Source organism: Ascaphus truei, unplaced genomic scaffold, assembly GCF_040206685.1.
Source record: "Ascaphus truei isolate aAscTru1 unplaced genomic scaffold, aAscTru1.hap1 HAP1_SCAFFOLD_764, whole genome shotgun sequence".
NCBI classification, from domain to species: Eukaryota; Metazoa; Chordata; class Amphibia; order Anura; family Ascaphidae; genus Ascaphus; species Ascaphus truei.
The window spans coordinates 110,078-181,305 of NW_027457099.1; the positions used below are offsets into that span (position 1 = coordinate 110,078).

The window sequence follows — 71,228 nt, forward strand, 5'->3', positions numbered from 1 at the left end:
CGTTAAAATTAAATGACCAATAAACGTAGCACAAAACAACACACCCTCTATAATTACTAATCATCTCCTGGTGTGTGAGAGATCAATCTAAGTATGCAGGCCTAGCAACTGATAGTCCCGCCCATGGCAACCAATCCGGAGTTCCAACAGGTCTGACAATAACTCAGGCTAAGCGCTTGTGCAATGCCTGACTGTGGGCAGATCCGTTGGGGCAATGGAGGCTACTCACGAGGCGGGAGACCAGCGGCATCAGCGCGCATTATGTTGCACAACAATAGCAACATGCGCATGCGCACGTCCACCCTGAAGGTCCGCAAACCGCATAGCACCCGGTGGCTCCACAGGATCTCCGCCGCGAGCGGGCCTCTCCTTCCCCTTCCCTGGCACCCGCGGATGCCACTGGAAGCGCGCATGCGCGCGCACGTTTGGTCTCCCTTCTTATATATACCCTGCTCAGCCATTTCTTCGTTGGCTGAGTATAGTTCTGTATGACCAGTGTTAACCACGGTCGTGTCTGCCTTAGCTCTTGTCCCTTTGTCTTTTCTAGTGATCTTTTGTGTACCGAACCGGCTTGGCTGTGGATCCGCTCTGGACGTCGACTTTTGGCTAGTATCCTGACCTCCTGAACTTTCCGACCTCTTTCCTCTGCTTACGGATTCCGACCTACCTCCCGGCTCTGGACCCCAGGCTCTCGGTACCAACTATCTTCTGGAACCTCCCTTCTCGTCCGGCGAGTATCTTACTTTATCTCATACTCCCGTACGGTTCCAGACGCCTATTTTCAACTTTCCAGGCGTGTCCTCGTAGCTGTGGGTGCAGTTTGTTATCCATCTCACCTCAGTTTCGGGGTCCCTCCTTGTCCGTGGTGAGCACAGCGTTACACACCCAGACCTGAATACCCAGGATTGGGTGGCATCAGACTTTGACACACACTCGCACAGCGTTTATGGGGATTGTTATATTTATGTGTTATGATATGAATGTAGTGATCCCTTGTTAAGTGTCACAAGATAACTGAAGCATAGCCATACTTGCTCATATATATGTAGCACTGGTTCCCCCCTCCCCTCTACTCCCCCCGAGTGGGAGATACACAGCTTCTGCTACCTAAAGTGTGAGGGGGGTCCCAACGAACATCGTGGCAGTGTTCCGGGCACTGGTGCACTCCCGTATTCGGGCAGAGTTCACGTACGCCGAGTCCGCTGGGACGGTTTCGGAGTTTGCCTCCCAGTGGGCGTTAGGCGGGGTGCTCTGCTCGGTATCCCCCATCATGGGTTCTTCTGAGTTAACCCTTTTTTAAGTGCATTTTTTACAGTGCACTTGTTGATTCCCTTATATATTTGTTTGACTGGTTTTTCTTTGTTCTACTTGGCAACAAGTAGAATTGCTGTTTAACTGAATTGGCCGGCTTCGCCGGCCAATCAGTATTGAACCAGATCAAAATAGGCTACCTAAAGTGTGGTGCGAGTACCTGTTAGGGTCAGGAGAGCTGAGCTGATCTGCGGTGGTATGAAGATCAGGACAGGCTTTTGGTATCATCTGGGTTCTTCATCACTGGAGCGCCTCCAGCTTTAGTGGGTTCCATATAGAATGGAGGCAGTCCCCCCCCTGAAGCACATCTCTCTCACACTCTACTTCTAACACAGATCCAGGCAGGTGTAAAACTAGAACAGGCTTTATTAGGACATTCACTGCATAGATGGCATTACAGCGGTGCAGGTTTTAGATGACTCCAGACATCTAGATGGTGCTTGACCCCAGCTGGTACAGGGTCTTCTCTCTCTGATCAGATGTTCCACCAGCCCCAGGGACTGGGGGTGGGCATGCTCATCCTGCGATGGGAGAGACTCATAGCCCTACTGCTCTCTTCCTCATCTAGAGCAGGAATGACTAAATTGGGCACTCCTCATGAGGAACCATAAGGGGTGGGCTCATGGTCTGTACCTATACCAGATAGGCTGCACACAGGCCATGAGTCACCACCACACTTCTGTCACTCATAAGAGGAGCATAAGAGGGGGGTCAAAAATCCACAGATTAACCTGTCACTGCTTAGCACGGATGTGACAGGTAGGAGAGACAGGTAGAAGGGGCTTACCATGTTACACTGAATTTCACTCAGGGGAGAGTGTGACATAGTAAGCCCCTTCTACCTGGGCTTTCCTGTTATTTAGGAGTTACCACCTCAGTTGTTAGTCTCAGCGGCAGTGTCCGAAGGGAAAGAGAGAATTTAATGCCTGCTCAGCTGCATAGTGCAAAGTAGTTAGTAAGAGTAGATAAGGTGCTCGATTGAGAATTGTAATAATATATATACTAAAGAAAAAGAACTCAGTTATGGTAGCACCATTGATTTCGAAAATCCCTGCCATTGGCAGGCGGGGTATGACATCATCGTGTTCGCCGACGTCCTCGCGTCACGCCGCACGGTCCGCCGTGCGTGTCACTGACGTGCATGCCCATAAGAAACTTTAACAATGTTATATTACGGGCTAGGCATACGGGAAAGGTAATATTATAAATTATTCCTGAACATGAATAAACATATGTGGAGGTATAAAAACAGTCCCTTAATAGGGACAAGACAACTAAAGATGCCAACAATTGATCGAAAAAAATAGAAATTCTGAGTGAGAACACATATTTTGTGGAACCTTTCTTACTGCACTGTATTACTAAGACTCATTGGGGGCTTCTCATCTTTGATGTGCAAAAAGATTATAAATATGCAACATAAATATAAATAAGATTGAAAGTAAAAACGAACCCTGCCATTATGCAGCAGACTATTTGGGATATAAGTGTCCATAGAAAAATAAACAGGGGAGTGCGTTTCCCATGAAAGAAATAATTATTTAATGGTCATGAGGACAAGAAAAGGGCGAAAAAGCCTCACCAACGTTTCACGCGTCTCAGAGCGCTTTGTCAAGGTATACACAACAAACTTTATTGACATATATGGAGACACATTAAAATGAAATGACCAATAAACGTAGCACAAAAACAACACACCCTCTATAATTACTAATCATCTCCTGGTGTGTGAGAGATCAATCTAAGTATGCAGGCCTAGCAACTGATAGTCCCGCCCATGGCAACCAATCCGGAGTTCCAACAGGTCTGACAATAACTCAGGCTAAGCGCTTGTGCAATGCCTGACTGTGGGCAGATCCGTTGGGGCAATGGAGGCTACTCACGAGGCGGGAGACCAGCGGCATCAGCGCGCATTATGTTGCACAACAATAGCAACATGCGCATGCGCACGTCCACCCTGAAGGTCCGCAAACCGCATAGCACCCGGTGGCGAGAGGGGACCGGCGCAGTGAGCCAGCAACCGATGGTCCCGCCCCTGGCAACCAATCCGGAGCCCTGACAACCATAACAACCACTGTGGCTATGCGCTTGCGCAATACCTAATAGTGGGTAGATACGTCACAACATTTGAGGCAACTCAAGGGGCGGGAAAAACACCGGCGTCAGCGCATGGTGCGTAAATGAGAAATGACCCTATGGGTTTAAATATTGAATGGCAATTAGCCCATTTCTTGTAGGTTTAGATCATTGTTGAACCAAGGAATTCTTATTCATAAAATATGTTTCTGGAATTTCAATATATATATTTTTAAATTTTTATATATTTTCCTGTTTTCTTCTAACTTTTTATCTGTGTTTCTTTTATATATTATGTTCTAAGTCCATATTACTATCTGACATCTTAATTGGTTATATTTTTGATGATTTAATATTATTATATATTGTGTCATATTGATCATCTCCATTTACTAGTTATCAATGTTTTCTTATTTTTAAATTTAAACTACTTTTAATAACTCTTTGGATTCTTATATGCCTTATAGTGTTTTCTTTTTCTTTGTCCTTTATTTTTCCTTATGGTGTGTAGAGGATTATTAGTTATCGTTTTTACTTGAGCTGGTCGGATCCCTTTTTGTCCTATTGAGGCTACTGTATTCATCTTGCCCTCACTTGTTTTAGCCTCTCTTCTTATCCTGCATAGACACTTCCGCCCTTTGACCACGCGGTGGTGTTCTGCGCATGCGCAAGTCTTTGCGCATTGCGTCATCACGTTGCCGTTTTGGCGCGAATTGGCTGCAGGTAAGAGGGTATTTATTAGGTGGTATCACATTGTATTTTATCCTTGATAAAGAACGCGGTGACGTTCGAAACGCGTTGGATGGGTCTCATGACACAATAAAGTACCTTTTTTACATATTTTGATTCTGGGTCCTTTCCAGCTCCATTCGGTTCGTGCGCTCCTCGCAATTTTTTACTCATTAATGATTTAATAAGGATACATTTATCTTAAGAGTTTTTTAATTGGAGTTATGAAAAATATTTTTTTCAAAATGTTTCAAAACCCAAGTTAAGATGGTATTATTAAACCTGTAAAACAAATCATCTTTATAGAATTTTAAGAACATGAAAACTTCTATATAACATATTGTGACAGAGTCACTAACTCAGTAGGCTGGAATAGTGAATGGAGAGACGCTGCAGCCAGTTCACAGAGTGTTAATCTCCTCAGACAGAAGGAAGCACACCTGCAGCCTAATTAAGCAGGAGGCCTGAGAGACTGCAGGTTTAAAAGCAGGAAGTGACACACACACAGGGAGCTTGTTTTTCCACAGGAAGGTGGAGAGAACTCTACCGGCTTGGAAGCCATAGCAGCTGCTGCTGCTCTGGTCCCCAGTCCTGCGAGGAGCTTTGCTGCTGGGACCAGCTGGGACCCCAACCCAGGATAAAGATAAACATTGCTGCGAGGCTGGACACAGCCTGCTCCCCGGAACCGTGTTCCTGTTTGCTGTTTGGAGCTGAAACAGATAAGACTTTATTCTTATTATGCTTATTGGTTATCGTTTGTGTAGCATGTTTTGGGCATGACCAGATTAGCTGGCTGTCCTGTTAGTAAGGGCTCAAGAAGTGAGTTAGTGTCCCTAACGGGACTAGGCTTTAATTTGCAAGAAAGTAGTTTCTTAAAGGGACAGTGCACCCGTACTTATTTTGGTTGTGGCTAATAAACCACTAGTGTTTAAAGTTTCCCATCGTGTCAAGCGTCTTACTGACCCCGCCGCGAGGCCGCCCTGCCACAGATGGTGTCAGAAGTGGGATGTTACGCCTCTGGGGGTCAGTAGATGAAGATGTGTTGAGACACTGAACTCAAGCAGAAAAAAAAATAAAAATGATTTTTTGCTGAAGCATGGAAGTTACAGCTAGCAAGCGCTGAGTGTAAATTTTGCCCCGTCGGGTATGAAAGGATTGCTGTGCAAAGCTAATGCCTTTTGCTGAAGTGAGTGAATTTGCAGCTAGCAAGTGCTGTGAGCAAAGTTTGCCCTGTCTGGTAAAAAGAAAGTGAAAATGGATTTTGGCATAGATGTTGCCCTAAGAAGAGCCCAGAAGGTTCAAAGATTGTAAAGCCCATACAAGTTACGTGTGTTGTGCAAAGTCTGCCTCGTCGGGTGTGAAAAAAAAAAATCGGGGTTTTAAAATGGCCGCCGTCATTTGTCAGTTTTGCAATGTACATAACCATACAAAACAGTGTCCCTTCAGGCCATATGATGATTATGATGACGACGCATATGTGGCCCCGAGAAGAGAGACGAACCCGCAGATGGAAGCTGCAAAAGTGTCCAGTGTGTGTGTGCCCAGTACCACTGATGTCTCTGGAACTAATAAAACAAAGAGAAAGAAGAAAAAGAAAAATATTTCTCAAGTCACAGAGGAAGTGACCGAACCACTTGAGCCTGCGATATCAGGACAACAGGCGTCAGCAAGGCACCGAGATGTGCTGCAGACCGGAGTGATGGGCAGAATTGTCACAGGAACGGTGGCAAAGGAAAAGGAGGAGCAAAGGGAAGCTGAATCCTTGATCCAGGGAAAAGAGGCCTTAATTTCTGCGCTCCAAACTGCCCAGCGTGATTATGATGTCTTGCAGAAACAATTGAATAAGGAGCGAGAAGCGAACGCCGAGGTACAGAGGTGTATACTCCCAGCTATACAAGAGTATGCGGCTTTAAAGAAAACAGAGCGTCTCTTATGGAGTGAGTTGGAGGAGATGAAGACAAGTTTGAATAAGGCCAAACCCGCAATTGCTAACATGGAATCAGAGAGAACAAGTCCTGACTGGAGACTATGCTATCAGATGTCCCAGAGAGATGTGCAAAACTTCATCAAAGACTTAGAAGTTTCTCACCAAGAAGCTAGCGCGCTCAAAACAGAGCTGGAGCTCTCACGCCAGGAGGGCCACAGTCTAAACACAGAGCTGGGTATGTTGAAGGAAACCAATGAGAATGCCCTGAGGGATTTAGAGACTGTAAAGAAGGAGAATGTAAGTCTGACACAGAAAAATTCAGACTTGACTGATCAAATCAGTGAAGGTGATAAGAAGCTCCACCAAGCAGGAAAAATGGAGAAGCAATTGATCCAGGAAAAGCTAGAGGTGCAGGAAGCACTGCAGAATGCAGAGAGGATGCAACGTGTCTCCCTGCAGCAGCACACACAGGCAACGCACTTATGGCAGAGCCAGCTGCAAGAGCTACATGCAAGTCTGCAAGCAGCCAAGGAGAAGCAGCGAGTGCTACAGGAACGGCTGAGTACCCAGTATGTCCCCACAGAACAGCATGAGGAACTGAGGGCCACGCTGTACGCCACAAGAGCATCGCTAGGGGCAGAGCTGGGTACTTTGAAGAAAGCCAATGAGACGGTCCTAAGGGATATAGAGACTGGGAAAATGGAGAATATAAACCTGAAAGAAGAGGGTTTAAACCTGACCGGTCAGGTCAGTGATGGGACTGAGAAGCTTCACCAAGCACTTTTTCCTTGAAAAAGAACGCTGCGACGTTCGAAATGCATTGGATGGGTCTTTTGCCACATTAAAGTGCCCTTTTAATCATTTTTTTGTTCTGGTTTCTTCCTGCTCCGTTTGTGCTGGTGCGCTTTTTGGTCTCCCTTTTCCCTGTATTGCATTGAGTAGCTGCACAGCCTGCCTGCCTGCCCTACCAGGATGTGAGTATTTGCATATTTTTCAGGGGAACCTGCCAATGAGACATATGGTGAGTGGGTTGCACCACACACCACCTGTCTTCAGGAGGATAGTACCCATTATATGACACAATAGGTACTATATCAATTGTTAGTACCCTGGTACAGTGGTCTGGCTTATTATCATTTTGAGATATACCTGCATTTGAGCGCTTCAGCTATTTTCCATATACCAAGGAGAAAGAAGCCTGGAAAACAGAAGCAGCGGCGATACTGGCGACAAAAACTACAGAGCTCCAAAAGATGAAGGCGGCGCTGACGCAAGCCCAGAGCAAGCACCGGGAAGAGGTGAAGGCCCTGAGAGAGGATTTGCAGGATCAAATTGAAGAGCTGCAGACGCAGATTGCTGAGCGCAAAATACAACTCGCCGAGAGGGAGGAGGTGACCGTCCGTCAGGTGGCTTGCCTGACATTGCGCTATGAAATCGAGATGGCTGATAGCCACAGGCTGCTGGACCACATGGCCAATGAGAGGGACCGACTGCAGCTGGAGCTGGACAAGGTCTGGGAGGAGCACAGGCAATTGCAGGTCAGAAATAGAGGAAAAGAAACAGATTTAAGCCTTGCTCTGAACCTGCTAAGAGATGTGGAGTTGCGACTCAACGCCAAAGAGGATGAACTGGCAGCAGCACTGAGTGAAAAAAGATATGCAGAAGGACAGCTTCATGACCTGAGGAAGGACCTGGAGTCTGAGCGTGCTGGCCGCAAGTTGGCGGAGAAACAAAAGCGTGACCTGGACGAGATACTCGAGGCCCTAAAGACTGAGCATGTGGCTATGTTGGACACAGCTCAGTTGGAAAATAAGATGAGAAAGACATCACAGGTTATCCAGCAACACTCCCAACGGAGTAAATTAAAGGGACAAGAAAGAAAGGCCCAAGCCTACGAGTCTGACGACGGTAATAGAGCGGCATCATGGGGTGCACTTAGGGTTGATAAGACCCCCACCCAAATTGAAGTTATAAAGATAAATGAGGTGAAAACCAACACTAAAAATACGCTGATGGAGAAAGGTCCAGAAGCCATCACCACTGAAGCGGAGTTACTGTCTTCACAAGAGAAGACTAAGCTTCAAGGTAGCCCTCTAAGGAAGCTTTTCACTGGATCTGGTTTAAAGAAGCTTTCAGGCAAGAAGCATAAAGGAAAGAAGGAAGAAGAGACAAAGGCAGAGTATGTGACAGAACAAGTACCTGTCTCATTGGAGTCTCGTGATCCTGCAGAGGTAGATGGAGGAGACAGTTCGCCCTCCTCTCCTGATGAGTCTATAGAGACCTCTCCTACAGAAAATGTAATGGGAGACACAGCACAGACTGTTGAAACAGAAGGTGAAGGGGCCACTTCTGATGGAGAAAGAAAGAAGGAAGGCATTACACCATGGGCCTCTTTTAAAAAAATGGTCACCCCTAAAAAGCGTGCAAAGCTGCCTTCTGAAAGTGACAAAGAAGATGAGGTTGAAAAAGCAAAGAGTGCTACCATGTCCTCTACTGGTAGTGCTGGTTCTGTTGAAAATCAAGAGGAAGCTAAAGAAAATGGTGAGGAACAAAAGCTGGAAAAGAGCCCGGAAGATAAGAGAAAGGTTGACAGCTCTGTATCATGGGAAGCTTTAATCTGTGTGGGTTCTTCTAAGAAAAGGGCCAGGAAGACTTCTGATTCAGATGAAGAAGTACAAAAACCCTTTGAGGAAGGTCAAAAAACAGAGGGAGAAGCAGGACAAGCACTGGTGAGTGAATACTATGAGCTAACTGAGGTCTTGGCTCTTCTACAGGGTAAGGGAGACTCTGAGCCCAAGAGGAAGAAGGCAGAGATAGCTGATAGACAGCAGGAGGCTTGGGGACATTTGCAAAAGGGGACACAACAAAGGCGGAGCTTCAACCCTAGACTCAGGACGGCACAAGAGAAAGAGGTAGAGAAGGATGAGTGTTCAGGCCCAGATGGCCTGGTAATTACCCAAAAAAGAAAATGCCTAAATTGGAAGGCAAGAAAAAAAAAGGGGGGAGGGAAGGGCCGACGTCAGACATTTTCGCCAAAAATGCTGGTGCACGGGAATGGTGCACGGGCCGCTCCACAGGACAATGTTTCGCTGGGGAGAGGGATATGTTACAGAGTCACTGACTCAGTAGGCTGGAATAGTGAATGGAGAGACGATGCAGCCAGTTCACAGAGTGTTAATCTCCTCAGACAGAAGGAAGCACACCTGCAGCCTAATTAAGCAGGAGGCCTGAGAGACTGCAGGTTTAAAAGCAGGAAGTGACACACACACAGGGAGCTTGTTTTTCCACAGGAAGGTGGAGAGAACTCTCCCGGCTTGGAAGCCGTAGCAGCTGCTGCTGCTCTGGTCCCCAGTCCTGCGAGGAGCTTTGCTGCTGGGACCAGCTGGGACCCCAACCCAGGATAAAGATAAACATTGCTGCGAGGCTGGACACAGCCTGCTCCCCGGAACCGTGTTCCTGTTTGCTGTTTGGAGCTGAAAAAGATAAGACTTTATTCTTATTATGCTTATTGGTTATCGTTTGTGTAGCATGTTTTGGGCATGACCAGATTAGCTGGCTGTCCTGTTAGTAAGGGCTCAAGAAGTGAGATAGTGTCCCTAACGGGACTAGGCTTTAATTTGCAAGAAAGTAGTTTCTTAAAGGGACAGTGCACCCGTACTTATTTTGGTTGTGGCTAATAAACCACTAGTGTTTAAAGTTTCCCATCGTGTCAAGCGTCTTACTGACCCCGCCGCGAGGCCGTCCTGCCACAATATATAAACAATTATTATAATTAATATTAATTTGAATAAAATAGGCAAAGGTGCAAACACTAAAAATATAATGTCAGACTAAAAATGCATTAATATCGAAATTGATATTAAGACCCCTAGTGTGCAATGTGTTTGAACGGTGGATCCAGAAGGATTCTCTTTGGGATAATTGTAGGGTTCTATCTCCCCCTCTCCAGTGACATTGAACTTGTTCTAAGCCTAAATATTTCAGGCCTTTAGGATCCGAGCTGTGTCTCTTTTTAAAATGTAAGGGAACGCTGAGATTTTCCAAGCCCAAGGTAATGTTCCTCAAATGTTCAAGAATTCTCACCCGCATGAGGCGAGTAGTTCTCCCAACGTATGGTAACCCACATGGACATGTTAGGACATACACTACGTGTCTGCTTTTGCAATTAATAAAGCTTGTAATTTTTGAGGTTTTCCTGGTTGCATTTGAGCTGAATGTATCAGTTTTGTCATAACCAATTTGCAGGCTTTACATTTGTTACATTTTTTAAAAAAAAACCTTTCGGTCTCTCTTGTATCCACATTTCCTTAATTCCTGTTTTGCTTTTTCTTAAGGCATTCGGAGCTAGGCTACCTTTCAGCCTTCGTAAATATCACCTGTGGTGCAACCGGAAGGGATTCCCCCAAGATTGGATCTCGTTTTAGCACATGCCAATGTTTTCAGATAATCTGATGTATATTGTCTGCTTCCCTATTAGAATTAGTGATAAAGGGAATACAATTTGGCTCCATTTCTTTTTTTTCTTTGGAGTGGAACAATTAATATGGGGAGTCCCCAAGGAAGACGTGATGACGCTAAACCTTTGGCTCCAAGAATTGAAAGACAACCCCTATATTCCTAGATCTCCTAAGGGAGATAAGGGATGAGGAACAGATGGTTGTGCGACAGCCCATATTGACGTCAAATAAGAGTGTCGCGGCTAGCAGCCAGTGCGGATCTGGCGATAGTGCTTCCGACGAACGTCTGGGGGAAAAAAGACCCAATCCGAAGCCAAGACACCCGGACGGAGAATTGCAGATCAGCATGGTCCTGACAAAGCAGGTGATCTCCTGATGAAGTGCCGGAGCTCCTGGCCTCATTACGGATAAGAAAGGTGTCGAGAGAGGATACTCGGCCTGATCGTGGGGAAAAGCCCAGCAGAGAAACAGCCTCCAGAAGGGGGAGGAATACACAAGGACCCCCCACGCTGATGGACACTAGCCTTGACTTCTGTTATAGGTGTGGTGAAGAGGGACAAAATGCCAAACACTGTAGAAAATGAGAAAATCTGCAATGTGATGGAGATTCATCTGGTCCGAGTCTAACAAGGGAAATGAAAACAGGGACCACGTGGAGCAATTATAGAGAACAGCCCCAAAACCACCAAGAAAGGGTGGGTTGGGAAAGTAGCCCCCTAATAACATGCACTCAAACTGCAGCTAAGTAGAGTTATAGGCAGCATGTAGTATAACGGTGAATTACCCAAGGCAAAGAGCCTAGTGGTGGTAACAAGATGTCCAAGACAATGAGTGGTAAATCCTATAGAGTAATTAAAACTAATTTATTAAGTCTGTAGACTGTTCTAAAAATGGAGGGACACAGGAACAAAGCACAAAAAATATATACAACAAATATGGATGGCAGTGAAATAGTAGAACCAACTATTGTGGGAATTCCCTGTTAGGTGAATAGCTGATTGCAGCTATAATAGTGAACTTGCCCATTGGTAAATCACTGTACTTCAGGAAAAGTCAGCCTGTCAGCTGCTGAATGAGTAAAAGGAGCTGTTTTGCTTCCACGTCTCAGGAAATATCTCAACTGTGTATAAATGGCTAACCCGTCATAAAATAGAAAACGGGACTGGCGTGTGGATGCTGTAAACACATATAAACACCCTCTATAAGGCTATAACAGATAGTGTCCTTAAATATGAACAGTTGAGCAACCACCTGCATACACCCTAGATCTAAGGCTGTACTGTGATAGGACAGGCAGGTGGGTGGGGATTCCTATAGAGTCCCTAAAGCTGAATTGTGGTTGCTCTGATAGAGCGCTGTTACATCCGGTCGCCTTAATCACCCTGGTCATAGGGATAATCAGTGTAAGGACAGATAGGTGGCTGGGTATCCCTTTAATATCCCTACCGCTAATGGAGATCCGCGCTGTGTAAGTACAACTGAACACAGTTTAAAAAAGAATGGTGGGACTACCTATGGTAAGGTACCCCAATGCAACAAGTTTAAGCGCTAGTAAAAAAACAAAAAAAGGGCCAGCATAGGAGAGCATGTTTACTTGGCTTCCTGGTCTGTGGTGTGCCGGTATGGACCTGGCACAGACGCGAGTGACGTCACTGGTTTCAGGTAAGTAAAGAGGTCTGGTTTTCAGACTTCTGGTGGTGTATTATATCGATTTAGTGATTTTACTATAGGTCGCCAACCTATAGAAACCTTGTGTGTATAGTTACTATGTTAAAACACACTTATACCAGGTTATTCAAAATGATTCTCATTGGGAACATGACCAGAGTACAGAGTGGTTAATAGCATGTCGGAATCTTGCTATAGTAACTGATCCTAAAGTGCTATAAGACCATAGAGACCCAAATCAAATCTTTTAAAGAGAAGAGATCAGTGTGGTGTATGAGAATCATTTTGAATAACCTGATATGTGTGTTTTAAACTAGTAACTATACACCACCGGATGCCTAAAAACCAGACCTGTTTACTTACCTGAAACCAGACCCGCCTGCATCAACCAGGCTATATGGTGAATTACTCCGAATGCATTACACCCGCGCTCCTAGCCCCACTCCACCTTTTATACTGTAGCAAGTGCTTCCACTCCCCCCCCGCCCCCCGCTCTCCCCCCCCCGCTCTCCCCCCCGCTCTCCCTCCCCCCCCCGCTTTCCCCCCCACTCCGCTCTCCCCCCCCCCCCCTAGTTATCATTTGCAGAAATAAGTACACAGTGAGCGCTGTCCCTCTTCTCTCCCTTGGATTTCTTTAAAACTTTGTTCTTCCCTGCTGCTCCCAATCTCCCGTGATCAGCGGGGCATAACCAGTCACAAAAAAACACATACAAATAGGGGCGCATGGAAAGAAAACAAAATCCCAGGTTAATACACAATAATATTAATATTAAAAATGGGCAACAAATAACACTAAGTGAGAATGGGTCTAATTGATCCTAATGACCAAAACCCGCTCTGAGGTTTAAGTTCCGTTTCCGGAAGCTAAATGGCAGGAGAGTTCCCTGTTGTAGTGAGAGAGGGGTCCAGAGTTGGTAAAGCTGAAACTCACACTCTCTCCCGTCAGTGGCCTCGTGGTGTGTTTGGGCTGCAGCTACCGGATGTCCGTCGCCACGGACGTCGCGTCGCTGTGGGCAGTAGTTAATGAATTACATGACTACCTATACAGGGCAACATTTGTGGTGCACACAGACAATATCCCGCTTACATACATCCTTTCCACCGCTAAATTGGATGCCACTGGTCATAGGTGGCTAGCTGCATTGGCCACGTACAATTTCAGCCTGAAATATAGACCAGGGAGGCAGAAAATTGACACAGATGCGCTGTCTCGGATTCACAGAGATACTCGGGAGCAGATAGTCAGAGGGAGAAAATTACCGGCACTGGGGTACAAACTTTGTGCAAAAACCCCTCGAGGTACCACGACAGTGAACCTGAACAGGGTTGCTGATAGTATGGGGATATCCACCACCACTATACCCCTTGCCTACACTCATCCTTGCAGAGTTAGCCGTGGAAGGGCTGCCCCGATTAAGCAGGCAGGATCTGCAGGCAGCACAACAGACAGATTCAGGCTTAAAGGAAGTATGGTTAGCTGTGAGCAATCAGAAGTCGGCACCGGCCGTCACAGCGATGCACCCCAATAGCCAGTTGTTAGTAAGACAATGGCCTAATCTAGTAATGAAGAGTGGAGTGCTGTTTAGTCGCCAAGAAATCGCAGCACATGGTAACTAAACAGTTGTTACTCCCTTACAAATAGGGGCAGGTGGTACTTGGCTCCCTCCATGACAACCATGGTCAGATAGGTACCGACAAGACGTTGGGATTAATAAAAAGACTGGTTCTACCGGCCCGAATAGCCAGAGACATTGAAGAATACATCAAGAATTACGGTTGATGTGTACCAAGGAAGACCCTGGCCCGCCCCATTAGTAAATATAACCAGCAATAGGATTTGGTTTGCATGGACTTTCTGTTATTGAAATCTGATAGAAACACCACCCAGGGAATAGAACAGTGGAGTCAGCATGTTCTGTACATCACCTCGTCCATGCATATAATTGTCCCCGTAATGACACTACAGGGCACTCACCATATTATCTGACGTCTGGGCGGGAAGCCCGTTTGCCAATCGATTTGTGCTTCGGAGTGGCAGCAGATGGCACGTCCCCTACACTGTACATGTAATATGTGAAAAAGCTCAAAGAACAGTATGGAGGCGTATAAAGTGGCTACTAGTGCGGCTGACACCCCTATCCAGGGAGATAAAGGCCAGTATGACAAAAGGGTACATGGCAAAGAATTGCAAATGCATCACAGAGTTCTTATCAGAAGTCAGAACCCGGTGTCGTAGAAGAGAAATTAAGGGGCTACCTGTACACCGACTGAAACCTGAAAAGGGAAGTGGGTCAGAAAAGAATCTGCATAGCAACCACCTAGGTCATCTGGTGCCCTGTGGAAGAAGAGACCCCGGGGGTAGATACCTGGCCTAGAAGGAGTGACCAATTAAACAGAGGACAACGCATCCAGCAAGATCATGAGACAGAGAGGGACATAGAGAGACATCCCCGAGTTGAACCCAGAAGCAGAGGAATTCACCCCAGTGAATCCCATAGAGCAGAATAATGAAGCTGAAGAGTAGCTAGGTGTAGAGACTTGTGAGCACCCCCTAGTGTAGGGCTAGCAGAACACAATAGGGAGTGGGTGGCCGCAGACTCAGACTCTGATATACACTCGCGCAGCGTTTATGGGGATTGTTATATTTATGTATTATGATATGAATGTAGTCATCCCTTGTTATGGGTTATAAAGGACCGGAAGTTTATCCATACTTGTGTAACACCTCTTCCACACCCCCCCCTCCCCCGAGGGAGATCTGGCTGTTACGGGTGTACTCGGTGCTGTATGGGCTCACCTGTTGTCTGTCAGGAAGCCTGAGTTTCCGCGTTGGTATGGGGAAAGGCAAGGGAGCGTCATCTGGAGCAGCGCCTCCATCCTGTAGGGATCTTCCCAGGGCAGGCAGAGAGTGACTCCACAGGAACCCCTTTCCAGTAAATTAGACAGAGACAGGGAACGTTGTACAATTTATTGCCAGGTCAGCAGATTCCATCTCCCATGCAAGAGAGGTACTTCGTCACACCCTACAGATGAACACCTTCCCTCGCATATTTGCGGTCGCTTTGTCCCTGACTAGGTCCCCCAAAGGCTTGAGGCCCTTGGGGCTAGTCGTCACCCACTCACCCCCTGATGGGGTGAGGTAGAACCACCTTGCTCACTATGGAGCAGGCTACACCCTGGAATCTCTTTAGAATTTGGGAAGGAAACATCTTATATACCTGGGGGGAGGGGTGAGTGACTGCCCCAAAACTGGGTATGTCGGAGGGCGGAACAGGCATCACCCTACGGTGCTGACACTTATAACCACGCCCCCAGGCATGATGCTTTCAATGGCCAGTAGCCTGCACCTGGCTATGGCTTCCTTTCAGATACAATTAGTAGTGTGCTGCGGGACTCACGAGGAAGGATTTAACCCTAACATTGCCTGCACTTACCAGGAGTTATTTGTCAGGGCAGGGAAACCCATTGCCAGGGGCACTAGGCTATAGGTTCCCCTGGTGAAATCCCTCACGTCCCCACATGAGGCACACTATCACATACTACCAATAAATGCATGATAACTGGCATACATAACATTGTACACATATGAACTGTAACTTGGGCACTTCTATCCAGAAGAGCCCCTACATTTGCAGCACATTTCATGCTCTAATAATAATGTTTAGGGTTAGGCTTCCGGACTAATCTTCCATTCCTATCCGGCACAGTGACCAAATAGCATCTCCTCTGACCCTTCTCAGAAATGTACTCCACTCGATCTATATACACACACTCCGGCCTACCTTCCATACTTTTACAAAGTAGGAGACCCTATCCTCATTATAATGAGCCCGGCTTCTACAGTGAGCAGACAAGTAATCCAGGACCACATCCCTGACCCATTCCTCCCTATGCTCCTGGACCTCCCTCATGATAGGTTCCGGTACAAAGTGGAAATCGTACCCATGGGATCGTCTATATCACTGGACCACTAAATGGTCGGCTATACTATTTTTATTGAGATTTTTATTGAGGTTTTGCCTGCAGGCTTGCCATGGCAATACCCAGAACAAAGGTTCCTCCGGTGAAGCATTATACGAGAGCATCCCCGGGCCAGATGGTGAGATTAATCCCATTGCTATATCTTTCCGGTGATTCCAGATAATTTCGACCGTCTGCTCTGGGGTAAATTCTCCTTCCTCCCACCACTGGTCTACCACGTCCTCTATTACTAGCAGGAATGTAGCCCTATACATATGTGGAACATACCCCTGGAACCTAGCGTCAGTTCAGGCTCTGAGGTAATTAAAGTGTCCTGAGCAAGGCCCACTTTAGGGGTACATTGATATAAATGTCCCGGTGTCCGATTTACCTTGCGCTGACTTCTCCCCATCCCCGCCATCATATAAGCTCTCTCATAATCGGGAACGCCATGGAGCTCACGGACTATAGCCTCAGTTATTGCACCAGCCCACCTTAATTTCCGGGCTCTGTCCTGCTTCCAAGACCGCAGGATAAACGGGTCGACAGGGGCAGTGGCACTAACCGGAGCAGATGTAGCAATCATCAGAATAGTGAATCTTTAGTAGCTCACGCCAGCAGCGCCGGAGAAGCGAGGGTAGCGACAATGGCCGAATTACCGGCTCGTACTTTGGAAGTGGTTGCACCCGCATCGACCTGCTGGGCTGCGCCACCCTCGTCAACTGGCTAGGCTGTTGCATTCTTGTAGAACTGCTGGGCTGTGGCACCTGCATAGAACTGCTGGGCTGTAGCACCCACGTGGACCTCCCTACTGGGAGAAGGCAGCACCGTCTCCCGGTGAATCTCCTCCACAGCCGCTGATTTCCTCCGCCCAGGTGGAGTCGTTGTCGTCGCTGGAACCTCCGGAGGCTCTTTCCTGTTCCAACGGGTTGCTTGGGCGTGGTCCGCACTGATGGAGCCACACTCCGGCAGCGGCTCGGGGAGTGAACCAGAGACCTGGCTCCATGCTTTTAACACAAGTAAATTTAGCTCTGCAGACCCTTTTGTACCCAGGGGGAGAGTCCTAGGTCTGAGCCCCTGATAGGGCAGTACACAGGCCTTAGGCCCACCCACCCTCTCACTCACTCAAGGGAGTTGTTTACTCCAGTGGGACTCAAATTAACCCTAATACTGCCTGCACTTGTACCAGGGTTTATGTGTTAGGCAGGGCAGATTAGTAGCCAAGGGCATACATGGCTACACTTACACATATACATACACATATACATACACATATGCACAGTTGTGTGAAAAAGAAAGTACACCCTCTTTGAATTCCATGGTTTTACATATCAGGACATAATAACAACCATCTGTTCCTTAGCAGGTCTTAAAATTAGGTAAATACAACCTCAGATGAACAACAACACATGCCATATTACACCGTCTCAAGATTTATTTATATAACGCTCTGCCTGCCCACAAGCCAGACGAAACCCCGGGATTGAGGTGGAAAGGGATAATACCACACACCTAACAGTAAACGGGGGCACGGCCGGAGTGTGGAAGTAGCGTAGATGGTCCGGGTAACAAAAATAGAATGAGTACCGTACTTGCCAACTCCAGCGGTGGAAGGTAAAGTCTGTAAGCCAATGGTCGTGGAATGGAGAGAGCAGCGTAGTAGAATGTCCGTAAGCCTGGGTCGTGGAGTGGAGAGAGCAGCATAGTAGAGTGTCCGTAAGCCGTGTCCAGGGGATATAGAAGTCTGCAAGGTAGAAAGTCCAACGCCAAATCCTAGGGTTCCAGAGAGCAGCGTAGTAGAAGTCCAAAGCCAAAGGTCAAAATCCAGGGAGGTCAGCAGAATATCCAGGGACAGGAACGGGAACTGAAAGACAAAAGGGGCCAGGCAACAGCAGACAGCACCAAGGTACAGAAGCTATGCAGAGCAAAGAGGAAATGGTGAGGGGAGACTAAATAGGGGGCTGGGACCTATCAGAGGAAGGGGAGGAACGGAGGAGTGGCCCGAGGGAGGACCTGATAGGGGAGAAGTGTCTGGGAGGCTGGGGCCTATCTGAGCAAGGGGAGGAGCGGCTCGAGGGAGAACCTGATAGGGAAGAGGTGCTTGGGCAGCTGGGGCCTGTCAGAGCAAGGGGAGGAGCGTCCCGGGAAAGGGCCTGATAGTAGAGAAGGGCCTGAGGGGCGGGACTGACAGAGCCGGGACAGAGAAGCGCGTGATACGCGCGCCGCGTCAGCAGAGGCAGAGTCAGGCACCCGGCGCCAGCAAATAGCAGCCTGGGTCCTGAAGTGTGGGAGCAGCCGTCGAGGGGTCCGCAAGGAGTGAGGCACACCGCCGGGGAGCCTGGGCGGCACGGAGCAAAGGTAAGGAGGCGCTGGAAGCGGGTGTACCCGCAGCGCAGATCCTTACAATTTAACACAAATAAAGCCAAAATGGAGAAGCTATGTGTGAAAAACTAAGTACACCCTTACTGCTTCCATAGGAATTAAGATGCTAAGTAGCAGACAGGTCCTACTAATCAAATGCCCTTGATTAATTGATCATCAGCTAGTGTGACCACCTCTATAAAAGCCGAAGTTTTAGCAGTTTGCTCGTCTGGAGCATTCAGGTGTGTGTTAACACAATGCCAAGGAGGAAAGACATCAGCAATGATCTTAGAGAAGCAATTGTTGCTGCCCATCAATCTAGGAAGGGTTATAAGGCCATTTCCAAACAATTTAAAGTCCATCATTCTACAGTGAGAAAGATTATTCAAAAGTGGAAAACATTCAAGACAGTTGCCAATCTTCCCAGGAGTGGACGTCCCAGCAAATTCACCCCAAGGTCAGACCGTGCAATGCTCAGAGAAATTGCAAAATACCCAAGAGTTACATCTCAGACTCTACAGGCCTCAGTTAACCTGTTAAAGTTCATGACAATACAATTAGAAAAAGACTGAACAAGTATGGTTTGTTTGGAAGGGTTGCCAGGAGAAAGCCTCTTCTCTCTAAAAAGAACATGGCAGCACGGCTTAGGTTTGCAAAGTTGCATCTGAACAAACCACAAGACTTCTGGAACAATGTCCTTTGGACAGACGAGACCAAAGTGGAGATGTTTGGCCATAATGCACAGCGCCACGTTTGGCGAAAACCAAACACAGCATATCAGCACAAATACCTCATACCAACTGTCAAGCACGGTGGTGGTGATGATTTGGTCTTGTTTTGCAGCCACAGGACCTGGGAACATTCCAGTCATTGAGTCGACCATGAACTCCTCTGTATACCAAAGTATTCTAGAGTCAAATGTGAGTCCATCTGTCCGACAGCTAAAGCTTGGCCGAAATTGGGTCATTCAACAGGACAATGATCCCAAGCACACCAGCAAATCTACAACAGAATGGCTGAAAAAGAAAAGAATCAAGGTGTTGCAATGGCCCAGTCAAAGTCCAGACCTCAACCCGATTGAAATTCGGTGGCTGGACCTTAAGAGAGCTGTGCATAAACAAATACCCACAAACCTCAATGAACTGAAGCAACGTTGTAAAGAAGAGTGGGCCAAAATTCCTCCACAACGATGTGAGAGACTGATAAAGTCGTACAGAAAACGATTACTTCAAGTTATTGCTGCTAAAGGTGGTTCTACAAGTTATTGAATCATAAGGTGTACTTAGTTTTTCACACATGGCTTTTCCATTGTGGCTTTATTTTTGTTAAATAAATCATGACACGGTGTAATATGTCATGTGTTTTTGTTCATCTGAGGTTGTATTTACCTAATTTTTAGACCTGCTAAGGAACAGATGATTGTTATTATGTCCTGATATGTAAAACCATATAATTCAAAGAGGGTGCACTTTCTTTTTCACACAACTGTATAATATAAAACGAATAGACGATACCGTTCTGTGGCTAACGAAATGCTTTTATTTGTGCGAGCTTTCGAGATACACTGATCTCTTCTACTGGCGCCGGAAGAGACATCAGTGTATCTCGAAAGCTCGCACAAATAAAAGCATTTCGTTAGCCACAGAACGGTATCGTCTATTCATTTTTTATTATTAAGCTCGGCTAACACGGTACAGATACATATATACATACATATACACACACACAAATCACAGATGCAAATAATATATTTCGGTACACACCCACAATCATACATCCATGAAATGATTTGTCTCCATGGATTTTCCTGACTGCTCCCTCTGTCTCCCGCCCCCAGATCCGGATACACCGCCGTCATTTGTCTGATCATCTGCTCTTCTAAGACATGTCCCATAATGACAGGAACTTGAAATCGCTCTGGTGTCATTCGAATGCCTCGTGTTTTTATTAAAGACACATAGTGAGGGTATATATATATATATATAAAAGGGTTTACACACACACCAAGAATGAAATTAGCATGTCTGGCAAGAGGGAGAAGCAATATGATAAATAATTGGAAAGGATCAGTCCAATTTAGGACCAATTGACCCAATAACACCGACATGTTTCATGGGTTCAAGGCTTCGTTCCACGTAGGACCACAGTGACCGAATGACAGTGATAGAGATTTTAATATCCAGTCATTTTGACCCAAATCTTAGGATTTTACATTAAAACTGACACCGCCCTGCTACCCCCTGCACATTTACCAGCCCGAATAGACACCGTTATTCTGTTTCACACGGTGTATTGCAAAGCGAGTTAGCAGCAGAGAGGTTAAACCCTGCACTGCTGAATAAAATATCCTCAGATTGCAGATTTCTGGCACCCAGTGGTAAAAAAAAAGGGGGTTTTAATGAAAACTTCACATTAAATATTCATTGCTATTTTCTCCCCATCCTCTTCTCAGCACTGACACTTGTTAAAATTCAGTGTTCGGCAGCAGTGTGAGCTGCTCTTAACGAGCTGAGGAAGTATCGCAGGGAGCAGATGGGGCAGGCGGGACGGTTACGGCATTGGGTTAACCGTCTCACTGCCCGCGACGCATTGCCCCACATAGCAAGAACACCCAGAGAATGTGGTTAATATGGAGACATTAAAAATGCAAAATAATAATTTAAATATTCAGATGTATGTTTTTTACCTACTGATAATAACTTTTGTGTTATTATAATTATATTAATGCAGAATATTATATATATATATATATATATATATATATATATATATATATATATATATATATATATATATGTGGCACTGTGTGCTCATTTGCATGTCATTTCCCAGAATCCCTTGCTGCAGTGAAAGTGCTGTGTGCTGGGTGATAATGGTGAAAGGCGGGGTTGCAGACATGCAAATGAGCATACAGTAATATTTCCATTTGCTATATGCTTTGCAGTGGAGGGTTTTTGTCACTTTTTTTACCCATCATAACTTAACTAAGAGAGCCGTGTTAGTCCAGTTGCAGAATAAATGAATACTTCAGAGTCAGGTGATACCTTTTATGTTGCCGACCTGAGGAAGAGAGGAGAATTCTCGAAAGCTTGTCCTAGGACATAAATTGTTAGTCCACCCTGCCCTTCGCCCTCCCTGCCCTTCGCCCTCCGAAATCCCCCGCCCTTTGCCCGCCCTTCCCCACCCGCCCTTCCACGCCCCTTGCCCCCCTGCCCTCATCCGCACTCTCCCCCCCCCCCCCCCCCCGCCCTTCCACGCCCCCCGCCCCTGCAATCCCGGGCAACGCTGGGTATATCAGCTAGTATATATATATATATATACACAGAATATCACAGTGTTTTCATGGCTTTCAGTGGAATACCCCACATTAATGCACCAGCAGGAGAAATATCCTTTGCTACAATCTGTACTGTCTTGTGTTATATAAATATGGAGCCAGACAAATATATTTACCCTACTCAACATGTCACTGCCTCTAATTCACTTTGGTACAAAGAGGGTTTGGCCCATTGATGTTAAAGACATTCCTGCACTGACACCCAGAGATTAATGGGACCCCCCTATACAAGAGTGATTTGTCCCCCTAGACTTTGCTGGGGTCCCCCTCTACACTAAATCATTTGTTCCCATTAAGAATGGGTACTTTCACGGGTTCAAAATCTGAATTTGCAGGTTCAACGTTTTATTCGGACTCCGATTCGAACTGCAAAAAACATTTTGAAATCCCAAAATTGGTCCCTCTCAGATTTGCACGCTTTTTGTTTTAGGGATTTTTTTTTGTGGGGTTTAAAATTTTTTTTTTTATATATATATATATATATATATATATATATATATATATATATATATATATATATATATATATATATATATATATATATATATATATATATATATATATATATATATAGTGGTTGAACTTTGAAAAAAAACAAAAAAAAAACCTGCAAATTGTTTACCAAAAATGGAAAGTTCTATCAAAATGTGACCAACATTTGCATGTTATTACCCAGAATCCCTTGCTGCAGTGGAAGCGCTGCATGCTAAGAGATAATGGGGAAAGGCAGGGTTGCAGACCTGTCTCAGACGTGAATGTGCTCACAAGGGGTATTTTTAATTTGATGTACAAAAATTATTTGATTTTTTTTTGGCAAAAATTTTACACGAAAAAATGTTAGAACCAAAACCCAAAGTGCCTTAGTCCCCATGGACTTTTACGGGACTCCCCCTAGTGGGCAACTCCAGTCCAGATTTGATATCACTGATTCAGCATAGGTGGCTCAATCAGTGGCTCAGTCCTTGATTGTGCCACCTGTGCTGAAGCAGGGATATCTTTAAAACCTGACCTGTTGGTAGCCCTTGAGGCCTGGAGTTGGCCACCCCTGACCTATCTAATAAACCCTTTGTTGCCACAGATTTTTATAGGAGCCCCTCTTAGCGTCTTAGTTTCGCCTCAGTCTCCAGTGCCAGAGGGAAACGTGTATGAGAAGTGACTGTAAAACGGGGTGTTATGTGACAGATTAATATGGGCGAGGTGTCAGACTGTAAACTGTAATTGACATATGGACACATGCATAACGAAGCAATCATTTATACATCGTTGTTAATTAGGTATGTATTAACCTTCCTCAGAACCTGATCCTTCCAGCCTCTACTCACTGCCTAATTGCTACCGACAATGGCCTTATACCCAAGACAGGATTAACCCCATCAGTCCAGAGCAGCCTGCGTGCGGCATTTGTGTGTAGCTATGCCACGGTGGCATCTATAGGGTTAAACCTTTCAAGGGGAAACCCGCCTAAATCTTAAACCAAATCCTAAAAAGTCAGTTGGCTACCCAAGGGGCCATTAAAACATGGGCTCAACAACACATGGACAGTTAAAATGTGGGATTCATTACCCGTGGAGACTGTGATGGCAGATACAGTAGATATCTTCCAAAAAAAGGTTGGACATCTTTTTAGAAAGGAAAGGTATACAGGGATATACCAAATAAGTATACATGGGAAGGATGTTGATCCAGGGAGTAATCTGATGCCAATTCTTGGAGTCAGGAAGGAATTTATTTTTCCCCTTATGAGATATCATTAGATGATATAACACTGGGGTTTTCTGTTTGCCTTCCTCTGAATCAATATACTGCAAGTACGGATATTAATAAAGCATCTGTCGTCTAAATTTAGCATAGGTTGATGGACGTATGTCTTTTTGCAACCTCATTTACCCTGTAAGTGTAGTCAGGACTGGTTCTTGGCTATGAGTCTGTCCTCACTGGCAGTAAGCCCTGGTAAGAGCCAGTACTTATCATGGTTTTTCCCCACTCCCAGCAGTGCCCTTGAGTGACAGGGGAGGAGGTGTAACCAGGACTGGGTTCATCCAATCCTGGGTCAGAGAGAAAAAATTTCTCCTCTACAATCCTGGGTCAGACCTGGTGTCCTCCTCCTGGCTGTACTTAAGGGGAGTGCCGTCCAAATTTAGTCAAAGCCTCTCCCCACTTGAGAGAGGCAGGTCACACACAGGTTGCCTGAAGACTGGCCTTCCCTGTTCCTCTTCCCTCGGGGGAGAGTAAGTGTGCACCTTTCCCCTGATCCTGATAGAGGATCAGGGAAGAGCAAGAACTGGTGCGGGGTCCCTTGACCCGTAGTTCAGGTCCAGGGACCATCCTACAGCTGGAGATATCACCAGAGACTGCATAGGGCAGAGGCTTGCTGTGACTGCATTGTACTGAACAGAATAAACCGTTCCGGTTTCATATACCTCCTGCCTGGTGTGTGATCTTACTGTGAAAGGACTGGGAGTACTTCTATCGTAGGAGAGCGCCTCCATACATCTGGAGCCTGTGGCAGATGGAGGCGCAGCACTGCTAGAGATCTATGCTGGATATGTACCCCAGAAACCTGTCCTGTGTCCCCACAAACATCGGCGGACGAACCAGCCCTCCTGCTTACAAACAGGGAGCATGCACCACACACGCTGTAATGGCAGAATCTCCCATCGGGTGGGGGAAACACCGTTACATAATATGTAACACGCATAATTTAAGGTGTCTACGTGGTCACAAGAGATATTGCCATCTCCAGTGGTAAAGATCAGCAAGAGTGAAAGGTTCTAGGGGAAGAAAGGGATTCTTTAGCAGATACTGTAGGCTGTATCAAAGTCTGTGCAAAACAATCAGTGAGACTGACTCCGCAGCAATGATTGTATTGTACTGTATTGTATGTCTTTATATAGCGCCATTAATATACATAGCGCTTCACATTAGTAATACGCGTGACAATCGTATAAATAACAAATAGTACAAATAACACATCATGGGAATAAGCGCTTCAGACATAAACGTAACATTTAGGAAGAGGAGTCCCTGCCCCGAGGAGCTTACAATCTAATTGGTATGTAGGAGGATGTACAGAGACAATAGGAGGGCGTGATTGCATGTCTACTCCATCATCATGACAACTCAGCGATGATGCAGTCATTGGTCAATGACCAAAGTGATCTAATGACAGTGACATGTTTCATGTGTTAAAGGGTCAGTCCCAACATAGGACCAAAGTGATCTAATAACTGTGACTTGTTTCATGGGTTAAATCAAGGGTGCTCAACACCAGCCCTCAAGCACCCCCCCCCCCCCCCAAACAGGTCAGGTTTTCAGTATATCCCAGCTTCAGCACAGGTGGCTCAATCAGAGGCTCAGTCAAATAAAAGGAATATGAAAATATTAAGGATTAAAGTCATTATAATGCCATTGTTCGTCACAGAGATAAAAATATGCAGCCGACCCAACGGAAAGAAAAATGGGGGATGTGTTAAAGAGGGAGAGGGGTCGAGGACCGCGAGAGAGAAGGGAGGAGAGAGGTCAAGGTGCCCCAGAAAGAAGGGGATGGGAGGCACTCTAAAAAGAGATGGGGGTGGGGGAGAGCAGTGGGTGTTGCGCCAGAGAGGAGGGGTGGAGATGAAGGGGGATAAGAAGGAGGCAGCAATAGAAGGGGGGGGGGAGGTGAGGGAAGCAAAAAGCGCGAGAGAAGGAAGTGAGAACGGAAGAAGGAACGCGACAAAGGGTGGGAGGTGTGAGAAAGTTCGTGGAACAGCCTACCCGCAGCAGCAGGGGGGCAGGGGGGGGGTCCTAAAAGCCAAAGATCTAATGGGGTCTGAGGCTGCACAGCCGGCAGGAAAATGGGCACAGTTGGCTACTGATAACGTCTGAATTTGTGCTGTACCTGGATACATTGCTATTGTGTTGTACTGCACTGCAGACTATGTTTGCGCCATATTAATAATTCATAACAAGTTTGCAGGCTGGGAAGTACTGAGAGCTACAAGTTGTTGTATATTGTGCTTCTTTAATAATACTGCTGAGCAATAGGATGCTGTTCCCCATAGGATGTGAATGAATTACAAGGAGTCATTTAAGGTGAGGTCTCCTATTGCTACTTAATGCAGACAGTGCCACCATGTGGCTGAATACAGCAAGTGCATTTATGATGGCAATCACGGAGTGGTAAAGGGAAAGTGCTCTAGTCTCACTGGTTTGGAGTCAGTCTCGATATTTCTAAGGCCGCGGGCATGGTCAGCGCCCGCGCTCACGCTCGGCAGTGAGCCCCTGCAGCCGCAATGAGAGCGGCTTTAGCAGGGGCTCGCGCACGCTTCCGCAGGCGTGCGGAAGCGTAGCCGACATGTCAGTTTTAGTTTCGGTGCTCACGAGAGCCGGTCACGTGAGCAGTTCGCCCAATGAGGGCCAACCAGCTCTGTGACGTCACTGGCCCGCCCCCTCAGCTTTCCCTCAGCCTCGGCGCGTCTCCGCACGGCTAAAGTCACTATGGACTTAGCCTGAGGCTTTGTCCCCGCAGAGCGCGCTCATGCTTAGAGAGATCTCCAAGCATGAGCGCCGGGTGTCCTTAATATTTTCGCAAGCGCTCGCGGGGGTGGGGGGGGGGATGCTGCAGGGGAAGCGGAGCGCGCTAGAAAGTTTTAAAAATGTGTTTATCTAAGCGCCGAGAGCCAGTGAGCGGGGGTGCCCGCGCATACGCACGCATCGCGTGAGCGGGGACTTGTATGCATGTATATATATATATATATACACACATACATATATATATATATATATATATATATATATATATATATATATGTATATATATATATATATATACACACATACATATATATATATATATATATATATATATATATATATATATATACATACATACAAGTCATCTCGCCAAACGTCGCCCACTCAGCGCTAGCGGAAACGCAGCCTAAGTCGTCCTGATTAAAAAAAACAAAAAAACACAGCATTAAAATGCAATTTTTGATCCCTGACCCCTTATAACCCACTGATTTCTGTTCTTTGATGTTTACATTTGTGAGGTAAAATGCATTAAAACAATAAATAAAAAAGTGGTCCTGCGTATTAAGGAAATTCGAAACCTTTAAAAAGGCGTATACAACATTTCTGCCCCCCCAAAATAAAAGAAAGGGGGAGCGTTTATTTGATAAATTCCCTTTGTATTGGTTTATCCCCCTTTAATGCTGCAGAACAAGCAATATCCTACATGTGTATTTTTTTAAATAAATCAGTTCTGTATAATGAGAAAATACTTGTAGCATTGTTTAAAAACAACTCTGAATGACATTTTCAATGTATTATAATGTAATAAGCATTTTTTGTTTCTATAGCAACCATTTACAAACTCACATCCCCTTCCTCTTCTGAGACAGGCTCTGGCACACCCCTTTTTGAGCCCTTGCCTCTCTCTAGCAGTGCACCAATTGTATCTAGTGACTGCCTGGTCAAATGATCTTCCCCACAGAACTTTGCATCTTTGGTCCTTTTCTGCTGCACTGACGGCCATTTAGAGAACCCCCCGAGTCGAATCTTCGCCGATCGATCGGCAACTTAGCTAAATTACTTATTGTGTGGATTGTATTGATGCACAAATTAAATGGAGGAAGAAAAAAACCCCGGCAGCTTGGACTGCTGCTTTGAGTAACAGCACTCCTAGGTTTGTACATACAGCACCAAGTGGTACTTCTAATCGCTCAGCGCTGGGGAGCTGTGGGTGTCCCAAAAGGCTGCTTCTTGGTTTCCCCTGTAGTGGCTGAAGCTGCTGCTTTCGAAGAGCACCCAATAGCTTACCGCGTGACACCCGCGGGTGTCAAGGCCGCCGACAGGGGGGGGAGAGCCAGGACAATTGTCCCGGGCCCCGAGGCTGCGGTGGGGCCGCCAGCCCGATTTCTTCTCTCCCCCCCTCTCCCGCAGCAGGCGCCTCGCTCCGCTGTTGCTGCGGCCTCCCGTGTAGGTCCCGCCCCCGTGCCAGAGGTTCGTTAGCTTGTAGGCACTGCACAGAAGGCGAGCGCGATGTGCAGGGGGGAGGTGATGTGAGGTACAGGGGGGGGGGGGGAGGTGATGTGAGGTACAAGGGGGGGAAGTGATGTGAGGTACAAGGGGGTGGGGGAGGTGATGTGAGGTACAGGGAGGCGGGGGGTGGAGATGTGAGGTACAAAGTGGGGGGGGGGTGGTGATGTGAGGTACAAAGTGGGGTGGGGGTGGAGATGTGAGGTGCAAGGGGGGGAGGTGATGTGAGGTGCAAGGGGGGGAGGTGATGTGAGGTGCAAGGGGGGGAGGTGATGTGAGGTGCAAGGGGGGGAGGTGATGTGAGGTGCAAGGGGGGTGGAGATGTGAGGTACAGAGGGGGTGGAGATGAGGTACAAGGGGGGAGGTGAATTGCAAGGGGGAGGTGATGTGAGGTACAAAGGGGGGGAGGTGATGTGAGGTACAAGGGAGGGAGGTGGTGTGAGGTACACGGGGGGAGGTGAATTGCAAGGGGGAGCTGATGTGAGGTACAAGGGGGGGAGGTGATGTGAGGTGCAAGGGGGGAGGTGATGTGAGGTGCAAGGGGGGAGGTGATGTGAGGTGCAAGGGGGGAGGTGATGTGAGGTGCAGGGGGGAGGTGATGTGAGGTGCAAGGGGGGTGGAGATGTGAGGTACAAGGGGGGAGGTGAATTGCAAGGGGGAGGTGATGTGAGGTACAAAGGGGGGATGTGATGTGAGGTACAAAGGGGGGGAGGTGGTGTGATGTACAAGTGGGGGGGGGAGGTGATGTGAGGTACAAGGGGGGGAGGTGATGTGAGGTACAAGTGGGGGGGAGGTGGTGTGAGGTACACGGGGGGAGGTGAATTGCAAGGGGGAGCTGATGTGAGGTACAAGGGGGGGGAGGTGATGTGAGGTACAAGGGGGGGAGGTGGTGTGATGTACAAGTGGGGGGGGGGGAGGTGATGTGAGGTACAAGGGGGGGAGGTGATGTGAGGTACAAGTGGGGGGGAGGTGATGTGTGGTACAAGTGGGGGGGAGGTGGTGTGAGGTACAAGTGGGGAGGAGGTGGTGTGAGGTACAAGAGGGGGGAGGTGGTGTGAGGTACAAGTTGGGGGGGAGGTGGTGTGAGGTACAAGTGGGGGGGAGGTGGTGTGAGGTACAAGTGGGGGGGAGGTGGTGTGAGGTACAAGTGGGGGGGGAGGTGGTGTGAGGTACAAGAGGGGGAGGTGATGTGAGTGTCGGGTAAAGTTGGGTGATGTACCTGAAAGCGGGCCAGAAATCCATCCCCATGATAGGTGGTCCATGTGCTGGGCTTCAGAGGTGTAAGTACCGCTGGCGTGTGGGTCTAGGGGCGGAGGCCTTCCATGTGTTACAGAGCACCAGAAGTGAAATGGGCTGTTGGTGGGAATTGAGTTACAGGCGGACCATGTGTCGGGCCACTTATCCTGGGAGCCGGCAAGCTCCAATGTGGACACACACATCAGCCAGAGTAGGGCTGTTAATGGTCTTTATTTAATGTACTACACGTTTGAAACTCGTATTTAGACATTTGAACATCTTGGCTGATGATCTTACCTGCAGGGGAGTAGCAGGGTCGTCTGTATTAACCTAAAAATGCTTGTAGCCAACAACCTGGTACTAGCATTCAGGAAGGGGGAAGAGGGCAACAAAATGTACTGAATGTGGGGGAATGCAGTACACGGATATGACACTCAGTCATAATGTTCACAGCAGCCATCTTGAAATCTAAAAAGAGGCTTGTGCATCTTGTGAGCTAGTGGTAAAACAAGCATACCTTCCAACTAACGCCAGGCCAGCCGCATGATAATGATCCAGCCATAGTTTTGTATTCCCATTTGCTGGTCTGTTAACATTGCAACCTCAATAAAGACCGTACTGAATCGTTATCACCGACATGGAGTTGGTTCAGCAATATATAATACAGACGCGGTTTTGCTTCCGTCACTCTCCTGCTTTAATCAAGGTAAAATTGTTCATTTCTATGCACAGATTTTCCTTCTGCTTGTTAAAGACGCAATTTCAATAAAAAGCGTGGGCAAGACAAGCAAAGGATTCTGGGAAAGGACATTTTCCACAGCTCAAGTTATCAAGAACTCAAAACCAGGCAGAGGCAGGTAGCTTTATTGCCGAAAAGTCATTTGTACACAATTTCCCGCTTTTTTCTTGATGTGCATTGAGTTTCCTGGTTGCATACAGATGCAAAACAAACTCTTCGGGCAATTAACAAGTCAGGATACCACTTTAAACACCCTTCAGTGCCAGGGGTTTAAAGATAGAAATAGTGAATTTTATCATCCCTTTTTTTTTTTGTTCTTTTAAAAGGTTCTACAAAGCAGATCGTTATTTTGAATTACTTAATGTAATTGGATTCTTTAACACGACTCAATCCTCCCTAATCTAATGGTTGCCCTTGTTTGTAAAATAAATAATGTTCTTATTGTGTAATTTTAACTGGTACGTATGGTTCTTGCCATTTATCCGTTTGATTTAGGATGGTAGTATAATTTATTTTACACAAAACAGAAGAAAAAACAATCAATAGCTAGCATTTTACCTGTATAAACAGACGTTCTCTGAATGTTCATCATGAAAAAAAATTGATGTTCCAAGGATTACGGTGGCCTGACAGTGACATGTTTTATAGGTGAAAGGGTCAATCCAAGGAGGACCAAAGTGACCGGAAACAAATGTGTAATGGGTTAAAGTCCCATGGACTAAGAAAATGGAAACACTCTCTTTACTCTTTGCAATGCATCGTTGGCAACTCTGGCAGCAAAAGGGTTAACACTTTCACCCAGTGAGAAATCATCAATGCACTTGCAGGTACACCGGCACTGAAGGGGGTTATTAGCGTACAAATCCTCTGCAATTAGGCAAGTGAACTCCTACAACACATCTTAAATTTAACATAGATCAGCCCGACTTTCCCAGCCAGCAGCCTTCAAAAAAACCCTCAAAAATGTTGTACAATTTATACAATTATATTCTTTACTATTCAACTGGCGAGAGTCTGCTCAGTAGCTGTGCTCATTTCGGGAGCTTTGTAATTGGTGTCACGCAGAGCGTTCCTCTGCAGCGTGTCAGTACAGCAAGGTGACAGTCCTTGGGGTCACAGCGCCATAAGCGGGTAGAGAATGACATTTCACTATGAGGAGCCCCTCTACCTCGGCCCCTGTGGCTGCAAAGGAGTTAATTGCGCCTGTAGTTCACACTTAATACGGCTGCTAAACCTCTCTCTCTCACATGTGACATCTCTGGATTTCAGAGAAGCTCGGGTTAAGACTGCTGGTCCATAACGTTCCTGTGAAGGCTGCATGAAAAACAGCTCAGTGCCGCCTGCTGGGGTGAAGCAAGTGAAAATAAACAGGAGTTGCCATGTGGCCACTCTACTGCAGGCTTTGGGCCTATATGTAAAATGAACATAATCTTGATAATCTGCTTCAAAGGGTACCACACTAACATCATTTTCAAGATGCTGTACATTTATTTTTTTTGGGGGGGAGGGGAGAGGGAGGGGGCACTTCACCTTTATAGGGTCTTCGTTAAGGCAGCATTGTGTGCATTTTAATTCACACATTTTCTGAAAGGGAGAAATCTTTGAGTACATTCTCCCTGGTCCCACGCCTGGCTCATTTGCAACATGCCGATACCCGATAGCAAGAACATTGCTTGGGTGAGTGATCCCAATAAATGTACGATCCTGCTCTTCATGCTATGAGTTGTAGAGCAGCAAGGAGGTTATGCTGTGAAAGGCCATCTCCCCCCCTACCCCTTTCAAGAAAAGTATAAGACATACGGTCATCAGTGTACAAATATCAGAGCCCTTTTATCCAATGTGAGTATAAAAAGACTGCAGCCTAGACAGATGTTCATATAAAGCAATGCAGATTATGTCTGTATATCACGGGAGAGCGATTTCAGTTTTTTTTTTATATCCAATATATTAAACTGGGGCTTCAACAAGATTTTAAAGCATAGCACATCGCAGACATCTCTCGAAATGTGAGTTTTTTTTTTTTTAAATCACCAACAAAAATGCAGCTTTATTTATATATTATATAAACAAAATATACACTAGTTTTACTGCAGAAATCTTGCCTTTCCAGTGAAACTGTTGCGTTGTAATAAAATAATTTTGTATGAAATCTTTTTTTTTTTTCCCCCCTTAAACTAGCTACGATATCTTCCCGATATATCTTTTCCTATACAATTTAAATATATATACATATCATCTTTCTTTTTAGTTTTCCGGCAACGTTACATTGGTCTTTTGCTGTCCAGCTAAAGTGTTCTGGGTGCCTTTTTCCTGCAACTTCTTACAAATTTGCATCATTCCAGGGGAAACACAACAGAAAATGCCAATGAAAATGCAATTATTAGTCATCTTTTTTTTTTGTTGCTTTTAACGTTTATACAAAATCTACAAATAAAATCAGAAAAATTTGCTTCTGTACATCGGGGACATTTCTTTTTGCGAAAGTCTTGTGGCGTGATAAATAAAAACGCTCATTTTCTTCAAACTTCCCACGTGGATCGGGGAGAAGGGCGTCAGGTTCACGTTGCTGGTGCCAGTCTAGGGCATCTGAGATGCAATGAGGTACCATACAGTGCTTCTGTGTGCCCGTAAAAAGGGCACTGACTTTATCGCAGGATACAAGTCAGGAGGAAGGTGGTACCCCTCCCTTTTTTAAACTCCCCTCTGATTTGCGGCTGCCAGTTAATGTCATTGCGCTGCCTTCTTAGGGAGAAGGATGCAGCGTGCACTAGCGAAACCACTTTCCTCTTCCAAACCCTTCGCTGATCGTCCAGGCACCCACCTCACCTTCGCCAAGAGGGGTGAAAAAATTGGAGCGATTCTTGCAAAGCACTTGGGGGTGAGGGGGGGAGAGGTGGGAGAAAGGTGGGGGCTTCAGTGGTCCTTTTTCTCCACGGTGGTGGAGATTATCTCGGCGAACTTGCGCAGCTGCTCACTGGCCGTGTGGGACTCCACCTGCAGGCGCTGGTTGTTCTGTCGCAGATTGGCCACCTCCGCCTGCAGAACCTCCTTATCCAGCTTTTCCTGCGGGGAACAATGTCATACATATAAAGCCTGGGCTGTGTGTGACACAGGCAGCAGAGATTCATAAAGACTCTAAAGCACAAGCTGTGAATTCTCAGGGTGGCACGAACAGGGAAAGTTACCATTTTCATATTTTTATTCTTATTATATATTTTGCACAGAGCACTATTTAGGCAATTTCACAGCCTTTTTATTCCTTCACTGATGAAACGTTTTTTTATTATTATTTGTGCTTCATCACCAGTGCGTCCGCGTGTATGTATGCGCGTGCGCACGTACGTACATATATATATATATATATATATATAGCAACTGTAAATATTCCTGTATATTCATTTGCATGTCTTAGACAGGTCTGCAACCGTCTTTCACCATTATCACCCAGCAAACAGCATGTCTAAGACATGCAAATGAATATACAGGAATATTTAGTTGCTTTATGCTTTACTGTGGAGGGTTTTAGTCACTTTTTTTACCCACCATAACCATAATAGTCATATATATATAATATATATATATATATATATATTATATATATGTGTGTGTGTGTGTATATATGTGTGTGTGTGTATGTATAGGTGTGTGTGTATGTATAGGTGTGTGTGTATGTATAGGTGTGTGTGTATGTATTGGTGTGTGTGTGTGTATAGGTGTGTGTGTATGTATAGGTGTGTGTATGTGTGTACCTTTCAGTAACTTTTTGTATACCACATCTAATCCTCTGGCAGCTGGATTTTACCGATCAAATACTAATTTTTCATGCTGTTGAAGCGGAGTACTCCTTCCCACATATGCACACGCTCACACACAGGAAGAGAAAGCACACCATATACACACAAAAATTAGCTCACAATTGGTAAGTGCATGAGTCATAAATAGTATATAAAAAATGTACTTCACCAAAATCAAGAGACCATGGAAGGAGATTTTTTTTTGTTGCAAAATCTCTAATTTTTGTCCTTTTGGAGATAAAACTCAACACAGTCCTCTTGATGAGGTCTTACCAATGATCCCTAAAGTGGCATTACCCACCACTATACTAATAAACAACTGGAATTGTAAAGAAAAAGTGAGTGAGTTAAAGCAGCTGTTCAAGCAATATCCTACTGTACATGTGTTTTGTAAAAATAAATCAGTTCTGTACTATGAGAAAATACATGTAGTATTTAAAAAAAAAATGTTTCAAAGACATTTTTAATGTTTGTAATGTAGAAGCATTTCCAAAGTGACAGCCCCCTCCCCCTCTGATAGGCTCTGGCTCTTAAGACCCGCCCGCTCTCTAGCAGTGACCCAATTGTATCTAGTACCAGCTCAGTCACATAATATTGCTGGACTACATTGCCCACAATGCTGTGCAAGAACTGAATTAAATAATCCGAGCAAGCGATTGATTACAGGAGAACGGATCGTTCTGCAACTTAGCTAATCACTTGTCAGTGTGCAGATTGTATTGATGCACATATTGATTGGGAAAAAAAATATATATATCTTTTTAAAAAACGGCAGTTTGAACTGAAATAGTCTTGAAACGTCACTTAGAAAACTGTGAGGCTGCAGTGCACCGAGATGAACAAACATTGACCTCCTCCTGTAATTGCACAAGCCGGTTCTCTCACTGCTGTGTAAAGACGAGATGTAGGACAGGTGTGAACTATTCCAGGAGAAGCAGAAGCCAGTGAATCTCAATGTACTGCAAACTTCTAGTCTTTTCAATGACATCCCAGAATCGTGCACAGCTGCCCTCCCGAGCCTGGTTTCTGCTCCTGGGGACTCCTGCATACCTTTTGAAGGTCAGTATGGAGCTGCTTCAACATGACTTCCAGCTGCATCACCTTCCCGGTGAGATCTGGAGACAGCTCGTCACTGGAAGGAAAGGAATTCATTCATTATATGTGCTGAGCGCAGACAGGGGAAGAACGGCCATATGAGCACACTAACTAACCCAGTCTTCCAATGTCCGCACTAAATAGATGTATTACAGGCATGTGAGGTGCTGTGTGTATGTATGTGCATGTTGGTGAGTCAGCGTGTATCACTGTGTTAGTGAATTTGTGTAGTGGTCAAGAGCATCAGGTGTTGGATTAGGGGTCAGCAGCTAGAAATGGCAGAAGGCACCATTAATCCCTGCCAGCAACGCATTGCTCTGCATGTTTTACATTGCGCGCTGTGTTACCATATCACTCTGCGCTTTATTACAATGCTCTGCAATGCTTGGCTGGCCGCTTTGGCAGTGAAAGTGTTAAAGATCACTGTGCACGCCCATCACTCAGTGCAGCAAAATGAAGACCTGCTTAGCACTGCCATGGCACAGTGACCTGCTTAGCAATGCCATGGCACAGTGACCTGCATTGCACATCATGAATCGGACGCGAGTGACCCACACAGGCACTACAGGCAGGGAGACATGCTCCCTTCATGCACCTAAATGAATCCTTCTAATGTTCCTGGTGCGATAACTTTTTACATGCATCAGCGGTGCCTGCTGTGCATGTTTTTACAGCAGGGACCTGGGCGAGCTGTGGCCCCATTACCTGGATGTGGGGGTGGTGCGTGGTGTGTGCTGCCTCTCAAGGCTCAGGTGAGTAGTCCCCAGGCTCTGTGAGGGACGTAGCTCAGGAGAGAGCGCTGTGTCGTTCAGAGAGAAGAGGGAGGACGCTCTCTGCACTGAAAGGGAGAGACAGACACGTAGTTATAACCGTTTTTCATACCCCCCCCTCCTTTTCCCTCTTATTTTTATATGCAAGCACGTGACAATGTATAATTCTACATGCTTACCTACGCTGGCAATCGTTTAGTGCTCCTGTTATAAATCTGCTAAAATCCTGATTGTGTGCCTAACATAATGGCCGCCTTTCAGTTTCAATCAAACTGTCAGTAAATGTAACTCAGCAGCTACAATGTATCTGTATATTACTAAGGTAACATTATCTATTCTTACAGTTTGTATCAGAAACTGCTGGGAACATTTGCAACAAATGATCACTGAGCATTGCGGGCAAGTTGAGTGCGCTTGAAAGTTCATTTTTTTTGTTTACTCAAGCGCTAGGCTTGAGTGAGCGTGTGGACCGCGTGAGCGGGGACTTACACGTATAGATTTAAGTAAAAGCGGCAAGCACCGCTCGCACAACACGTTCAGCGCTAGCGGGGACGCAACCTTAGATTGTAAGCTCTATGCTGCAAAAATATATTGAATGTGCAAAACTCTCTATAAGTTGAAGCACTATATACAGCATAGTCTTTATGCTGAAGCAGTGCTCAGTGGTAATGTCACTGCATTTGAAGTGGATGATCTCAGTTGGAATTCCAGTGTCAATTCTACTTGTGACCGCGAGCAGGTTACTGCATCTCTAAAAATGTGAACGTTGGCTCTTCTGGGCAGAGACTGCTAAATAATATGCACAATGCTACGGACCTTGTTAGCGCTGCATAAGAAATAAATATTATTATCACACTACTCATGCACTTAGAAATGTACCCTATTTATAGTGCATGTCAGCAGAAGGGAGGTCTGTGTGTGCGACTCAGAGTTTGGGCCAGTGACAGCCTTTTACCTTCATAAGCCTTAGCAGCACTGACCAGACTGGACCACTCTAGGCCGGCTGCTGTGTCCGGGAGAGGCATCATCCCGGGATCTATGCGCCTGGTGTTACCGTCTCGGACCTCCGTCAGTGACAGCTCTGAGGCAGAGATGGTGGCTTCAGGGAGAAAGGATAAGAGAGTCATTTCAGGTCAGTGCTGGGGTCCAGTTATTACTGTGGGCCGAGTGATATTATGAATCCGAGCAGTGATCCAGTCAAATGAGCCACCCGTGCCGAAGCTGGGATATCCTGAAAACCTGACCTGTTGGTGGCCTTTGAGTACTGGAGTTGGTCACCCTTGCTTTAACCCTTTTAGTGGCATGTATTGCACAGGAAGTGGGCCCCTCTGGCACTGAATGGGTTAATGGTTGGCAAGCTGTGAGACGGTAAATCTGCCTTAATAAACCTGGCGAAGGGCATGCGTGATTTGGTTTGTTACTTAACACCCTGGCTGCCCCAGCGTAGGAAAGGGGCTGAGTGAAGAATAGCTTACAGGTCTTCTCCGGCAGGCTGGGCGGGTGCTGCCTGCGGGCGGGCAGAGTGCTGGATGGGTAGGAGCTGGTGAACAGCACATCGCTGCCCAGAGAAGTTTCCAGGCTGGGAGAGCAGGCAAAGCTGGGATCCCTGCGCCCGCTGCAGAGGCTCTCATCCGACAGAGTCCTGTGCAGGGTCTTCTGCGGTGACTGAAAGGTGGGAGAGGACAAGACCACACAGAGGTAGTTAAAATCCAGGCCCGGCATACTTAACAGTGCTCTCCTTTCTTAAACCATCTCCTGTGGCAGGGGTCTGCATTGCGCTGCATTCAGATCGCTTTATGTGTTGACACATTGCACTGCATGTTAAATCTCTGTGTTGACGCATTTCTCTGCATCTAAGATCGTTTCGTGTTGACGCATTGCGCTGCATGTTAGATCGTTGTGTTAACGCATTTCTCTGCATGTTAAACCGCGGTGTGTGTTGACGCATTTCTCTGCATGTTAAACCGCTGGGTGTGTTGACGCATTTCTCTGCATGTTAAACCGCGGTGTGTGTTGACGCATTTCTCTGCATGTTAAACCGCTGGGTGTGTTGACGCATATCTCTGCATGTTAAATCGCCGTGTGTTGACGCATTTCTCTGCATGTTAAATCGCCGTGTTGACGCATTTCTCTGCATGTTAAATCGCTGGGTGTTGACGCATTTCTCTGCATGTTAAATCGCTGGGTGTGTTGACGCATTTCTCTGCATGTTAAATCGCTGGGTGTGTTGACGCTTTGCTCTGGCAGTGAAGGGCATACAGCAGCAATCCCAACTATTTTTTTTCCACCTTAGAAGACCAGGGGGAGCCCACGTGGGGCAAACGTGATGCTTCAGCTCCACCATCCCCCTAGTTGATGGTAAAATTAACTTTGACGGTTTTGTCGTTTCTAGCAAACCCCCCTCCACAAATATGGCCGTCGGGCGATGATGTTGCACTTTTCTACTGGTGAACCCGGCAGCCAAATTTGTAGTTTTCTTTGCCAAGACTGACCTAGCGGTGATATAGTCTCTGCCTGCTCCCTGCTGCTCACACTTATTTCATCAGCACATGGTTTATTGTGGTATTTTGGGTGATTCATGTACCTCCCCTGACCTATGTACTCTGGGAATTACCCACAGGATGGTCTTTACCCGTGGGTGTTAGATTTTTTCGTGAACAAGATGAGATTGGGCGTGGTATCGGTGTGTGTATATATGTACTGTATACACACACACGCGCATGTGTATAGTTGCATTTCTCTTTATGTACAGTGTGTGTGTGTGTGTGTGTGTGTGTGTGTGTGTGTGTGTGTGTGTGTGTAATATGTACCCTGTTCCCTAGCAAAATTTGGTATTTAAACCTCTATAATAGACTATCCAATTACTCCCCTGATGAAGTCACACGTGATGAAACACAATGGGACATGCACAGGCGTCCGCGTACCAGCTGATGCGGAAGTAGAGATCATTGCGAGAGGCAAGATTTGAAACGGCTCTGTATGCGGTCAACTGAAGGCTAACATTCTCCGTGGATGTTCCCGAAACGGATTACACATCTCTGCCTGGTTGGCTTCCCTGGAAACTTTCTTCTAGTGGATGTCGGTTATCAGTCTAGAGCGCTGGTGCCGATCTCCCATCCATTCCGTGGCGGGACGTCTGATGCAGTAGTTTTACTCTGACATGCGAGTTTAAATACCCCCCCTTGTGGGCGCAAGTCCTTGTGATTTTTTAATTGTATTAAATTATTTTACTGTTTAGTGTTTGAGTTACGCTATGGAGCTTGCGTTTCTTTTCTTTTTCTCTATTTAGGTTGTCCTTTGTGATTTGGCTAAATCCCTTTAGAAGCTGCATTGGAGCTCCATACGATCAGCAGTACCTGATCTGGATTTCCATGCACATCACTCACGTTTTTTAAGCTTCGGCCTGGATTGAACATTTACTTTACTTATTGAAATTGATTGTCTTTTGAGAGTGTGGGTCACTATTAGTCATCACTTTCTACACATTAATATTATATTTATTGCTGATTCACATTTACATTATTTGATATATCATATTAATCACATTTCACATCAATATATATTGGTTTAGTGCTACCATTTTCTTGTTTGTCTTACACAAAGACACAAAGACACAAAGACACAAAGACACAAAGACACGCACACAAAGACACACCCACAAAGACACACCCACAAAGACACACACGTACGTTCGTTGTGCAAGGTAAAGGGAGAGAGGTATAAAACAAACAAATCACTGAAGTGATCCAATATATCAACATAAAACCAACTGAAGAAAAAGGGGATTTATTAGTCCATGATGCAGACAAAAAGGCCTGGGGACCAAAATGTCAGGCTTTGTGTCTGTATCATGGACCAATACACACACACACACACGCGCACACACGCACACACGCACGCATGTATGTGTATAAAATAAAAAGATCACTTGTGAGCACATTCACACATATATACACACATTTTAAGTTATGGTGGGTGAAAAGGGCGATAAGAAACCTCCACCGTAAGAGGGGAGAGAGAGACTCACAACATACTCGCATGTATATTTCTGGCAACACATCTATATACATCCAACCCTTCCAAATGGTGGAACGAATGTAACAGTAAACAGGAAGTACCCAGCTGTGTAACTCCACTATAATTGGCTGAGTGGGACTAAAGTGAGCGAGAGAGTAAAAATGTGTGTGCTGGGGGTAACAATCCTGTGTTCCCTAAGTGGAAGCTGCATGGCACTGCAGAGGGCTGCTAGAGGACAGTGGGTACAGAGCTCTCCTCCTCACCATGCAGTCCTGCTCCTGCTCTGGCCCCAGGTTGTCCATTATGATCAACCTCTTCAGGTCGTCTTCAATGGTCGACTTGTAGTTCTTGCGCGGGGATCGCAGGTCTCTGAGGGATGCTCGCAGCCTGGGCTGACCGAACACGTTCTTTGTATTCACGTCCACTTGTCTAAAACAGGGAAACAGAGACACGCGTGGTTACAGGGAAGACCCAGTAAGGCTGCATTGCAAGGATATTCTCCACCAATTCTCCAGGACGCTGCTCATTCCTACCGCACACGAGAGTATGTGCATCGACTGATCTTCCCCACAGTGGTGCTGACATTTACTATTTGCCGAGGTTCCAGGGAAGATGCAACTTCTTAATTGCTACAAATCCCTGTAATCCCTGTAACCAGTACACACAGACACACACACAAAGAAAAATCCGTTGTCGGTGCACAACAGTAGTGATATGGTGAATGATTTAAAATGCATCCATTTTATGAAGCATACTATTAAAATGAGGCATAATAGATAAGATACACAATATAAAATAATGGTGCTAATAAAAAAACATCTAGGTGTTCTATAATGGGGTTCCCAGACCGGAGAGAATCACAGGGCAGTGCGGAGAGGTCAAGTATCTAGTTGTCACTCGGTCGGGAAACAAATATACCGGTCACATGCAACTTTGTATTTCTTATGTAGGCAGAGAGACGGACACTAAAAAAGGAACGGACAAGATGAAAGTAAATACATCTTGCCGCTCTTCATGTGGACACTATGTATGTATATACATATATACATACAAAATGGCAGCACTTACTTGCTAGGTAGGGCCCTCGAGGCTGGTCTGTGCTTGGTAAAGAAATTAAGTACAAACAATGGACATCAAGAAGAAATGTTTACCAGCAGAAAAGACAAAAACAGAACTGTGAATAAAGACATTGCTTTCTTGTAACATACTCCACATGCAATGTCCATTGTTTATATCAGGGGTTCTCAACTCCAGTCCTTAACACGCCCCAACAGGTCACGTTTTCAGTATATCCCTGCTTCAGCACAGGTGGCTCAACCAGTTCTTGCTTCAGCGCAGGTGGCTCAGTCTTCGGTCATCGACTAAGCCACTGATTGATCCACCTGCGCTGAAGCAGGGATATCCTTAAAAACAGACCTGTTGGGGGGGTCTTGAGGACTGGAGTTGAGAACACACACAATACACACACACACACACACACACACACACACACACACACAAACAAACAAACAAACAAACGGGGCATAATTAGGCAAATGAAGAGCAAGAAGACACTAATATTGATGTGCTATGCATTCTTCCAGAAGCAGCAGCAAAGGCAATCCAATCCATGAAGAATGGATAGGCCCAAAGAACTATGGAATAACAACTGAAATCTTGACGCAGTAGAGAAAATCCTTCTTTGTACATGTTGCTTGAAGAGCAAGAACATTCCAGAAAAATTAAACATTGTCATAGTTATCCTTCTCCATAAGAAAGGAGACAAAGACAAACTCAAGAGCTACACACCAGTCTACTGCCAATCAAGATTTTTTACTATGATACTCACTAATAGGCTGCAACAGAACCGGGCTCTTTGCCCAGCCATGAAAACAAGTGTGATTTCGCAGTGGATACAAGACAATGGAAGCGATTTCTCAATGGAATTAATCAAATGCTTTTTAAAAAATATATAATTTACGAATCCTGTCCATGATGTTGTAAATAAGAAATGAAAATGCTGAAAATGCCTACATTGATATTATAGGGCAGATTTACGGACTACGGTACATAAAGATACAAGCAAGATAAGTATTAGCAAGGGTATGCGACAGGGAGACAATCGCCAAAGCTTTTCACAGCAATACTTGAATTGTTCAAGACATTGAATTGATAAGAAGGAATCAAAATCAAATGTGACTACTTTAATCACGTATTGCAGACGACATTGTTATTTTTGCCCCAAATCCAGAAGATCTCCAGCAATGAATCATAGAACTTGAAGCACATAAGAAGGTGGGCCTCCATAAGAGTTTCACAAGACCAAAGTCTCAACTCTACAAAGATCAAAGGATGGAACAGAACTGTACGTCGTCTACCTTGGTCAACAAGTATCAATGAACGGGAACCTTGTGAATGAAATCCATGGAAGGAAAATGGGGTTGAGAGCATATAGAAGAAACACTGGAGCAAAGGAACTTTCCACTGTGCCACAAGAAGACGGTATATTCTGCCAGTGCTCACGTATGGATGTGAACCTCTGACCTCAACTGCAAGGACAATTCAGAAGCGTCACACAACATGATGTATGGAGAGATGAATGTTGGGTACTACCTGGAGACAGGAAAAAGAATGAAAGGGTTCGAAAGCAAAATTCAGACAATGACATGGGTGAATAAATTAAAATAGCAATGGGTCTGTCATACCGCAAGAGGAAATTACTATCGTTGGACAAAGATGGCAGTCAACTGGATTCCAAGGGATATCAAAAGGCAAAGACGATTACCAAAAGTAAGACGGAGAAGAAAGGCTTGCAACCACAGTACCTGGAATATGGCTGGGGGAGGCCTCCATTCAGCAGAAGACCAAAAAGGGGTTAAGATGAGATATATGGATTTATACATACACACATTTATATACACATACATACATATACACACACGCATATATATATATATATATATATATATATATATATATATATATATATATATATACACACACACACGTATATGCATATATATATATATATATATACACACACACACACACATATATATATATATATATATATATATATATATACATCATTAGTAGCAGTATTGATGTTGGTTTGGATGGTATAAAGAAACAATGGGGTGTTTTTAGCTTCTCACTAATCCCATCTCCGGCCTCAATATTATTCAGAGAGCAGATGTTCAGATAATCCTCTCTGCCGACATAGCTTCGTGATAAACCCTTCACGAGGAACCGCCGCTGACCTAGAATCCCCCAACGAACAAGTAGAATCTGAGGTACCCCTAATCACTGTCTCAGCTTGGGTCTGTGCTTCAAAGTCCTAACTCGGACCCTCAGAGGGAGGGTGGAAGGTTTCGTTCCGCTTTCCTTTGGCAAGGATGAATTCTGCCCAGAAGGGCGGGCAGAGCTGCAGTCTGCGTCTGTCTGTGCTGATAACTAGTGCACAGAGGCACAGCTGCAAATTAAATCCTGCTGAGCACCGGAGGCTCAGAAATGTTTACAAGTGTAAGAGGCCTTTTCCTACAGTGAGCTCAGCATTTAAAGGGGCAGTCCCTGCTAGGATCAAAATAAACCATCAGCAGTCAAATGTTTCAAGAGTTAAATGGCAATTTAAAATATAGATGGATTTTTTTCAATTATGTTATAAAGTTAGTCTGTAAACCTAGTGAGCCGAGACTTCCTGTAATTGCTCCCTTTTGTATGGTATTACGAGGTGCTAAACAGGAGTTTGTGCAGGTAATGCTCGCCGTGTATCCTCCCTGCTTATCTTTATTGGCGCTAACAGGACAAGGTGGGCAAGAGGGTGGGCACTTACATGACAAGCACCCCCCTCATGCAGAAGCCCCGATGAAAACAGCCAAATCTTTTCTTTTTACACGGATTCCTTTTCTTTATAGGTGCAATCCCACCCCACTAGCTGCCGAGAAAACAACCACTTCTTCGGAATTATTAAACAGTCTAATTGGCTGCCCTAATCAAACCTAACCATGCCAATAGCAAAGACGTGGCGGCTTTTTGTAGGGGAAAATTAATTTTTTTGGAGCCTCTGAATGTCAATATGGTATTTTCTTTTCCCCTTATATTACCCTGTCCTTATCAGAGCCAACAAAGATAAGCGGAGGGGGAGAGAGGGGACTTTGCCTGTGCAAACTGTTGTTGAAAACAGTGACATCTGACAAAAAGAAATCAAAGCCCTCCCAAATCTCTGCTCAACATGCTTGCAAACACTTTACAATGATTGAAAAATAGTTATACCACAGGTGTCAGATTTGGGTATGAAAGGCCTTGACTCTTTGGTCCAAAGTGGGACTGACCCCATAATCCTTACTGTGCCGGGGGTCACTCACTACTGCATCATGCGATCACTCCGGAGCAGGGAGATGGTGCGAGCAGGGAGATGGTGCGAGCAGGGAGATGGTGCGAGCAGACCCCGGTTGCTGCTTTGATCTGCTCCTAAAAAACTAGCAAGTGCCCACTGCATAACTGGTATGTCACAAGGGCCTCTGGTGTGGCAGGGCCCATGCTGTACCAGGTACATCATTAGGGCACCTTAAGGGTTAAACACCACTGCCATTAGGGCACTTTGATCTTAGGCGAAAATGACCCTTAAAAAGGAAAGACAACAAGATTGTTACATTCTTGACAAAAGGTTGCACCTTTACATGAACAAGCGTTATTGCAAAGCCTTGCAGTGTATAACATTCAGCCGCCTTAAAAAGAGAAATAAAAAGCAAGTGATTTTATAAACAAAAAACCCCCCAGCTCTGCACGGTATTAAACACTAGAAGCTTACGACTGATTGGGCCCCCGAATATAAGAAACATACGTAATAAGACGAGCAATAGGCGACACGGCATTTATTGCAAATTGAGTCAAATGCTGAAAGACGCCAACATTTCTGCCCTCACAGAGGCCTTCAGAACGGAATCGGACGTTTGGTTGCAGCAGTTTTGCCACGACCAAGTCTCCGCCGGCGTTAAGCCGCCATGGGAAAACTCCTACGCTGCCACCGCTGGACACTCAGCCGCCAACCGCATCACCAATAAGGCAAGTTGATTTCAGGGGTTTTAGCGCTAGGGTATGCAGTTCAAGATAGGGGTTTAGGTTTGTAGGGTAGGGGGTAGTGTTAATGTTAGGGTTTGTTTAGGATAAGGGTTAAGGTATGGGCCTCCCCTTGCAGGCGAGCAGCTGGCAGCCAGGCAAGTAGAGGCTAAATGGTGGCGGCAAAACGTCTGCAACAAAATGTCCTAGACGCCTTCATAAGGGCACCCAGCCAGCTCTGGCCATCTGAGTCTTCTGCCAGCCATCTGAATCACCAAGGACTTCCTGAGTATATGACGATGGCCACACAGGATATACAGGCCATTCCCAGCACCTGGAGGACCTCCACTTCAAGCAGCAATCTGTGACACACACACACACACACACACACAAATTTTCGTCTGCGACAAACAATGACCCCTGGGTTCAGCCTTTGATGACCAATAGAAAGACATGACATTTATTGTGAGATTACATTGCTGCCATCTTTGTTTTTCCTTGCAAGTAGTGGCAAAAGCAAAACAATAAATATCTTGAAAATGGTGGGGTCCCTAAAATGGCATGCTGCGGTTTAGCTCAGGAGGATCCCTGGTTCATAGAAGAAAAAACATTATTTTGCGGGTAGGGCACCGGATATCTGCTTTAAGTATGGACTTAATTAAAAACAGATACATTTTAGAGTGCCGACTGCTACTGTTTTATGGCAAAAGACTGCTTGGAATGGCCTGGTCTCTCTTCTAAGATATTGGAATACACCTTACAGCCTACTGACTTGAATGGGCTGCAAGGTGTCTTATGGCAGAAGACTGTTTAGCAAACATGTCCCACAACAATTGGGGAACACCCGAGACCTTACTTTTTTGGGTCTGTGAAGGTGGCGGGTCTAGGAGGCGTCTCTTCCGGTTTCTTCCACCCTGCAGGGATCTTGTTCCTCACGTTTTGCCGCGAGAAGAAGGACTTTGGGACGGAGCTGGACAGCTGGAAGGAGCTGGACTGCGACATGTGGGGCGACCGGGAGCCTTCGGTGACTGGGGTTTGAAACAAACTTGGCCTGTCGGGAAGGAGCACAGTATATTACCGCGTGGCAGTACCTCTGCGAAGCAGTGTATCCCAGTCTTGGCTAACTTTAGCCTGTATTTGGCGCAAAGCAGTGTGTCCACATTTTAAGGGTTTAAAACACCTCTGATAAAAGAGCGTAATATTCCATGTAGTGCAATATATAATTTGGTTGCTAATCCAGGGAAATTAGCATTCTTGCTGTCTGTCACTATTTCTGATCCCCCCCTCTATTTGCCACAGTCGTTCCTCTTCTCTTCCAACATCTGCATCTCCCAGTGTACTTATGGCAGGGTCGTGTTTAAGGGGTTACATCTGGGGGATTTATGCCTTTTACCCAAATCTTAGATTTAAAGGTCAGTTTGTAAACATGATGACACTTGGGAGGGGTTCGATTTCCTCTTTTGTCTGATATACCGACTCTGGCACTGAGAGTTTGAAGCAGGGGAACCTGGTTCAACTCCCGCTGTCGGCTCCTTGTAACCTTGGGCAAGTCACTTTATCTCCCTGTGCCTCAGGCACCAAAAACATAGATTGTAAGCTCCACGGGGCAGGGAGCTGTGCCTGCAAAATGTCTCTGTAAAGCGCTACGTAAAACTAGCAGCGCTATACAAGGACATGCTGTTATTATTACTTGTGTGTGTTCAACAAGAGGTTGCCAAGGGATTGCAGGGATTGCCCCCTCTCCCCCCTCCCCTTATCTTTCTTGGCTCTCTGATAAAGACAGGGTGGGATATTCATTCAGTGGACTTGAAACAATGTTTTTAATATTCAGAGAAGGAAAAGCAGCCAAATCTTTGTTTTTAGCATGTTAGATCAGTTAAAGGAAGCTAGTGTTAACCTTCACGAAAGTACATCTATACATTATTGATCACTGGTGGCTATTCAAGTGAACGACTGTTAACAACTGGTTGCCTCTTTAACTCCAATAAGAGATGTGGGTATAGCAGACTTCAATTTTCTTTGTATGTTAACACAACACATCATCACATCACCTGGGCTGCTTGTATACATCTGCTCCTCCCGTGCTTCCTGGAGGGTACAGCTTGGGTCTGTAACCCTTGCCCTTTCCACCAATGGAAGTCGCTGGTTCCCTTCTCTTCTCTGTGTGATAAGTGCCCTTCTCTGATATCCTGGCGCTGCTCTCATGCATGCCAGGGTAGGTGGAGCAGGCCACGGGCTTCTGCGGCTTGTCTCGGCGTGGGACAGGCCGGACGGGCTTTGCGAGGGGGCCGTTGGGGCTGGAGGTGTAGAGGGAGGTGTCGATGCCGCTGTCGTTGGAGGTGCCCTTGGACAGTGGTTCCAGATCTGCCTCCAGCTGCTCTGGGTTATCGAACCAGCGCTCGTCACTGTGGCTGCTGGAGGCGTTACTGGACAAGGTGTTGCTACTGGAGTGGCTCGAATACTGAGCGTCACCCTGCAACGGGACAAGGAGTCAAATGACATCTACGGTGTGATTACATACTGTGCAGAAAGTGTGTGCGAGATAGCACGTGTGCAGGAAGGGGGGGGGGAGTGCGAGCGGGGTGGTGTACACATGCGGGGGTGGGAGTACTGCTGTGTTGTGTGCGTTCGGTGGGGAGAAATAGGTATGCGTGGGAGGTTGCACGTGTGGTGGTGTGCACAGTGTGTATTTGGGGAGGAGTGGTGGTGTGTTGTGTGTAGTGGGGAGTGGTATATGTGAGATGGGGGGAGTGGTGTGTGTGAGATGGGGGAGTGGTGTGTGTGAGATGGGGAGTGGTGTGTGTGAGATGGGGGAGTGTTGTGTGTGAGTGTGTGTGATGGGGGAGTGGTGTGTGTGTGTGATGGGGGAGTGCTGTGTGTGTGTGATAGGGGAGTGGTGTGTGTGTGATGGGGAGTGGTGTGTGTGTGACAGTGGTGTGTGTGTGTGTGTGTGATGGGAGAGTGGTGTGTGTGTGTGTGTGTGTGTGATGGGAGAGTGGTGTGTGTGTGTGTGTGATGGGAGAGTGGTGTGTGTGTGTGTGTGATGGGAGAGTGGTGTGTGTGCGTGTGATGGGAGAGTGGTGTGTGTGCGTGTGTGTGATGGGAGAGTGGTGCGTGTGTGTGATGGGAGAGTGGTGTGTGTGTGTGTGTGTGTGTGTGATGGGAGAGTGGTGTGTGTGTGTGTGATGGGAGAGTGGTGTGTGTGTGTGATGGGGGAGTGGTGTGTGTGTGTGATGGGGGAGTGGTGTGTGTGTGATGGGGGAGTGGTGTGTGTGTGATGGGGAGTGGTGTGTGTGTGATGGGGAGTGGTGTGTGTGTGATGGGGAGTGGTGTGTGTGTGATGGGGAGTGGTGTGTGTGTGTGTGTGTGTGTGTGATGGGACAGTGGTGCGTGTGTGTGATGGGAGAGTGGTGTGTGTGTGTGTGTGATGGGAGAGTGGTGTGTGTGTGTGTGATGGGAGAGTGGTGTGTGTGTGTGATGGGAGAGTGGTGTGTGTGTGTGTGATGGGAGAGTGGTGTGTGTGTGTGTGATGGGAGAGTGGTGTGTGTGTGTGTGTGTGATGGGAGAGTGGTGTGTGTGTGTGTGTGTGTGTGATGGGAGAGTGGTGTGTGTGTGTGTGTGTGATGGGAGAGTGGTGTGTGTGTGTGTGTGTGTGTGTGTGTGTGTGTGATGGGAGAGTGGTGTGTGTGTGTGATGGGAGAGTGGTGTGTGTGTGTGTGTGTGTGTGTGTGTGTGTGTGTGTGTGTGTGTGTGTGTGTGTGTGTGTGATGGGAGAGTGGTGTGTGTGATGGGAGAGTGGTGTGTGTGTGTGTGTGTGTGATGGGAGAGTGGTGTGTGTGTGTGTGTGTGTGTGTGTGTGTGATGGGAGAGTGGTGTGTGTGTGTGTGTGTGTGTGTGATGGGAGAGTGGTGTGTGTGTGTGTGATGGGAGAGTGGTCTGTGTGTGATGGGAGAGTGGTGTGTGTGATGGGAGAGTGGTGTGTGTGATGGGAGAGTGGTGTGTGTGTGTGTGTGATGGGAGAGTGGTGTGTGTGATGGGAGAGTGGTGTGTGTGTGATGGGAGAGTGGTGTGTGTGTGATGGGAGAGTGGTGTGTGTGTGATGGGAGAGTGGTGTGTGTGTGATGGGAGAGTGGTGTGTGTGTGATGGGAGAGTGGTGTGTGTGTGATGGGAGAGTGGTGTGTGTGTGTGTGTGTGATGGGAGAGTGGTGTGTGTGCGATGGGAGAGTGGTGTGTGTGCGATGGGAGAGTGGTGTGTGTGCGATGGGAGAGTGGTGTGTGTGCGATGGGAGAGTGGTGTGTGTGCGATGGGAGAGTGGTGTGTGTGTGATGGGAGAGTGGTGTGTGTGTGTGTGTGTGTGTGATGGGAGAGTGGTGTGTGTGTGATGGGAGAGTGGTGTGTGTGTGATGGGAGAGTGGTGTGTGTGTGATGGGAGAGTGGTGTGTGTGTGATGGGAGAGTGGTGTGTGTGTGATGGGAGAGTGGTGTGTGTGTGATGGGTGAGTGGTGTGTGTGTGATGGGAGAGTGGTGTGTGTGTGATGGGAGAATGGTGTGTGTGTGATGGGAGAGTGGTGTGTGTGTGATGGGACAGTGGTGTGTGTGTGATGGGAGAGTGGTGTGTGTGTGATGGGAGAGTGATGTGTGTGTGTGTGTGTGTGTGTGATGGAGAGTGGTGTGTGTGTGTGTGTGTGTGTGTGTGTGTGTGTGTGATGGGAGAGTGGTGTGTGTGTGTGTGTGTGTGATGGGAGAGTGGTGTGTGTGTGTGTGTGTGATGGGAGAGTGGTGTGTGTGATGGGAGAGTGGTGTGTGTGTGATGGGAGAGTGGTGTGTGTGTGTGCGATGGGAGAGTGGTGTGTGCGCGATGGGAGAGTGGTGTGTGCGCGATGGGAGAGTGGTGTGTGTGTGTGCGATGGGAGAGTGGTGTGTGTGTGTGCGATGGGAGAGTGGTGTGTGCGCGATGGGAGAGTGGTGTGTGCGCGATGGGAGAGTGGTGTGTGCGCGATGGGAGAGTGGTGTGTGCGCGATGGGAGAGTGGTGTGTGCGCGATAGGAGAGTGGTGTGTGCGCGATGGGAGAGTGGTGTGTGCGCGATGGGAGAGTGGTGTGTGCGCGATGGGAGAGTGGTGTGTGCGCGATGGGAGAGTGGTGTGTGCGCGATGGGAGAGTGGTGTGTGTGTGATGGGAGAGTGGTGTGTGTGTGATGGGAGAGTGGTGTGTGTGTGCGCGATGGGAGAGTGGTGTGCGCGCGATGGGAGAGTGGTGTGTGCGCGATGGGAGAGTGGTGTGTGCGTGATGGGAGAGTGGTGTGTGTGTGATGGGAGAGTGGTGTGTGTGTGTGTGTGTGTGATGGGAGAGTGGTGTGTGTGTGTGATGGGAGAGTGGTGTGTGTGTGTGTGATGGGAGAGTGGTGTGTGTGTGTGTGTGTGTGATGGGAGAGTGGTGTGTGTGTGTGTGATGGGAGAGTGGTGTGTGTGTGTGATGGGAGAGTGGTGTGTGTGTGTGATGGGAGAGTGGTGTGTGTGTGTGTGTGTGTGTGTGTGATGGGAGAGTGGTGTGTGTGATGGGAGAGTGGTGTGTGTGTGTGTGATGGGAGAGTGGTGTGTGTGTGTGTGATGGGAGAGCGGTGTGTGTGTGTGTGTGATGGGAGAGTGGTGTGTGTGTGTGTGATGGGAGAGTGGTGTGTGTGTGTGTGTGTGATGGGAGAGTGGTGTGTGTGTGTGTGATGGGAGAGTGGTGTGTGTGCGATGGGAGAGTGGTGTGTGTGTGTGTGATGGGAGAGTGGTGTGTGTGTGTGATGGGAGAGTGGTGTGTGTGTGTGATGGGAGAGTGGTGTGTGTGCGATGGGAGAGTGGTGTGTGTGCGATGGGAGAGTGGTGTGTGTGTGATGGGAGAGTGGTGTGTGTGTGTGATGGGAGAGTGGTGTGTGTGTGATGGGAGAGTGGTGTGTGTGCGATGGGAGAGTGGTGTGTGTGTGTGTGTGATGGGAGAGTGGTGTGTGTGTGTGATGGGAGAGTGGTGTGTGTGCGATGGGAGAGTGGTGTGTGTGTGTGTGTGATGGGAGAGTGGTGTGTGTGTGTGATGGGAGAGTGGTGTGTGTGTGTGTGTGTGTGTGATGGGAGAGTGGTGTGTGTGCGATGGGAGAGTGGTGTGTGTGTGTGTGATGGGAGAGTGGTGTGTGTGTGATGGGAGAGTGGTGTGTGTGCGATGGGAGAGTGGTGTGTGTGTGTGTGATGGGAGAGTGGTGTGTGTGTGTGATGGGAGAGTGGTGTGTGTGCGATGGGAGAGTGGTGTGTGTGTGTGTGTGTGTGTGATGGGAGAGTGGTGTGTGTGTGTGATGGGAGAGTGGTGTGTGTGTGTGTGTGTGTGTGTGTGTGTGTGATGGGAGATTGGTGTGTGTGTGTGTGTGTGTGATGGGAGTGTGGTGTGTGTGTGTGATGGGAGAGTGGTGTGTGTGTGTGATGGGAGAGTGGTGTGTGTGTGTGTGTGATGGGAGAGTGGTGTGTGTGTGTGTGATGGGAGAGTGGTGTGTGTGTGTGTGATGGGAGAGTGGTGTGTGTGTGTGTGATGGGAGAGTGGTGTGTGTGTGTGTGATGGGAGAGTGGTGTGTGTGTGTGTGTGATGGGAGAGTGGTGTGTGTGTGTGTGTGTGATGGGAGAGTGGTGTGTGTGTGTGTGTGATGGGAGAGTGGTGTGTGTGTGTGTGTGATGGGAGAGTGGTGTGTGTGTGTGATGGGAGAGTGGTGTGTGTGTGATGGGAGAGTGGTGTGTGTGTGTGTGATGGGAGAGTGGTGTGTGTGTGTGTGTGTGTGATGGGAGAGTGGTGTGTGTGCGATGGGAGAGTGGTGTGTGTGTGTGTGTGTGATGGGAGAGTGGTGTGTGTGTGATTGGAGAGTGGTGTGTGTGTGTGTGATGGGAGAGTGGTGTGTGTGTATGATGGGAGAGTGGTGTGTGTGCGATGGGAGAGTGGTGTGTGTGTGTGTGTGATGGGAGAGTGGTGTGTGTGTGTGATGGGAGAGTGGTGTGTGTGTGTGTGTGTGTGTGTGTGATGGGAGAGTGGTGTGTGTGTGTGTGTGTGTGATGGGAGTGTGGTGTGTGTGTGTGATGGGAGAGTGGTGTGTGTGTGTGATGGGAGAGTGGTGTGTGTGTGTGTGATGGGAGAGTGGTGTGTGTGTGTGTGATGGGAGAGTGGTGTGTGTGTGTGTGATGGGAGAGTGGTGTGTGTGTGTGTGATGGGAGAGTGGTGTGTGTGTGTGATGGGAGAGTGGTGTGTGTGTGTGTGTGTGTGTGTGTGATGGGAGAGTGGTGTGTGTGTGTGATGGGAGAGTGGTGTGTGTGTGTGATGGGAGAGTGGTGTGTGTGTGTGTGTGATGGGAGTGTGGTGTGTGTGTGTGATGGGAGAGTGGTGTGTGTGTGTGATGGGAGAGTGGTGTGTGTGTGTGATGGGAGAGTGGTGTGTGTGTGTGTGATGGGAGAGTGGTGTGTGTGTGTGTGTGATGGGAGTGTGGTGTGTGTGTGTGATGGGAGAGTGGTGTGTGTGTGTGTGATGGGAGAGTGGTGTGTGTGTGTGATGGGAGAGTGGTGTGTGTGTGTGATGGGAGAGTGGTGTGTGTGTGTGATGGGAGAGTGGTTTGTGTGTGTGTGTGATGGGAGAGTGGTGTGTGTGTGTGATGGGAGAGTGGTGTGTGTGTGTGATGGGAGAGTGGTGTGTGTGTGATGGGAGAGTGGTGTGTGTGTGATGGGAGAGTGGTGTGTGTGTGATGGGAGAGTGGTGTGTGTGTGATGGGAGAGTGGTGTGTGTGTGTGTGATGGGAGAGTGGTGTGTGTGTGATGGGAGAGTGGTGTGTGTGTGTGATGGGAGAGTGGTGTGTGTGTGATGGGAGAGTGGTGTGTGTGTGTGTGATGGGAGAGTGGTGTGTGTGTGATGGGAGAGTGGTGTGTGTGTGTGTGATGGGAGAGTGGTGTGTGTGTGTGATGGGAGAGTGGTGTGTGTGTGTGATGGGAGAGTGGTGTGTGTGTGTGATGGGAGAGTGGTGTGTGTGTGTGATGGGAGAGTGGTGTGTGTGTGTGATGGGAGAGTGGTGTGTGCGCGTGTGATGGGAGAGTGGTGTGTGTGTGTGTGTGTGATGGGAGAGTGGTGTGTGTGTGTGTGATGGGAGAGTGGTGTGTGTGTGTGTGATGGGAGAGTGGTGTGTGTGTGATGGGAGAGTGGTGTGTGTGTGTGATGGGAGAGTGGTGTGTGTGTGATGGGAGAGTGGTGTGTGTGTGTGATGGGAGAGTGGTGTGTGTGCGATGGGAGAGTGGTGTGTGTGTGTGTGTGATGGGAGAGTGGTGTGTGTGTGTGATGGGAGAGTGGTGTGTGTGTGTGATGGGAGAGTGGTGTGTGTGTGATGGGAGAGTGGTGTGTGTGTGTGTGATGGGAGAGTGGTGTGTGTGTGTGATGGGAGAGTGGTGTGTGTGTGATGGGAGAGTGGTGTGTGTGTGTGTGATGGGAGAGTGGTGTGTGTGTGTGTGATGGGAGAGTGGTGTGTGTGTGTGTGATGGGAGAGTGGTGTGTGTGTGATGGGAGAGTGGTGTGTGTGTGTGATGGGAGAGTGGTGTGTGTGTGTGATGGGAGAGTGGTGTGTGTGTGATGGGAGAGTGGTGTGTGTGTGATGGGAGAGTGGTGTGTGTGTGTGATGGGAGAGTGGTGTGTGTGTGTGATGGGAGAGTGGTGTGTGTGTGTGTGTGTGATGGGAGAGTGTGTGTGTGTGTGTGATGGGAGAGTGGCGTGTGTGTGATGGGAGAGTGGTGTGTGTGTGTGATGGGAGAGTGGTGTGTGTGTGTGATGGGAGAGTGGTGTGTGTGTGTGATGGGAGAGTGGTGTGTGTGTGATGGGAGAGTGGTGTGTGTGTGATGGGAGAGTGGTGTGTGTGTGTGATGGGAGAGTGGTGTGTGTGTGTGATGGGAGAGTGGTGTGTGTGTGTGATGGGAGAGTGGTGTGTGTGTGTGATGGGAGAGTGGTGTGTGTGTGTGTGTGTGTGATGGGAGAGTGGTGTGTGTGTGTGTGATGGGAGAGTGGTGTGTGTGTGATGGGAGAGTGGTGTGTGTGTGTGATGGGAGAGTGGTGTGTGTGTGTGATGGGAGAGTGGTGTGTGTGTGTGTGTGATGGGAGAGTGGTGTGTGTGTGTGTGATGGGAGAGTGGTGTGTGTGTGTGATGGGAGAGTGGTGTGTGTGTGTGATGGGAGAGTGGTGTGTGTGTGTGATGGGAGAGTGGTGTGTGTGTGTGATGGGAGAGTGGTGTGTGTGTGTGATGGGAGAGTGGTGTGTGTGTGTGATGGGAGAGTGGTGTGTGTGTGTGTGTGTGATGGGAGAGTGGTGTGTGTGTGTGTGTGATGGGAGAGGTCACCACTAACCTGGGGATAAAGTCGGGTTATTGTACCTGTCTGACATGTATATGTGATCAGAACATGGGGAGCGGACTCACCCTGGGGTGCCTGTTAGGGGAATTCTTTCCTGCCATCTCCTGCCTGATGGGGCGCTTGTTCACGCTGCCCCCTGATATTGCACCGACACGGGACTGGGCTGGCACGTGCCATAACGGCTCTGAAACGACAACATTGGCTCACATCATATGCGGAAAGGAGGATGGGTTACAGTGAATAATTAGAAGTGCTGCGGGTTAATTAACGAGGTTAACACAAGCAGAGCAGCAAGTGGGAGCTCGGTACCGATTAGCAGGCAGTGTGACACCCATTCTCACTCCTGTCATCTCCTAGGAGTCAAATAAGGTATATATAACAAAGCCTTCGCTTTCCATAAGCCAAAGCACGCTAAAGATTATGAGGTTTACTTTGATTTACTGTATGTTGCTCTTCATACAATACATGTTAAGATATAGGGAGCTAAAATACAGTAAGATTATCGAACGCAACACAACATATTAAGAAAAGGCGTCACCATCCCAAAGTAGAAACGATGGGGCTGTTGGAAGAATTAGAGATCATTTTGCAATGAGTGGTTATTTCTGTGCTGTTTTTAGGTTTGAGAACGAGGAAGGCAGTCTCACTATTTTTACCATCAGTGGGCTGACAGCCACCACCCACCCGCTAACTCGCCCTCCCCTACTCTGTCACTCACTTTGTGAGTCCGTAAATCCCAAATTGTGACCTATTTCCGGTCTCCGATTGTCTCTGTCTCTGCCCCCTCCATGCTCAGGCTATAGCTGCTCTCCCAGCTCCTGACGTGCCCCTATGAGTATCTGCTCCCATTACACAAAGATCTCCTCTCACATTCAATTATGAGCCAGTGACAGCGCTTCCACTTCCTAAAGAAGAACGAAAGCCAGCTGCAGATGCGCTAACAACCCGCCCATTACATGCTATAATTACCCACCACTGCTCTTTGCCTCTAAACTGCTGGATAACTCGTTGACTGCCAGAAGGGCCTGTGAGGCTTTGGCAATCAAGGGGTTAAATGCTTGGCAAAGGAGGCAGTAACACACCTGGCTCTCAGGTGGTTACACACGGTGTTCTCTGTCCCATTTTGCACAAGAGTGTTAAACAGCATCCATAACCATTCCCCACCTCACACTGTATACACCAAGCACCTTCTCTCCCCACCTCCCTCACACTCTGTATACACCAAGCACCTTCTCTCCCAAATCCCTCACACTCTGTATACACCAAGCACCTTCTCTCCCCACCTCCCTCACACTCTGTATACACCCAGCACCTTCTCTCCCCACCTCCCTCACACTGTATACACCAAGCACCTTCTCTCCCCCACCTCCCTCACACTCTGTATACACCAAGCACCTTCTCTCCCCACCTCCCTCACACTCTGTATACACCAAGCACTTTCTCTCCCCACCTCCCTCACACTGTATACACCAAGCACCTTCTCTCCCCACCTCCCTCACACTCTGTATACACCAAGCACCTTCTCTCCCCACCTCCCTCACACACTGTATACACCAAGCACCTTCTCTCCCCACCTCCCTCACACTCTGTATACACCAAGCACCTTCTCTCCCCACCTCCCTCACACTCTGTATACACCAAGCACTTTCTCTCCCCACCTCCCTCACACTCTGTATACACCAAGCACCTTCTCTCCCCACCTCCCTCACACTCTGTACACACCAAGCACCTTCTCTCCCCACCTCCCTCACACTCTGTATACACCAAGCACCTTCTCTCCCCACCTCCCTCACACTCTGTATACACCAAGCACCTTCTCTCCCCACCTCCCTCACACTGTATACACCAAGCACCTTCTCTCCCCACCTCCCTCACACTCTGTATACACCAAGCACCTTCTCTCCCCACCTCCCTCACACTCTGTATACACCAAGCACCTTCTCTCCCCACCTCCCTCACACTCTGTATGCACCAAGCACCTTCTCTCCCCACCTCACCCTGTATACACCAAGCACCTTCTCTCCCCACCTCCCTCACACACTGTATACACCAAGCACCTTCTCTCCCCACCTCCCTCACACACTGTATACACAAGCACCTTCTCTCCCCACCTCCCTCACACTCTGTATACACCAAGCACCTTCTCTCCCCACCTCCCTCACACTCTGTATACACCAAGCACCTTCTCTCCCCACCTCCCTCACACTCTGTATACACCAAGCACCTTCTCTCCCCACCTCACTCTGTATACACCAAGCACCTTCTCTCCCCCTCCTCCCTCACACTTTATACACCAAGCACCTTCTCTCCCCCACCTCCCTCACATTCTGTATACACCCAGAACCTTCTCTCCCCACCTCCCTCACACGCTGTATACACCCAACACCTTCTCTCCCCACCTCCCTCACACTGTATATACCAAGCACCTTCTCTCCCCCAACTCCCTCACACTCTGTATACACCAAGCACCTTCTCTCCCCACCTCCCTCACACTCTGTATACACCAAGCACCTTCTCTCCCCACCTCACCCTGTATACACCAAGCACCTTCTCTCCCCACCTCCCTCACACACTGTATACACCAAGCACCTTCTCTCCCCACCTCCCTCACACACTGTATACACCAAGCACCTTCTCTCCCCACCTCCCTCACACTCTGTATACACCAAGCACCTTCTCTCCCCACCTCCCTCACACACTGTATACACCAAGCACCTTCTCTCCCCACCTCCCTCACACTCTGTATACACCAAGCACCTTCTCTCCCCACCTCCCTCACACTCTGTATATACCAAGCACCTTCTCTCCCCACCTCCCTCACACTCTTTATACACCAAGCACTTTCTCTCCCCACCTCACTCTGTATACACCCAGCACCTTCTCTCCCCACCTCCCTCACACTGTATACACCAAGCACCTTCTCTCCCCCACCTCCCTCACACTGTATACACCAAGCACCTTCTCTCCCCACCTCACCCGGTATACACCAAGCACCTTCTCTCCCCACCTCCCTCACACTCTGTATACACCAAGCACCTCCTCTCCCCACCTCACTCTGTATACACCAAGCACCTTCTCTCCCCACCACCCTCACACTGTATACACCAAGCACCTTCTCTCCCCACCACCCTCACACTCTGTATACACCAAGCGCCTTCTCTCCCCACCTCACTCACACCCTGTATACACCAATCACCTTCTCTCCCCACCTCCCTCACTCTGTATACACCAAGCACCTTCTCTCCCCACCTCCCTCACACTCTGTATACACCAAGCACCTTCTCTCCCCACCTCACTCACACTCTGTATACACCAATCACCTTCTCTCCCCACCTCCCTCACACTCTGTATACACCAAGCACCTTCTCTCCCCACCTCACTCACACTCTGTATACACCAATCACCTTCTCTCCCCACCTCCCTCACACTCTGTATACACCAAGCACCTTCTCTCCCCACCTTCCACACACTCTGTATACACCAAGCACCTTCTCTCCCCACCACCCTCACACTCTGTATACACCAAGCACCTTCTCTCCCCACCTCCCTCAGACTCTGTATATACCAAGCACCGTCTCTCCCCACCTCACACTGTATACACCAAGCACCTTCTCTCCCCACCTCCCTCACACTCTGTATACACCAAACACCTTCTCTCCCCACCTCCCTCACACTCTGTATACACCAAGCGCCTTCTCTCCCCACCTCCCTCACACTCTGTATACACCAAGCACCTTCTCTCCCCACCACTCACACTCTGTATACACCAAGCACCTTCTCTCCCCACCTCCCTCACACACTGTATACACCAAGCACCTTCTCTCCCCACCTCCCTCACACACTGTATACACCAAGCACCTTCTCTCCCCACCTCCCTCACACTCTGTATAAACCAAGCACCTTCTCTCCCCACCTCCCTCACACTCTGTATACACCAAGCACCTTCTCTCCCCCTTTCAAATCAAACTTATCACACCTGAATTAAATATTTCAACCACTTTTCCCCAAACCCAGAGGCACCCACCATCAAGGCCAGGCACTGACACTCATTGCACTTCCTGCTTCCCCTACTGTCTCTGGAAGTTTCCCAACATCCCACTTATAGATTCTTTTGATTATAGGTCTGCGGGTTTAGGAATACCGGTTCTTACCAGGTGCTTTAATGTTTGATGCACCCGTTGTATTATACACCCTTTTGTAATAGATCTTAAGTATAACAAATAAAATAAAAAATCATTACAAAACATTGATTTTAATGAAGAAAACCCCCATTAAACAGCGACCATATAAATAGAATTGTACAATAAGCAAATAACGGAAATGTTTATATATTACTCATTATCTACCTTAAAAGTATCATTTCTAAAGTACAATTAGGGAGGACTGCAAGTAGGTTTTAAAAACTATTTCTAATTAGCTGTAATAATTTAGGACATTTTCTAAGATGTCATTAAATAGGTCTCATTTATTTTTCTCCTTGTGAATTGCTTTCTCTAAACAGACCAACAGGTGCAGTGCCACGTAGCAGGCCAGAAAACAACGTTTTGTAAAGAATTTGTCAAATTGGCATCCCTAAACAAATCTAACCATGCATAAGCAAAGATTGGGCTGCTCTCGCTTGTTTTGGAAATTAAGTCTTCACTCTGGTCCTCTAGTTGGGGAGTGGTTTTCAGTAAATGGTATTGTTTTTACCCTTATCCAGACAGTACAAGGGGGCTTTGCCTGTGCAAACTCCAGTTGCATACTCACAGATATCAGACAAATAGGAGGCATTCAAACCGCTCCAGAGAGTCTCCGCTCACCATGTTTACAGAGTAACTTTACAAAATGATTTAAAATGTGTGTCCAATTTCAGTCAAAATAAAAAGCCATCACCCAGATGTGACCGCCTGTGTCACTGCTATTAGTGACCCTTTAAATAAGAATAAATTATATATATATTGTAAAATCCATGCTCTCCTCACCTGGTTTATGTCTATCCATTGTGATCTCAGGGGTGGTTACGGCTCCGCTGGACATCCCCTCCTGTACATAATAAGGTTCCATCTGCAGCATGGGGTGTGGAGGCGGCCCGTATCTGAGCGAGAGAGAGAAGAAACCATGCTTTGCCTCTTTCCTTGCAAACGAGCACACTGATCTCATATCTCACTCAACTTCTCACTCTGTGATAGCAGCTTTTACACTAAGAGTGGGGGGGGGGGGGGGGAGCACTGTTAAAAAAAGGCGTCAAAGGAGAGAAGCCATGTCTGTAATTACATGCTGAAGGGGAAGAGGGGGGCATCTCTTTGAAACTGCAAGGGCAGAACTATGTCAGTGCAAAGTACAAGGGTTCATTGCCCGGGCCCTCGTATCAATGGCTTTTTAAATTCTCTCTGGTGGACCTCGTGTTGCGGCGCTGGTGCCAAGAATACTGGGCCAGGATGGAAAGGTAGCAGCTGTACTAACCCTTGCAGGTACCAGATGCTTTACAGGCTGCTCTGGCAGGAAAGGGGTTAACAGAAATGCATTAAACAAGAACAACAACATGGCAAGCACAGTGTCAATGAGAAGCTGTTAGCAGCTCATCTTAGCAGCCTGTGCATCAATATCAAAATCATGGCTCCCTTGCTGTTGTAGTGAAGGTAAGAGGCATTGTTATCCTGCTTGTCCGAATGTTAATGTAGTAACATAATCATGGTGTCCTGTGTGTCAGCAAGTGATTTGGGGAGTGTCACTAGGAGGCTACAGGGCGCAAAGGGAGGCGCTGCAGGGGGGGAGCAGTTACGGGAGGGGGGGGGAGCAGTTACGGAGGGGGGGGAGCAGTTACGGAGGGGGGGGAGCAGTTACAGGAGGGGGGAGGTTATAGGAGGGGGGGAGCAGTCACGGGAGTCAGTTATATGGAGCAAGGATTTCAAAGTTGCTTGGGATAGACATAAGGGAATCCTATATATGAGAAAAATCTAGGGATTGAATGGGGTCTGAGGCTTTCAGCAGGTAGGAAACTGCTCAGTTGATGGGCTACATGCTCCTTATCGGTTAAATCTCTATGCTTTGCAAGACGTTGCAGGACTCTCGAGCAGCAAAGGGGTTTCAGTTATATCCCAAAGATCAGCTAACTTTGATCATAAATCATAAATGGCTTTACCTGTCCGGAGATTGCTTGTACCGGCTGTAGCCCGTTCCTCCTGAATTTGGAGTGGAGAAGCTCCCCGAGGGTTGTCTATAGGACTGTGCTTTATCCATCGCCGACGGTGAAGTCGCAACATATGGGGTCTCTGGATAACTCACTGGCCTGTTTGGAGAGAGAAAAGAGAGAGTAAAATAATGATATTCATTGCCATTTAGAATAAGAGCTCTTCATGTATCAGGGGTCCTCAAACGTCTCCTCACAGTGAGCCACTGCAATGTTAATACATACACTTAGCCCTTTCCATCTACATATTGTAAGCGCTCGGGGGCAGGGATTTCCTTTCCTATTGTCTGATCTAAGGTTTGTTGCGCTTATTGTATTATAATTCCATATTGTATTGTCCTTTTTGTAAAGCACTGTAAAGGGATGCTGCTATATAAAAATACACACAAATATACATACAAATTCACTAAATATTTTTCAGTCTCCAGTAGTGATGGAAAACACATGGAGGGTATTTACACGTCTCCCAGCTGGAAATCTTCAGCAAGACCTGTGCAAGGGAATTCCAGCCGATATACTGAAGGGAAACCGCAAGTTGTGTTCAGTAGATTCCTTAGGTTTGATAAATGCGATACTGTTCATTGCACTGGTTTTACCCCAGTTTTGCAGTCAGAAGACGTTTGTAAATAGGCCCCACAGACTACAGGGAGAGCTGCATGCAATGAATTTTGAAACCCACCTCTTCGCTTTTGACATTACAGTTTAAGAACTACTGTCACAGATTAAATTACGGTAGGGAGATTTCTACATTTCACAGGGCTCTTCCTTGTGTAGTCTGTATGAATACAGTATGAAGTGTGGAAAGATCTGTACACGTGAAGGAGAGACGTGTGAGGTTTGCAAAAATTCTGTAGACATGAGAAGGAAGTAGGGTTTGGAAAGTTCTGTATGGGTGAAGAGAGCTATGAGTTTGGAAAGCTCTGTACATGTGAAGAGGAGACCTGTGAGGTTTGGAAAGCTCTGTACATGTGAAGAGGAGACCTGTGAGGTTTGGAAAGCTCTGTATGGGTGACGAGAGCTGTGAGGTTTGGAAAGCTCTGTAGATGTGAAGAGGAGACATGTAAGGTTTAGAATGTTCTGTATGGGTGAAGAGGAGACCTGTGAGGTTTGGAAAGCTCTGTATGAGTGAAGAGAGCTGTGAGGTTTGGAAAGCTCTGTAGATGTGAAGAGGAGACATGTAAGGTTTAGAATGTTCTGTATGGGTGAAGAGGAGATCTGTGAGGTTTGGAAAGCTCTGTAGATGTGAAGAGGAGACTTGTGAGGTTTGGAAAGCTCTGTACATGTGAAGAGGAGACCTGTGAGGTTTGGAAAGCTCTGTAGATGTGAAGAGGAGACTTGTGAGGTTTGGAAAGCTCTGTACATGTGAAGAGGAGACATGTGAGGTTTGGAAAGCTCTGTAGATGTGAAGAGGAGACCTGTGAGGTTTGGAAAGCTCTGTAGATGTGAAGAGGAGACCTGTGAGGCTTGGAAAGCTCTGTACATGTGAAGAGGAGACCTGTGAGATTCGGAAAGTTCTGTATGGGTGAAGAGGAGACATGTGAGGTTTGGAAAGCTCTGTAGATGTGAAGAGGAGACCTGTGAGGTTTGGAAAGCTCTGTACAGGTGAAGAGGAGATCTGTGAGGTTTGAAAAGTTCTGTACACATTAAGACATGTACAGTTTAGAAAGCTCTGAATACAAAGTTAGAGTAATGAGCACACACTCCAGGCTCAGTGTCCCCTCAGGAAATCTCCTCCCGTCACACCTCCCATAGTTGTCCGACTCCGTGGCACTAGCTGTGCCTGTTTGTGTGGATTAGGTCACTGCACTACAAGCCCTTCCTACTGTATAACCCAGGCAGTGCAGCACTCGCATGAGGCAAATCAGTTTTAACAGGTCACTCTCCTCCTCCCCACCGAAAATGATCTTTTAACTCTTAATGTCTCCCTAGAACCAAATGCTTGACAGCGTTTTTACCATCTCTGTCTAATCTCTTGTGATAAGGTTGGGTGTAGATTGTGGTTTCAGACCTTTTTCGCTCGAGATTGTGTTTGGATAATGATGGTAGCAGAATTCATTTAGGCAAAACAGCAAAGGAACATTTACAGGCTTACTATAATAGACCTTAGGTCATTTGGATACCATGAAGACATCTACAATACTTATCCGATTCGACAACCTTTTCAGTGCAATGAAACATGGCATTGCCATTAGCACACTTTGCTTCCCAAGTCTCAGCTCAACATATTTAACTATGTACACGTGGCGAGCCGAGCCTTGGGGTAGAGGGGAGCAGTCAGTTTGTCTGATATCACCGTGTATTCAACAACGGTTTACACAAGCAAAACCCCCTGTCCCATCCTCGCCAAGCCCCACTCCCTTCCCAACTCATCCTTATTAGCTCTATGATCAGGACACTGAGACAATGGTGAAGAAACCGCTCTCCTCCAGTGGTCGGAAATAAAGGAATTCGTTTTTGCAAATAAACAATAGAAACCAAATCTTTGATTTTAGCTTGGTTACATTTGTTTAAGAAAGACAATTAAGATTCAATTATTATTGATCAGCCACCAGGGATTGCACTTTAAGGAAGCCAATGATCAGCAGTTTAAAAAGAATTTCTGACGCCTAATTAGTCCAGGTACTTAAGGAGCAGCTCAGTGGTAGTGTCACCGTGTTTGCACTGGGTTCCTCCCGTTCTATTCCCAGTGTCCGTAGTGTCACTGTGTTTGCACTGGGTTCCTCCCGTTCTATTCCAGTGTCCGTAGTGTCACTGTGTTTGCACTGGGTTCCTCCCGTTCTATTCCCAGTGTCCGTAGTGTCACCGTGTTTGCACTGGGTTCCTCCCGTTCTATTCCCAGTGTCCGTAGTGTCACTGTGTTTGCACTGGGTTCCTCCCGTTCTATTCCCAGTGTCCGTAGTGTCACCGTGTTTGCACTGGGTTCCGCCCGTTCTATTCCCAGTGTCCGTAGTGTCACCGTGTTTGCACTGGGTTCCGCCCGTTCTATTCCCAGTGTCCGTAGTGTCACCGTGTTTGCACTGGGTTCCGCCCGTTCTAATCCCAGTGTCCGTAGTGTCACCGTGTTTGCACTGGGTTCCGCCCGTTCTATTCCCTGTGTCCGTAGTGTCACCGTGTTTGCACTGGGTTTCCGCCCGTTCTATTCCCAGTGTCCGTAGTGTCACCGTGTTTGCACTGGGTTCCGCCCGTTCTAATCCCAGTGTCCGTAGTGTCACCGTGTTTGCACTGGGTTCCGCCCGTTCTATTCCCAGTGTCCGTAGTGTCACCGTGTTTGCACTGGGTTCCGCCCGTTCTATTCCCAGTGTCCGTAGTGTCACTGTGTTTGCACTGAGTCCGCCCGTTCTATTCCCAGTGTCCGTAGTGTCACCGTGTTTGCACTGGGTTCCGCCCGTTCTATTCCCAGTGTCCGTAGTGTCACCGTGTTTGCACTGGGTTCCGCCCGTTCTATTCCCAGTGTCCGTAGTGTCACCGTGTTTGCACTGGGTTCCGCCCGTTCTAATCCCAGTGTCCGTAGTGTCACTGTGTTTGCACTGGGTTCCGCCCGTTCTATTCCCAGTGTCCGTAGTGTCACCGTGTTTGCACTGGGTTCCGCCCGTTCTATTCCCAGTGTCCGTAGTGTCACCGTGTTTGCACTGGGTTCCGCCCGTTCTATTCCCAGTGTCCGTAGTGTCACCGTGTTTGCACTGGGTTCCGCCCGTTCTATTCCCAGTGTCCGTAGTGTCACCGTGTTTGCACTGGGTTCCGCCCGTTCTATTCCCAGTGTCCGTAGTGTCACCGTGTTTGCACTGGGATCCGCCCGTTCTATTCCCAGTGTCCGTAGTGTCACCGTGTTTGCACTGGGTTCCGCCCGTTCTATTCCCAGTGTCCGTAGTGTCACCGTGTTTGCACTGGGTTCCGCCCGTTCTATTCCCAGTGTCCGTAGTGTCACCGTGTTTGCACTGAGTCCGCCCGTTCTATTCCCAGTGTCCGTAGTGTCACCGTTGTTTGCACTGGGTTCCGCCCGTTCTATTCCCAGTGTCCGTAGTGTCACCGGTGTTTGCACTGGGTTCCGCCCGTTCTATTCCCAGTGTCCGTAGTGTCCACCGTGTTTGCACTGGGTTCCGCCCGTTCTATTCCCAGTGTCCGTAGTGTCACCGTGTTTGCACTGGGTTCCGCCCGTTCTATTCCCAGTGTCCGTAGTGTCACCGTGTTTGCACTGGGTTCCGCCCGTTCTATTCCCAGTGTCCGTAGTGTCACCGTGTGTTTGCACTGGGTTCCGCCCGTTCTATTCCCAGTGTCCGTAGTGTCACCGTGTTTGCACTGGGTTCCGCCCGTTCTATTCCCAGTGTCCGTAGTGTCACCGTGTTTGCACTGGGTTCCGCCCGTTCTATTCCCAGTGTCCGTAGTATCACCGTGTTTGCACTGGGTTCCGCCCGTTCTATTCCCAGTGTCCGTAGTGTCACTGTGTTTGCACTGGGTTCCGGCCCGTTCTAATCCCAGTGTCCGTAGTGTCACTGTGTTTGCACTGGGTTCCGCCCGTTCTATTCCCAGTGTCCGTAGTGTCACTGTGTTTGCACTGGGTTCCGCCCGTTCTATTCCAGTGTCCGTAGTGTCACCGTGTTTGCACTGTTGTGTTGTCTCGGTGGTTTTGCTTTGGATTCCCGTTCTATTCCGTAGTGTCCGTGTTGTCACCGTGTGTCTTGCACTGTTCCGCCCGTTCTAATCCCAGTGTCGTAGTTCACCGTGTTTCTGTTCCGCCGTCTATCCTGGCCGTAGTGTCACCTGTGTTTGCACTGGGTCCCCGTTTCCGTTCGTATGTCACGGTTTGCCCGCTATTCCCAGTGTCCGGTAGTGTCACTGTGTTTGCACTGGGTTCCGCCCGTTCTTCATTCCTTCCCTTGCTCTGTCCCTTCCAGTCCGTAGTGTCACCGTGTTTGCACTGGGTTCCGCCCGTTCTATTCCCAGTGTCCGTAGTGTCACCGTGTTTGCACTGGGTTCCGCCGTTCTATTCCCAGTGTCCGTAGTGTCACCGTGTTTGCACTGAGTCCGCCCGTTCTATTCCCAGTGTCCGTAGTGTCACCGTGTTTGCACTGGGTTCCGCCCGTTCTATTCCCAGTGTCCGTAGTGTCACCGTGTTTGCACTGGGTTCCGCCCGTTCTATTCCCAGTGTCCGTAGTGTCACCGTGTTTGCACTGGGTCCGCCCGTTCTATTCCCAGTGTCCGTAGTGTCACCGTGTTTGCACTGGGTTCCGCCCGTTCTATTCCCAGTGTCCGTAGTGTCACCGTGTTTGCACTGGTTCCGCCGTTCTATTCCCAGTGTCCGTAGTGTCACCGTGTTTGCACTGGTTCCGCCCGTTCTATTCCCAGTGTCCGTAGTGTCACCGTGTTTGCACTGGGTTCCGCCCGTTCTATTCCCAGTGTCCGTAGTGTCACCGTGTTTGCACTGGGTTCCGCCCGTTTCTATTCCCAGTGTCCGTAGTGTCACCGTGTTTGCACTGGGTTCCGCCCGTTCTATTCCAGTGTCCGTAGTGTCACCGTGTTTGCACTGGGTTCCGCCCGTTCTATTCCCAGTGTCCGTAGTGTCACCGTGTTTGCACTGGGTTCCGCCCGTTCTATTCCCAGTGTCCGTAGTGTCACCGTGTTTGCACTGGGTTCCGCCCGTTCTATTCCCAGTGTCCGTAGTGTCACCGTGTTTGCACTGGGTTCCGCCCGTTCTATTCCCAGTGTCCGTAGTGTCACCGTGTTTGCACTGGGTTCCGCCCCGTTCTATTCCCAGTGTCCGTAGTGTCACCGTGTTTGCACTGGGTTCCGCCCGTTCTATTCCCAGTGTCCGTAGTGTCACCGTGTTTGCACTGGGTTCCGCCCGTTCTATTCCCAGTGTCGTAGTGTCACCGTGTTTGCACTGGGTTCCGCCCGTTCTATTCCCAGTGTCCGTAGTGTCACCGTGTTTGCACTGGGTTCCGCCCGTTCTATTCCCAGTGTCCGTAGTGTCACCGTGTTTGCACTGGGTTCCGCCCGTTCTATTCCCAGTGTCCGTAGTGTCACCGTGTTTGCACTGGGTTCCGCCCGTTCTATTCCCAGTGTCCGTAGTGTCACCGTGTTTGCACTGGGTTCCGCCCGTTCTATTCCCAGTGTCGTAGTGTCACCGTGTTTGCACTGGGTTCCGCCCGTTCTATTCCCAGTGTCCGTAGTGTCACGTGTTTGCACTGGGTTCCGCCCGTTCTATTCCCAGTGTCCGTAGTGTCACCGTGTTTGCACTGGGTTCCGCCCGTTCTATTCCCAGTGTCCGTAGTGTCACCGTGTTTGCACTGGGTTCCGCCCGTTCTATTCCCAGTGTCCGTAGTGTCACCGTGTTTGCACTGGGTTCCGCCCGTTCTAATCCCAGTGTCCGTAGTGTCACCGTGTTTGCACTGGGTTCCGCCCGTTCTATTCCCAGTGTCCGTAGTGTCACCGTGTTTGCACTGGGTTCCGCCCGTTCTATTCCCAGTGTCCGTAGTGTCACCGTGTTTGCACTGGGTTCCGCCCGTTCTATTCCCAGTGTCCGTAGTGTCACCGTGTTTGCACTGGGTTCCGCCCGTTCTAATCCCAGTGTCCGTAGTGTCACCGTGTTTGCACTGGGTTCCGCCCGTTCTATTCCCAGTGTCCGTAGTGTCACCGTGTTTGCACTGGGTTCCGCCCGTTCTAATCCCAGTGTCCGTAGTGTCACCGTGTTTTGCACTGGGTTCCGCCCGTTCTAATCCCAGTGTCCGTAGTGTCACCGTGTTTGCACTGGGTTCCGCCCGTTCTATTCCCAGTGTCCGTAGTGTCACCGTGTTTGCACTGGGTTCCGCCCGTTCTATTCCCAGTGTCCGTAGTGTCACCGTGTTTGCACTGGGTTCCGCCCGTTCTATTCCCAGTGTCCGTAGTGTCACCGTGTTTGCACTGGGTTCCGCCCGTTCTATTCCCAGTGTCCGTAGTGTCACCGTGTTTGCACTGGGTTCCGCCCGTTCTATTCCAGTGTCCGTAGTGTCACCGTGTTTGCACTGGGTTCCGCCCGTTCTATTCCCAGTGTCCGTAGTGTCACCGTGTTTGCACTGGGTTCCGCCCGTTCTATTCCCAGTGTCCGTAGTGTCACCGTGTTTGCACTGGGTTCCGCCCGTTCTATTCCCAGTGTCCGTAGTGTCACCGTGTTTGCACTGGGTTCCGCCCGTTCTATTCCCAGTGTCCGTAGTGTCACCGTGTTTGCACTGGGTTCCGCCCGTTCTATTCCCAGTGTCCGTAGTGTCACCGTGTTTGCACTGGGTTCCGCCCGTTCTATTCCCAGTGTCCGTAGTGTCACCGTGTTTGCACTGGGTTCCGCCCGTTCTAATCCCAGTGTCCGTAGTGTCACCGTGTTTGCACTGGGTTCCGCCCGTTCTATTCCCAGTGTCCGTAGTGTCACCGTGTTTGCACTGGGTTCCGCCCGTTCTATTCCCAGTGTCCGTAGTGTCACCGTGTTTGCACTGGTTCCGCCCGTTCTATTCCCAGTGTCCGTAGTGTCACCGTGTTTGCACTGGGTTCCGCCCGTTCTAATCCCAGTGTCCGTAGTGTCACCGTGTTTGCACTGGGTTCCGCCCGTTCTATTCCCAGTGTCCGTAGTGTCACTGTGTTTGCACTGGGTTCCGCCCGTTCTATTCCCAGTGTCCGTAGTGTCACCGTGTTTGCACTGGGTTCCGCCCGTTCTATTCCCAGTGTCCGTAGTGTCACCGTGTTTGCACTGGGTTCCGCCCGTTCTATTCCCAGTGTCCGTAGTGTCACTGTGTTTGCACTGGGTTCCGCCCGTTCTATTCCCAGTGTCCGTAGTGTCACCTGTGTTTGCACTGGGTTCCGCCCGTTCTATTCCCAGTGTCCGTAGTGTCACCGTGTTTGCACTGGGTTCCGCCCGTTCTATTCCCAGTGTCCGTAGTGTCACCGTGTTTGCACTGGGTTCCGCCCGTTCTATTCCCAGTGTCCGTAGTGTCACCGTGTTTGCACTGGGTTCCGCCCGTTCTATTCCCAGTGTCCGTAGTGTCACCGTGTTTGCACTGGGTTCCGCCCGTTCTATTCCCAGTGTCCGTAGTGTCACCGTGTTTTGCACTGGGTTCCGCCCGTTCTATTCCCAGTGTCCGTAGTGTCACTGTGTTTGCACTGGGTTCCGCCCGTTCTAATCCCAGTGTCCGTAGTGTCACCTGTGTTTGCACTGGGTTCCGCCCGTTCTAATCCCAGTGTCCGTAGTGTCACCGTGTTTGCACTGGGTTCCGCCCGTTCTATTCCCAGTGTCCGTAGTGTCACCTGTGTTTGCACTGGGTTCCGCCCGTTCTATTCCCAGTGTCCGTAGTGTCACCGTGTTTGCACTGGGTTCCGCCCGTTCTAATTCCCAGTGTCCGTAGTGTCACCGTGTTTGCACTGGGTTCCGCCCGTTCTAATCCCAGTGTCCGTAGTGTCACCGTGTTTGCACTGGGTTCCGCCCGTTCTATTCCCAGTGTCCCGTAGTGTCACCTGTGTTTGCACTGGGTTCCGCCCGTTCTATTCCCAGTGTCCGTAGTGTCACCGTGTTTGCACTGGGTTCCGCCCGTTCTATTCCCAGTGTCCGTAGTGTCACCGTGTTTGCACTGGGTTCCGCCCGTTCTAATCCCAGTGTCCGTAGTGTCACCGTGTTTGCACTGGGTTCCGCCCGTTCTATTCCCAGTGTCCGTAGTGTCACTGTGTTTGCACTGGGTTCCGCCCGTTCTATTCCCAGTGTCCGTAGTGTCACCGTGTTTGCACTGGGTTCCGCCCGTTCTATTCCCAGTGTCCGTAGTGTCACCGTGTTTGCACTGGGTTCCGCCCGTTCTAATCCCAGTGTCCGTAGTGTCACCGTGTTTGCACTGGGTTCCGCCCGTTCTATTCCCAGTGTCCGTAGTGTCACCGTGTTTGCACTGGGTTCCGCCCGTTCTATTCCCAGTGTCCGTAGTGTCACCGTGTTTGCACTGGGTTCCGCCCGTTCTAATCCCAGTGTCCGTAGTGTCACCGTGTTTGCACTGGGTTTCCGCCCGTTCTAATCCCAGTGTCCGTAGTGTCACCTGTGTTTGCACTGGGGTTCCGCCCGTTCTATTCCCAGTGTCCGTAGTGTCACCGTGTTTGCACTGGGTTCCGCCCGTTCTAATCCCAGTGTCCGTAGTGTCACCGTGTTTGCACTGGGTTCCGCCCGTTCTATTCCCAGTGTCCGTAGTGTCACTGTGTTTGCACTGGGTTCCGCCCGTTCTATTCCCAGTGTCCGTAGTGTCACCGTGTTTGCACTGGGTTCCGCCCGTTCTAATCCCAGTGTCCGTAGTGTCACGTGTTTGCACTGGGTTCCGGCCCGTTCTATCCCAGTGTCCCGTAGTGTCACCTGTGTTTGCACTGGGTTCCGCCCGTTCTATTCCCAGTGTCCGTAGTGTCACCGTGTTTGCACTGGGTTCCGCCCGTTCTATTCCCAGTGTCGTAGTGTCACTGTGTTTGCACTGGGTCCGCCCGTTCTATTCCCAGTGTCCGTAGTGTCACTGTGTTTGCACTGGTTCCGCCCGTTCTATTCCCAGTGTCCGTAGTGTCACCGTGTTTGCACTGGGTTCCGCCCGTTCTAATTCCCAGTGTCCGTAGTGTCACTGTGTTTGCACTGGGTTCCGCCCGTTCTATTCCCAGTGTCCGTAGTGTCACTGTGTTTGCACTGGGTTCCGCCCGTTCTATTCCCAGTGTCCGTAGTGTCACTGTGTTTGCACTGGGTCCGCCCGTTCTATTCCCCAGTGTCCGTAGTGTCACCTGTGTTTGCACTGGGTCCGCCCGTTCTATTCCCAGTGTCCGTAGTGTCACTGTGTTTGCACTGGGTTCCGCCCGTTCTATTCCCAGTGTCCGTAGTGTCACTGTGTTTGCACTGGGTTCCGCCCGTTCTATTCCCAGTGTCCGTAGTGTCACTGTGTTTGCACTGGGTTCCGCCCGTTCTATTCCCAGTGTCCGTAGTGTCACCGTGGTTTGCACTGGGTTCCGCCCGTTCTATTCCCAGTGTCCGTAGTGTCACTGTGTTTGCACTGGAGTCCGCCCGTTCTATTCCCAGTGTCCGTAGTGTCACTGTGTTTGCACTGGGTTCCGCCCGTTCTAATCCCAGTGTCCGTAGTGTCACCGTGTTTGCACTGGGTTCCGCCCGTTCTATTCCCAGTGTCCGTAGTGTCACTGTGTTTGCACTGGGTTCCGCCCGTTCTATTCCCAGTGTCCGTAGTGTCACCGTGTTTGCACTGGGTTCCGCCCGTTCTATTCCCAGTGTCCGTAGTGTCACTGTGTTTGCACTGGGTTCCGCCCGTTCTATTCCCAGTGTCCGTAGTGTCACTGTGTTTGCACTGGGTTCCGCCCGTTCTATTCCCAGTGTCCGTAGTGTCACCGTGTTTGCACTGGGTTCCGCCCGTTCTATTCCCAGTGTCCGTAGTGTCACCGTGTTTGCACTGGGTTCCGCCCGTTCTATTCCCAGTGGTCCGTAGTGTCACCTGTGTTTGCACTGGGTTCCGCCCGTTCTATTCCCAGTGTCCGTAGTGTCACCGTGTTTGCACTGGGTTCCGCCCGTTCTATTCCCAGTGTCCGTAGTGTCACTGTGTTTGCACTGGGTTCCGCCCGTTCTATTCCCAGTGTCCGTAGTGTCACCGTGTTTGCACTGGGTTCCGCCCGTTCTATTCCCAGTGTCCGTAGTGTCACCGTGTTTGCACTGGGTTCCGCCCCGTTCTATTCCCAGTGTCCGTAGTGTCACCGTGTTTGCACTGGGTTCCGCCCGTTCTAATCCCAGTGTCCGTAGTGTCACCGTGTTTGCACTGGGGTTCCGCCCGTTCTATTCCCAGTGTCCGTAGTGTCACCTGTGTTTGCACTGGGTTCCGCCCGGTTCTAATCCCAGTGTCCGTAGTGTCACCGTGTTTGCACTGGGTTCCGCCCGTTCTAATCCCAGTGTCCGTAGTGTCACTGTGTTTGCACTGGGTTCCGCCCGTTCTATTCCCAGTGTCCGTAGTGTCACTGTGTTTGCACTGGTTCCGCCCGTTCTATCCCAGTGTCCGTAGTGTCACCGTGTTTGCACTGGGTTCCGCCCGTTCTATTCCCAGTGTCCGTAGGTGTCACCTGTGGTTTGCACTGGGTTCCGCCCGTTCTATTCCCAGTGTCC

General features: G+C 48.2%; 1 protein-coding gene across 1 annotated transcript; it reads right to left on the minus strand.

Annotated features, from left to right (window-relative positions):
* Nucleotides 1–29,931: 29,931 nt before the first annotated feature.
* LOC142486174 (signal-induced proliferation-associated 1-like protein 3) lies at nt 29,932–60,229 on the minus strand. The gene is made up of 11 exons (XM_075584823.1): nt 60,056–60,229; nt 58,896–59,008; nt 53,997–54,115; nt 46,587–47,008; nt 45,392–45,586; nt 39,762–39,927; nt 36,957–37,146; nt 36,437–36,580; nt 35,417–35,549; nt 34,667–34,748; nt 29,932–32,885 (listed from the first exon to the last, which is right to left on the minus strand). Exons 1-11 carry the CDS (start codon nt 60,151–60,153, stop codon nt 32,736–32,738), a joined length of 1,812 nt encoding a protein of 603 aa, XP_075440938.1. The 5' UTR covers nt 60,154–60,229; the 3' UTR covers nt 29,932–32,735.
* Nucleotides 60,230–71,228: the final 10,999 nt, after the last annotated feature.

Excerpts from the sequence above, each read along its gene's own strand:
- LOC142486174 (XM_075584823.1), bottom strand. The coding sequence starts at position 60,153 with ATGGATAAAGCACAGTCCTATAGACAACCCTCGGGGAGCTTCTCCACT. Across the intron at positions 47,009-53,996 it reads CCCCTAACAGGCACCCCAGG|GGTGACGCTCAGTATTCGAG; the intron begins GTGAGTCCGCTC and ends GTCCCGTTGCAG. Across the intron at positions 32,886-34,666 it reads TCCATACTGACCTTCAAAAG|GAAAAGCTGGATAAGGAGGT; the intron begins GTATGCAGGAGT and ends TGTTCCCCGCAG.